Source organism: Prionailurus bengalensis, chromosome D1 (genome assembly GCF_016509475.1).
Source record: "Prionailurus bengalensis isolate Pbe53 chromosome D1, Fcat_Pben_1.1_paternal_pri, whole genome shotgun sequence".
In the NCBI taxonomy this organism is placed as follows: Eukaryota; Metazoa; Chordata; class Mammalia; order Carnivora; family Felidae; genus Prionailurus; species Prionailurus bengalensis.
In genome coordinates, this window is record NC_057346.1 from 64317307 (window position 1) to 64389395 (window position 72089).

Consider the following 72089-nt stretch of genomic DNA (forward strand, 5'->3'; position numbering starts at 1 on the left):
CACTTATATGTCAATTTTTTTCTAAAAAAAGGAAAACTGAAGAGAAAAAAAGTGCCTTATATTTACCCATGCTTTTGTTTCTGTATTCTTTCTTATTCCAAACTTCTTTTATCATTTCCTTTTAGTTAGAGAACTTTTTATATCCAATATTTAAGGGTATGTCTGCTGATAACATATTCTTTTAGTTTCCCTTTATTTGAGAATGTCTAGATTTCTCCCTAATTCTTGAATGACTTTCACCAGATATTGGATTCAAAGTTGACTGCTTTTCTTCAGCATTTGAAAGCTAGTATGCTCTTTCCTTCTAGCCACCATGGGTTCTGAGGAGAAATTTGCTGTCATTCAAATTGTTTTCCCCTGTAGACAAAATATTTCTCCCTTGCTGCTTTAAAGATTTTTTTATCTTCAGTTTTGATACATTTGTCTGGGGTATGGCTTGTGGATTTCATTGGGCTTATTCTATTTAGGGTTCACCCAGCTTCTTGAATCTGTAGATTTGTCTTTTGGCAAATTTGGGGATTTTCAGCTACTACTTGAGTATTTATTCAGCCCCAATCTCTTGCCACTCCCCTTTCTGGACTCTGATAATCTGAATGTCAAGAACTTTTGTTATAATCTCACCAGTCCCCTCCATTCTTTTCCTGCATTCTGATGTTGAGCCCATCCACTGAGCTTTTTTATTTCCTTATTTTGTTTTTTAATTCCAAAATTTCAATTGTATCTTCTTTACATGTTCTATTTTTTTGCTGAGATTCTATTTTTCATTTGTTTTGTGTTCATAATTCCTCTTTATAATGGCTACTTTAAAATCTTTTTTAGGGCGCCTGGGTGGCACAGTCGGTTAAGTGTCCGACTTCAGCCAGGTCACGATCTCACGGCCCGTGAGTTCGAGCCCCGCGTCATGCTCTGGGCTGATGGCTCAGAGCCTGGAGCCTGTTTCCGATTCTGTGTCTCCCTCTCTCTCTGCCCCTCCCCCATTCATGCTCTGTCTCTCTCTGTCCCAAAAATAAATAAATGTTGAAAAAAAAATTTTTTTTAATAATAAAAAAAAATAATAAATAAAATCTTTTTCCATAATTCTAACATTTGTATAATCCCAGAATTAGCATCCCTTGCAGGTTTTTATCATTTAGTTTGAGATCTCCCTTGTTCTTGGTATGATGAGTAATTTTTTATTGAAACCAGCATATATTGGGTATTCTCTTATGAGACTTTCATCTGATTTAAATTTCTGCTTTAACTGATTTTCTCTGACATTTCTCCTACATGAGAAAGAGATGACCTTGTTATTGCCAGGTTTGGGTAGAATTCTTGATTCATTTTTCACCCTCCATTAAAATCCAAATGTGGAGCTTCTCACTATAGCTGGGCAAGGATGGGAGATGGGAGATGTAGCTACCTATTATTCCACTGACACCTTCCCAGGAGGAGTAAAACCGCTTAATTATTGCTTCCTATATGTCTTCCACTGATACCACAATGGGTGGCCTCATTACTGCTGGGTGGTGGCCAAAGTTCTGACTCACTACTAGGCATCTTCTGACACACACAAAAATAAAAAGGATTGTATGAGACTACTATGAACAATTACATGATAACAAACCTAAAAGAAATAAATTCCTATAAACATATAATCTATCAAGGCTGAATCATAGAAGAAATAGAAAAACTGAAAAAATGGACTGCTGGTAAGAAGATTGAATCAACTATCAAAAACCTCTTAAAAATCAAAAGTTCAGGACCAGATGGTTTCACCTGTGAATTCTACCAAACATTTAAAGAAGAATTAACACCAATCCTTTTCAAACTCTTCCAAAAAATAGAAGAGAAGAGAAGATTTCCAAATTCATTTTATGAGGTCAACATCATCCTGATACCAAAACAAGACAAGGACACCACCAGAAAGGAAATTAGAGGCCAATATTCCTGATGAATATGGATGTTAAAATTCTCAACAAAACATTAGCAGACTGAATTCAACAATACAGTAAAGGGACCATGGCATTATCAAGTGGGATTTATTCCAGGGATGCAAATATGATTGACATCCACAAATCAATCAACATGATTAACCACATTAGCAAAATAAAGAATAAAAATTACATGAATATCTTAATAGATGCAGAAGCATCTAACAGTATTCAAAACTGACAATATTCATATCCATTCTTAACAAAGTAGGCATAGAGAGAATGCACATAACGTTAGGTCCATATATGAGAAGCCTACAGCTAATTTCATACTCAAAGGTAAAAACTGAAAGCTTTTAAGATCAGGCAAAAGATAATGATGCCCACCCTCACCACTTCTATTCAAGACAGTATTGGAAGCCCTAGCCAGAGCAGTTAGGCAAGAAAAAGAAACAAAAGGCATATAAATTGGAATGGAAGAAGAAAAACTATCACACCATGTCTTATGAAAACCTAAAGATGTCACCAAAAAACTATTAGAACTAATAAATGAATTCAGTGAAATTGCAGGATACAAAGTCACATAAAAAAATCAGTTGTGTTTCCATACACTAAAAACAAACTATTACAAAGAATTAAGGAGAAAAATCCCATTTACAATTGCATTAAAAAGAATAAAATATTTAGGAATAAACTTAAACAAGAAGTTTTAAGACCTGTCTACTGAAAATTATAAGACATAGATGAAATAAATTGAAGACACAAATAAACGGAAAGATATTTCATGCTCATGAATTGGAAGAATTAACATTGTTAAAATATCCATACTGCTCAAAGTGATCTACAGATTCAGTGTTATCCCCACCAAAATTCCAATGGAATTTTTTCACAGAAACAGAACAAATAATCCTAAAATTTGTATGGGACCACAAAAGAGGCCCAGCAGCCAAAGCAATCTTAAGAAAGAAGAACAGGGACACCTGAGTCACTCAGTCAGTTAAGAGTCTGGCTCTTGATATTGGCTCAGGTCATGATCTTGCTGTTGTGGGATCAAGCCTCACATTGGGGTCCACGTGCTAAGCCTGCTTGGTATTCTCTCTCCCCCTCCCCACACCCCCTCCCCTGCTTATGCTCTCTCTCTTAAAAAAAACATTTAAAAAAGGAAAAAAGAAAAAAACTGGAGGCATCATACTTCCTGATTTCAAACTATATTACAAAGCTACAGTAATGAAACAATATGGTATTTCCATAAAGTCATACACATAGATCAATGGAAGAGAATAGAGATCTCAGGAATAAATCTATGCATATATGGTCAATTAATTTACGACATAGTAGCCAAGATTATACAACAAGGAAAGAATAGTCTCTTCAATAAATTGTGTTGGGAAAACTGGACAACGTCATGCAAAAGAATGAAACTAGACCACTATCTTACAACGTATGCAAAAATTAACTCAATCATGGATTAAAGACTTGAATGTATTTTTTTTTACGTTTATTTATTTTTGAGACAGAGAGAGGCAGAGCATGAATGGGGAAGGGTCAGAGAGAGGGAGACACAGAATCTGAAACAGGCTCCAGGCTCTGAGCTGTCAGCGCAGAGCCCGATGCAGGGCTCGAACTCACAGACTGTGAGATCATGACCTGAGCTGAAGTCGGACGCTCAACTGACTGAGCCACCCAGGTGCCCCTAAAGACTTGAATGTAAATTCATCAGCTATAAAATTCTTAGATGAAAACTTAGGTGGTAGGTTCCTTGACATTGATCTTGGTGATGATTTTTAGGATTTTTCACCAAAAACAGAGGCAACAAAAGCAAAAATAAACAAGTGGAACTATTTCAAACTAAAAAGCTTTTGGCACAGCATATAAAACCATCAACCAAACAAAAAGGCAACTTACAGAATGGGAGAAAATATCTTGCATAAGGGATCAATACCCAAATATAAGAAAATATTTTGCATAAGGGATCAATACCCAAAATATATAAAGAACTTATACAATTCAGAAATAAAAAGAACAATGTGATTAAAAAATGGACAGAGACTTGAGTAGACATTTTTCCAAAGAAGACATACGGAGAGCCAACAGGTACATGAAAAGGTGCTTAGCATCACTAATTATCACAGAAATACAAATCAAAATCACATTGAGATACCACCTCATACCTGGTAGGGTGGCTATTATCAAAAAGACAATAAATAACAAGTGTTGGTGAGGATGTGGAGAAAAGGGAACCCATCTGCACTGTTGGTGGGAATGTAAATTGGTGCAGCCACAATGGAAGACAGTATGAGGGCTCCTCAAAAATTTAAAAATAGAACTGCCATATAATCCAGCAAGTCCACTTCTGGGTATTAATCCAAAAAAAAAAAAAAAGAAAACAATAAATTGAAGAGATATATGCACCCCTGTTTTTACTGCAACATTATTTACAATAGCCAAGACATGGAAACAATCTAGGTGTCCATCAATGGATGAATGGATAAAAAAGATGAGATATGTATACACAGTGGAATATTATTCAGCCTTAAGAAGAAGAAAATCTTGTCATCTCTGACAACATGATTTATCCTTGAGGGCATTATGCTAAGTTAAATAAGTCAGACAGGGAAAGGCAAATGCTGTATGACTTAACTTATATGTGGAATCTAAAAGAAAAACAAAGCCAAAACAAAAAACTGAACTCATGGATACAGGGAATAGATTGATGGTTGCCAGAGAAGGGTGAAGAGATGGGTAAAATAGGTAAAGGGGGTCAGAAGGTACAAACTTCCAGTTATAAAGTAAATAAGTCATGGGATATAATATGCAGCATGGAGACAGTAGTTAATAACATTGCATTGCATATTTGAAAGTTGCTAAGAGAGTAAATCTTAGAAGTTCTCATAATAAGAAAAACATTTGCAACTATGTATGGTGATGATGTTAACTACATTGATTTTGGTGATCATTTCAGAATATACACAAATATTGAGTCTTTATGTTGCATACCTTAAACTAATAAAATGTTCTATGTCAATTACACTGCAATAAAAAAGAAAGATCTCAAACAAATATCCTAATATTCCATCTTAAGAAACTAGAAATAGAAGAGCAAAATAAACACAAAGTGAGGAAAGGAAGCACATAATAAAGATTTTTATAAGATACTAAAAATTTTACAGCAGGGTGTAAGAGGTGAAGAGATGGGTAAGAGGTGTTTGAGAAAGATCGCAAACAAATATCCTAATATTCCATCTTAAGAAACTAGAAATAGAAGAGCAAAATAAACACAAAGTGAGGAAAGGAAGCACATAATAAAGATTTTTATAAGATACTAAAAATTTTACAGCAGAAATGAAGTATAGAATGAAAATACAGAAAACCAACATAACCAGAAGTCAGTTCTTGGAAAATACCTCTAAAATTGACCAACATTTAAGTAGACTGTTCTAGAAAAAAATAGAAGGCTGAAATTATTAAAAACAGGAATGAAAAAGAAGTCATTACCACCAACCTTCCTAGAATAAAAAGGGTTATTAGGGATTCTATGAATAATTGCATGGAAACAATTTAAATGACCCAGATGAAATGGGAAAATTTCTAGAAACACACAAACCAAACCTGACTAAAATGAAACAGAAAATCTCAATAGACCAATAATAAGAACTGGAATTAATAATAAAAAAAACTTCCCACAAACAAAAGCCCACAGTCAAATGGCTTCATTGCTCATTTCTACCATGCTTTTAAAGATGAATTAAAACCAATCGTTCACACACTCTTCCAAAAAAAATTAAAAAGGAGGGAATACTTCCCAATTTACCTGTGAGGTTAGTATTAACCATGATATCAAAATCAGTAAAAATCCATTTGGTTGAAATGTATGAATAAGGACAGGAGAAGTAAAATTGATTATACAGGTAAAAAGAGGTCAGACTATACAGAGCTTCTTGGACTATATTATAGATGTTGGATATTTTAATGGTTTTTTTATTCTTTTTTTTTTAATTTTTGAGAGAGAGAGCATGAATGTAGGAGAGGCAGAGAGAGAGGGAGACACAGAATCCTTAGCAGGCTCCAGGCTCTGAGCTGTGAGCACAGAGCCTGACATGGGGCTTGAATTCACGAACTGTGAGATCATGACCTGAGCCAAAGTCAGATGCTTAACGGCCTGAGCCACCTAGGCATCCCTATAGGTGTTGGATTTAATATAAATGCAATGGAAAACAATGGAAGCATTTTCAGCAAGGGGCATTTAAAAAAAAAAAGATAAGTATGTCTACTGGTAGATAATTTATTGTAGGTGGCAAGAGTATAGAGAGAGACTAGCAGGAATGGCAGTAGACCAGGGGAGAGCTGATGATAGTTTACTTTTGTATAGGTACCAAAGCTACATATATATTTCTGGGATAAATAACATGTTGTTAGATGTTCCTTTTATTGAGATTGAAAAGGAGGTAGGAAGAGCACATATGGCAGTAGAGGCAAGGCAGCAAGAGAAAGGTCAAGAATTCACTTTGCAGTTTCTCAAAATGAATATAGCATTGTGTATGTTAAAACTAATATAATAAATAGTAAAAGATTCAGTAAAACCATAATAACAGTTACTGAACCCAACTCAATCTTTGGTCCACAAGAAGTTTCAGTCCAGTGGGGAGACAGACATACAAACATCAGAATTCTGCATAATAATATATGCTTAATGATTGGAAGTAGTAGCAAACCAAGAAGTATAAGAGAAGGAAGGACAGCCAAGGTTTAAGATTATATGTAAAATAAGAAATTGCAAGACAAATAAGTAGTAAGCGCAAAAGGTGCAGAAGCCTAAATCTTCAAATGGGTAAGAGGGTAAACTCTGAAGCCAAAATGCCTGAGCTTGTAAGTCTGGCTCCATCTTTCTTTCTTGCTTGCTTTCTTGCTTTCTTTCTATTTTTGCAACAGAGAGAGAGAGAGAGAGAGACAGAGAGAGACAGAGAGAGACAGAGTGTGAGTGGGGGAGAAGCAGAGAGAGAGGCAGACACAGAATCCAAAGCAGGCTCCAGGCTCTGAGCTGTCAGTGCAGAGACCAATGCAGGGCCTGAACCCACAAACCACAAGATCATGACCTGAGCCAAAGTCAGATGCTTAACCAACTGAGCCACCCAGGTGCCCCTCTTTCTTTCTTTTTTAATGTTTGTTTATTTATTTTGAGAGAGAAGAAGAGAGGGAGTGGGGGAGGGAGGGAGAGAGAGAGAGAGAGAGAGAGAGAGAGAGAGAGAATCCCAAGCAGGATCCACCCTGTGAGTGCAGAGCCTGACATGGGGCTCAATCCCACGAACTGTGAGATCATGAACTGAATTGAAATTAAGAGTTGAGCGCTTAACCAACTGAACCATCCAGGTACTGCTGGCTTCATCTTTCTGAGTAAGCTGTAAGACATTGGACAAGTTATACAGTATCTCTTGACTTAGGATCATCTATATAAAATGGAGATGATTAATAGCCTAACCTACTTTATTGAGTTGCTGTGAAGTTTAAATGATTAATATATGTAAAATGCTGCAAGATATATAAGAACTATAGAAATATTAATTATAATAATGATAACCATTATAATGGTGATGATGATAGTAGTGAAATGAAATGAAGTGGTGATGAAAATGAGAACATGGAAGAGAAGTCTGGAAGAGATTGGGATAGGGAGATAGACAGGAATCAAATATTCAAAGCACTTCTATGCTGAAGACTTAATTTATTTTGTGAATCATTTTTTAAATGTACTTATTTAAATTCAAATTAGTTAACATACAGTCTAGTACTTGTTTCAGGAGTAAAACCCAGTGATTTAACACTTATGTATAACACCCAGTGTTCCGTTCCAACAAGTGCCCTCCTTAATGCCCATCACCCATTTAGCCCATCCCCGCACCCACCTCCCCTCCAACAACTCTCAGGTTGTTCTCTGTATTTAAGAGTCTCTTATGGTTTGCCTCACTCTCTGCCTTTTACTTATTTTTCCTTCTCTTCCCCTGTGTTCATCTATCCTGTTTCTTAAATTCCACATATGAGTGAAGTCATATGATATTTATCTTTCTCTCACTGACTTATTTTGCTTAGCATAAACATTCAAGTTCCAAGTTTTTGCAAATGGCAAGATTTCATTCTTTTTCGTCACTATTTCTATTAAAATATTTTAAGCGTGAATTAACAAAGATAGGTGTTTGGCAAGCCTGTCCTGGCAGTGGTGTGGAGAATGAGTGGCCTGGGACAAAGCCTTTGGCTAGAGAATAGTCAAAAGGCTTATCTACCTGTTCATGAGCCACAAACTCAATACAACACAAAACCATCTCAATCTCAGCATTTGAAGTCCTCCATCAAAATGGGTCAGCAGAGCAGGCATTCAGCAGAGCTGACAGATCAGAGTAAATTCATTCCTGGTCTGGACTGCATCTACTCCTGTAAGCATGCAGGCCAGCAGGGATTTGAGCTTCAAAGCTGGCCTGCTTTCCAAGATGAGTTCGTTAGGAGGTGTGGCTGTGCAGCCTGAGTTCATTAGCCCTCTCCCCAGATCTGATCCTACCTATTCACATAAGCTTTCCCTCTGGCCCCTGGGACAGACCAGTGGGTGCCTCAGTCAACTGCTCCCTAAACAGCAGTGTGCCTCATTAACAACTTTTTAATGAGGTCACAGGCTATGACTGCTCATTAATAGGCTGGTTAGCCTACAACCCCAGGGTGGAGGAGTCTGAGGATAGAAGCCAGGGAGAAGAGAGCTCAGCCTGCATTAGAGCTGCCTCAGAGCAGAGACTCCTAGGCTTTCACTCTCAGGCCTCCAGGGTCTCTTGGAGCTCTCCGAGACTGATTCTGCAGCTAGAAGTCAGGAGGGGCCAAGGCCTGAGAGGGAGGAATTACAACAGAGTCCCATGATCCCAGACTTGGGCCAGAGATTCTCGAGGAAATCAGATACTTTTCAGGTTTTCTTTGATGCTTGCGTAAATGGAATATTGCCCTTGGAATTTTTGTTGCCTTGCTTTTCATAACCACGAATTTCCATGCTATTCTCCACACACACGTCCAAGTGCAGACTCTTTTGTATTATTTCTCAAGTCCTTTGGAACTATACTTGTCCTGGGAGTTCAGAGGTTGGCCCTCTTCTTCCGTCTTCCATGTGTACTATCTCAGAGATCCCATCCATTGCCAGGGTTTCAACAAATCCTGTGGAGATGAAGCCTCCTTGTGGAGATTAAATTTGGGTATTGGCTTCTATCTCCCACCGGGATTATTCCTAGAGCCTCCTAGCTGATCTCCCAGCCTCCAGTGATACTGCAGACTTACATATGCACCTCATCCTAATCCATCCTCCTTACCGTCTCGTCTCTAGAGTTCTTTCTAAGTGTGCTTGTGAAAATCTGTCGTTTTCGTGCTTAAAATCCTTACAATCCACCCTCATCTTCAGAATGAAATTAATGTTCTTCTATAATATGAGCCCCTTTGTACATCAGCTCTAGCTTTACTTTTCCAATTTCAGTTATTACCATACTTCAACCATATCGTCGAATGAATAGTCAACTCTTGCCGTCCTGAACTATTTTCTTTCCCCGTACACCATGCATTTCCACTTTCTCTAAAGTTAGTCTTTTTTATTCCCCTCAACAATTAGCATTTTGAAAAACCTGGGTTCAAATTTTGTGTCTGCTGTTTACCAGCTATGTATGTTTATGCAAATTATTCTCTGTCTCTAGCCCTCAGTTTCCTTGTCTTTGAATGAGGTGATAATACCCACCTCATGGAATTGATAAGATGAAAATTTGAACAATGAAACCTGCCATGAAAGTGTTAAAACTAATCCTGCGCTGGCAGCAGAGGCACCAAGCAAATAGCCACTTCCACTTGTAAAACTTTGTGAGTCTATTCTTCATTATTTCTTGCAGTTTGAAGTAAGATTGTCAGTTATGCAGCATTCTCAATTAGTTTGCTACTAATTGTAACACAGGGAAATTATTAGGTTCTCTCCATTTCCCAGAGAGCGGGGTAAAGAAAGGAATTAGCATGTAATAACTGTCAAATATGAGTTACCTATTTATAAATTAGGTATCATTTACTCTTCACAGGTATAATCAGGATGTACAGTCTAGAACAACAACAACAACAAAAAACCAATAAGTGTCAGAGCTTATGTTTGAATCCAGGTCTACCTGAACCCAAAATGTCATGTTCTTGTCAGTATAGCATGTGCCTTCTCCAAAATATAAAGGCATGAAGTATACAAGTACACAAACAGTTGTAGAACAAAAAGTGCCATACAAAGTGCTGCACTATGTCATAATTCTGCACTTTGATAAACGCTGTCATGGAAATATTCAACCCGTCTCCTAATCCTGCTCATTCTTTCTTGGCAAAATTCTTACTTAAACCTTGGCTCAACTGCTATGTTCATTGTCCCTGTCATTACATACCACAAGCCAGGCCCTTATTTCTAAACTACTATTATAAGAGCCTCCTCACTGATCTCATTGCTTCCATGCTCCCTTCCCAATCCTCCTTAACCTCACTGCTAAGTACAGGATTTACAGGGATGAGCAAAAGACAGTCCTTGCCCTTGGGGTCATTATAGTCCAATGGACAGGAGAGATATATTTTTTAATGTTTTTATTTATTTTTGAGACAGAGACAGAGCATGAGCAGGGGAGGGGCAGAGAGAGAGGGAGACACAGAATCTTAAGCAGGCTCCAGGCTTGGAGCTGTCAGCACAGAGCCCGACGCGGGCCTCGAACTCACGGACTGTGAGATCATGACCTGAGCTGAAGTTGGAGGCCCAACTGACTGAGCCACCCAGGCACCCCTGGACAGGAGAGATATTAAACAAAGAACTGCGCAAATAAATATGTAATTACAAATTGATATCATTGCTATGAAGGAAAAGAACCTAGTGCTCTGAGAAAGAATAAAAGGAAGGAGTCTTAATTTGCATTTGGACTAGAGAAGACCTCATCAAGGAAGTGACATTTTTTCTAAAGTTTTTATTTTAATTCCAGGTAGTTAGCATATAGTGTAATATTACATTCTGGTGTACAATATAGTAATTTGACACTTCCATACAACACCCAGTGCTCATCACAAGTGCACTCCTTAATCCTCATCACCTATTTAACCCATCTCCCCTCCACCTCCCCCCTGGTAACCGCCAATATGTTCTCTATAGTTAAGAGTCTGTTTCTTGGTTGGCCTCTCCCTTTTTTTTCCCCTTTGCTCATTTATCTCTTAAATTCCACATATGAGTGAAATCGTGCTCTTTGTCTTTCTCTGACAGACCTATTCTGCTTAGAATCATACTCTCTAGCTCAATCCATGTCATTGCAAATGGCAAGATTTCATTCTTTTTTATAGCTGAGTATTTTTCCATTGTATGTATATAAATGTACATATGTATATATGTATATATATATATGTATATATATATATATATATATATATATATATTTCCCTCCTATATAAAATAAGGGTTTGCTTTAGGGCTAGGATAAGGATTGGGGTTAAGATTAGTGCCAGTATGAGGGTATGGACCTATTATCCTGCAGCTTAGAGACATCTCCAGAGGGATAAGTTTAAGGTGAGGTTATGGTTAGGATGAAGGATTAGGGTTAAGGGTTAGTGGTTAGCTGTTAGTGGTTAATGGTTAGTGGATTAGGTTTTCGATGAGAAGAATACTCTCTACCTCCATCCATGTTGTTGCGCATGGCAAGATTTCCTTCTTCTCGAGGAAGTGATATTTAAAGTGGTATCAGAAGAGTGTGTAGGAGTTAGCCAATTAAAAATAAAGAGGAATAATATACAAATCAAAAGGATGTGTATATACAAAGATCTAAGTCAGTAACTGCAGAAATGGTGTTGGTAGCAGTATTAGTAGTAATGTTAGTCATCATGTAGTCAACTGGCATACTCCTTCCCCTCTTTGATGGCAACCTTCAAGGCCCAGGTCAAATAGCATCTTAATGGAACATTGCCATATACGACATTTGTCATGGCTTAGCATGTTTTCTACACTTTATCTCATTTTCTTCTCACAACAGGTACCGGGCATCTCATGCATATGAAAATGACACGCAGAATAATTTTTTCCAGGTCACAAGGTTAGGAATCAGTGAAAGAAACCAGGATGTTAGTTTTGTTTAGATATTTGTTTCAAATGTCTCTTTTCTATTAAAAAAAAAAACCCAAATACTTTCACGTGATAAAAATTCAAGCAGATTCCCTCCTTTTGGAGGTGGAGATAAATTTCTCTTCCTTGTATGTGGCTTGGATTTAGCAACCCACATTGAAGGAATAGAATGTGGAAAGGGGATAGTGAAAAGTCATGTTTATATCCTGTACATCCTGATATGATGTGATGAGAAAGGCACTTCACTCTCTGGTATTATTTCCGCCTCTCCAAACCAAACCAAACGAAACCAAAAAACCCACGTAATCATGAAAACACAAGATCTAAGAACATCACAGATTAGAGAAAAGTGAGGATATATAACAACTAAATGCAATTCAGTTGCATGGAATGAATCCTGGTAAAGAAGAGAAACATTTGTGGGAAAACTGATCAAATTCAAATAAGGCCTGTAGTCTACTTAATAGTATTGTAGCAATGTTAATTTTTTAAGTTCTGGGCAATGAACCAGGGTCATGTAAGATGTTAAAACTAGGGAAACCTGCATGGAGTGTAAAAAGGAATTCTTACTATCTTGGCAACTCTTTTATAAATCTAAAATTATTTCAAAATTAAAAATGTTTTAAGTCAAAAATTCAACCAATATAAAATTATATACAATCAAAAGTAGATATCTGTCTCAATACTGACCGCTGGTACCCTATTTCCCTGCCCACAGGTAACTCATCAATTTTCTATATATCTTTACAGAAAATTTCTAATAATAAATTTTATTTACATATTTGAGATTTTCTTTTTTTTATTCTTTTAGTGTTTATTTTTGAGAGAGAGAGAGAAAGAGAGAGACAGACAGAGCGTGAGTGGGAGAAGGGCAGAGAGAGAGAGAGAGAGAGAGAGAGAGAGAGAGAGAGACACACACACAATCTGAAACAGGCTGCAGGCTCTGAGTTATCAGCACAGAGCCTGATGCGGGACTCAAACTTGGGAACTTGGGAATGGTGAGATTATGACCGGAGCCGAAATAGGACGCTTAACCGACTGAGCCATCCAGGTACCCGTTGAGATTTTCTTCTATAAAATATATGCAGTTGTACGATATGTGTATGATGTTTTTTACATTGATACTTTAAAAAATTGCAAAACACCGGCAGTCTGGCTGGCTCAGTTGGTGGAGCCTCAACTCTTGATCTTGGAGTTGTGGGTTTGAGCCTCACAGTTGGGTGTAAAGATTGGATAAAAATAAAATCTTTAAAAATAAAAATTGCTGAGTATAACAAACTGGAGAGATCTAGTGCTAGGATTAAATTTAAGTTACTCTGACTTCAAATTTAGTGCTTTATTCTACAAAATCCTATGTCCCCTAGCCAGGATGCTTTTGTGTGTTTGTTTTGTTTTGTTTTGTTTTGTTTTCTTGAAATTTTTCCTGTAGGCATCTGAAATTCATCATGGTCTCAAAGGACAATAGATTTAAGAAAGGTCAGGCACCCTTGTGGGAGGGTAGAAAGAGCAGCTAAGGTGAGCCCAATAATTCCTGGGGGGAATATGCAAGTGCCAGCCCTTCACCTGGTCCTGAGTATAAAAGAGACATAGCTGGGAATAATTCTCCTGTCAGGACTGAGTGCATGGCCAACCCATGTTTGCTCACAGATATGCTCACTCATGCCTGAAGGCAGCAGGGACCTGGCTTTGAGTCCAGACAGTAATGGCTCATCCAGAATAGAAAGTAAGACTTCCCTGGTGCCTCTTTTGGCTCTTCTGACAACAGAGCCAGAGTTTTTCCAATACTCGAGGGCAGGCATGAAGCAAGCATGGGTGTCAGGCAGAGCTGAACAAGGCAGATATCCCTATTAGGCACAGGTAAGGCTTCTACCAATGGTCAGATTAGCCCGGGACTCTTCTCCAAGTTCAGGTGCTCAACTGGACCAGGTTTGGCAGGATTTGGAGGGACACCTCATTTTATTCTTGTGTCCACACTGGGAAGATCTCATAAGTTCCTCTCTTTCTATGTCATAAGTGAGATATGAGACCACAAAAAGATTGAGATTACTAGTTTTTTTCCCAGTTCTATCCTCTAAAGCTTTCTGACCCAGCCTTGCAGCCTCCACAGGACATAAACGTCCTCCAAGTTTGACTTTCCTCTGATTACTTGGGGAAGACTTGCCTCAGTGGGACATTCATGAGGCAGAGCACATCAGAGCATGCTACTTCTTTAGGGCAATTTTATGGGTGCAAAAGGCCTTGAAGAGTGGGCTCCTACTCCTGGGGTAGTCAGGCTAATGATTAGCAGAAGGATGATCCTGCAGAAGTTCTGGAGGGACTTGGAAGGAGCCTGTGGGCCAGCCGTGACCACCAGATTGTGTGATGTCTCTCAGTCTTAGGCCAGGGCGCCATCTCTTCTTCCCTGGTAGTTTCCAGAAGTTCTGTGGGAACCCGGTGGGCCCTTTCATCTCTTCTCCCTCTTCCTTCCCAATCCTCCTCACCAGCACAAAACATTATACTTTGTCCTGAAATGGAGCTTCCAGTGAAAGTGGAGTTCTGACTAAAGGGAGGGCAGTCACTGAGAAAAGTAGGAATTTCAATGATGAATGGAAACTCCAGAGAGAATAAACTTTGTCAAATTCGTATTTTCATTCATCCAGTCATCTCAAATCACATATCTGGCTAATCCCTGGGCTTCCTCCTGTAATGATGACCGAGGCAGTTAATTTTCTGAAGGAGTTTACAGATCCAGATGCAAATAGGTAATTATAATATCTGGATAACTGAAATATTTTTAAAGATATAGGAAAGAGAGAAGATGACTAGTATCATGTTTTCACTCATATGTGGATCTTGAGAAATTTAACAGAAGCTCATGGGGGGAAGGGAAGGGGAGAAAATAGTTACAAACAGAGAGGGAGCGAGGCAAACCATAAGAGACTCTTAAATACAGAGAATAAACTGAGGGTGGCTGGAGGAGTGGGAGAGAGGGGACAATGGGTGATGGGCATTGAAAAGGGCATTTGTAGGGATGAGCACTGGGTGTTGTGTGTAAGCGGTGAACCACGGGAACCTACCCCAAAAACCAAGAGCACATTTTACACACTGTATGTTAGCCAAATTGACAATAAGTAAGAGATACATAAATAAATAAATAAATAAATAAATAAATAAGAACGATAATGATGGCCTTTAAATCATAGCTGTAAGAAGAAAATGAGAGAATGAATATAAAGCACAAAGCATAAATCTCTTATATATTCAGTCGGTATTTCCAGCTTCATCATGAGTATGATTATCGACACTTTCACTTGTAATATGTTTATTGCTATTATATAGCAAATGTAGCTAGCTCACTGTAGAAGATTTAGAAATCCAGGAAAATAAAAATAAAATAAATCCCCACTTTTTACCACTTGAAGTAGACCAGTTTTTAATTTTGCATGTACCCTTTCAACCTTTCTACAAGAATATACTTCCAAAATTAGAAATTTATCATATGTGTGCAGTGTTAGCATCTTCTTTTTTCATGATCGTTGGCCCTGCACAAACTTACATGTAGAATCATTGCCTCCATCTCTCCTCCCAGAGGAGTTCTTGCATCAAAGTGTATGAGCAGTAAAGGATCCTCACACAAGTATGCCAAATTGAGTTTTAAAGAGATTATACTAATTATAAAGCCCTAAACAAAATAAGATATGGCTTACCACACCACCCCTGACTAGCACTGAATATCATGTTTTTAAATATTTCAAAGATGATGAAATTTAATTTATATGTTAATTTTAATTTTATTACTAGCAAAATAGAGCAATTTTCATATGCTTACGGGCCATTGGCACTTTTCGGTGAAATAAATTTTTGTGTCTTCTATTTCTCTTTTGGGGAGATCATGTCTTTCAAAAATTTACTTATATGCCTAATTATTTATCAATTAGACAAATGCTTTTTATTATTTGTTGCTGTTATTGCAAATATTTTCCTATTTTTCATCTTTCCCTTTTTGTATGGGTTGTTTTGTGTTGTATGTATTTTATTCTTTATTATAGTCAAGTGTTCTTAAATAAAAACCAATATATTTCACTGTAGATAGGATAAAAAATATAAAATACAAAGAAGAAATTTAAAGCGCTTGTAATTGCACCACTAACATATTAACAAAGGAATAGAACTGAAGGTTGCTATATGGATATATATGCATGTATATTTGTATGTATGTATGTGTGTGTGTATATATATATATATACACATTTTGAAATAAATGTCTTACATTGAGTATGCTATTTTGTAGCCTAATTTATCAACTTAGCAAAACATATTGATTATTTTCACATGCCATTTGATATTCTTATAACACACTTTAAATTACTTCATAGCATTCTGTAGTATAGATGTAATACAATTTATTTCACTGATCTATTTTTATATATCTAGAATACTCTTTACTGTTTCTTTGTTTTAAGTACTCTATTGTAAATAAAACTGAGAGGAGCATTCTGATAGGTAAAATTTGCACATAATCTTAATCTAACATTGTAGACATGGAATCGCCAGTTCAAAGAGACTATAAACATACAGTGAAATCCGCTTATCATCTGGACCTACAGTGTTCAAATGTCTATATTCTTTCACTTTTACCCAAAATAAATATATAATATGTTAAATATTTAAGAAAAATAATCTCTTCTTTTTTAATTGTATTTGATTTCTGATGACTTTGAGCCCTCTTTACGGGTTTTTTGGCATTTGATTTCTGGTGATGTGAATTGAATGACTATAACTTTACTTAATTTTCTCTTAGATAATCTGCAACAATCTCTTGAAATTTATCTTCTAGATATTGTCTTCATTTGGTATTTGTCTTTAATTTCTCAGTTAGGCTTTTAATGTTCAAACATTTAATTTTATATTTTCAAATGAGTGGATCTTACCTTTTTTAGGTTCTGTTTTAGAGTTTATGCTGAGAAAGACCTTCAGAAAGCTAAAGTAAATATTAACATACATTTTTTTTCAAATTCAACTATGGCTTTGTATTTACATTTAAATCATCCATACTGGATGTATTTTGTTGTATTGTTTAAGGTGAGAATGCAACATTTATTTTCCCCTCAAGTTGCCCCAGAGCTGTTTACTGAATTCCTTTTATATATGCACTGCTCCTAGGATTCATTTTGTTTCAATTATTTGCCTAACGTACAATTCTTCGAAGCATGCACAAGTAAACATATTAAAGTATTTTAAAATTGTGAGAGAATACAACAAAATATTGTGAGATAGTATTAACATGTGTTTTAATATCTAATGGTATATATATTCTTGCTCTACTTAATGTTTTTGGAACCACATTAAATTTACTATTAATTTGTTGGTGATTGACATCTTTATAATACTACTAGTTTCTTCATAAAGACAATATGGCATTCAATTTGTCCAAGACATTTTTCCAATTATATCAGTTCATTACATTCCATAAGAGCATGTCTATTTTTAAAATGCTTATTCTAATGTACTTTGAGTGTTAATGATACACTGAAACTTTCTTTTAGTTAGCATTTGTTTTCATGAATACTGGAAAACCACTTATTTGATATGTTACTACTATGACTAGTCAACCAATTGAATTTTTACTATTGACAGTTTTTCATCTTCCTCTATAATAATGTTATCTTTTTCTTTCCAATATTTATTTCTTATTTATTTTCCTAGTCTTATTGCATTGGCCAAATTCCAAAACTTATTGTGAAACCAAGCTGGGACTCTTCAGAAGGACTTCGGGAGATCTGAGGCTTCCTCCAAAATACATTCAATATTATATATTTTTTGAAGGACAGAGATTCCATAGTTTTTGTCAGAATCTCTAAAGGTTGCATCATCCTCCAAATTTAAGAATCTCTGCTCTAATGTTTTACTTGTAAGTGTAGTGTTGTCTATTATTTTTACATAGATATCCAGATTGTATTGAGAAAGTAGTTTGGGTTATAGAGGAAAAATGAAATCCTGGGGAACTTAACTACCATGACCTTCCTTGGGTTCTGAGATATCTAGCTGGTCCAACTTCTCTCCATCTTTCAGAATCTTCTTTTGTTTCTTTCACATATAACGTCTAGGGGTTTTAGTGACACTTAGTGGAAAGAATAAGGAAAAATATATCTCCCCTCTCTTCCTAGAAAGAGTTCTCTGATTTATTTTTTTCCTTTGCAGTTGTGCTAACGTTTCTGTTTGGTTGTGATTTATAGGGGTCTTTAAAATTCATTTTGCTTTATTTTTATCATTTTCTAGTCAGTTACTTAACAGAATTTTCCCCTATCTTCAAATTAAAAAAAAAAAGAAAACTTTCACTAATATAAAGAAATGTTTGTGTAAATCTTTTAAAATTTATTTTGTTTTGTGCTTAGGGGTTCTTTCAGTTCAAAGTCATGCCTTCCTTTAGCTCAGAGATATTTATTCTTCCCCTGGTACTTCTCTGAGTATTGTCTCTCTTTCCTTTTTGTCATGTCATTCTGAAATGCCTAGCAAGTTGATTGTATTTCCTGTATTTTCCTTTATTATTACTCTCATTATTTTCATAGTTTCAAAATTTTTCTCAGTGATGTGGGCATGATTTCTCAAACTTATATTCTAATTCATCACTTCAGTTTTCTTAAGTTTCTAGCACTCCACTCCACAACCTTTTAATTTGATAATCATGGTCTGCCATTCTCATCCCCACTCTGCCCCAACCACCATGGTCTTTTCTGACCTAAGGCTGTTATTTTTAGTGACTGCTTATTCAGTATTCAATATCTTATGGGGCTTTGTTGAGAGTACATAATGAAAACAATCAACGTGTCTTTAGTTTCGTTCAGACTCTTTCTTGAGAAAGGGAACCACTGTTCTCATGTCTCGGATTTATTCCACTAATTTGAATTGTGTCTTCATACCTCTCATGACTTTCTCTACTTACTCTGAAAAGCACAGGGCTGGGTTGTACTGAATGACAGTAGGAGTCTCTAATTAAGATTCTTTGTTTGTGGCATCAATGATCCTTTTATTATTATTAATTTTTGAAACTTGTATTTGGTTTTTCTGAAGTTGATCTCAAAACTGTAGACATTGCTTCATTTAATTTTTAGTGCTTCAGAGAAATCTTAGATCAGTCTGATCATTATTCTTTGGCAAGAATGACTTTCTCTTCCTTCATGGATGTTTTGGAGTTTTAAATACAACCTTCAAATTCAAATTACTCACCATTACCTGACTAATATTGAGCTTCAGTGGTTTGTCTATTGCTTAAAAATGGATTGTGTATGAAATCGGAGGATGAGTATACCACCTGATTTTCTTGATCCCAGGTACACAGATTTCATCCCTCCCCTAATTCACCTTATACCATTCATTTTCAATGTCAGAGTGATGTTTCTATGTGTTGTATGTGGCATATATAACAATGTCACTCCCATGCTTCATGTATTCAGGCGGCTCTCTTTATCTATAGAATAAGGTCCAAATTCCTTAGCATACAATAAAAGTCTATTGATGTAACATATCCAAAACAAGGACCACAAGCTTGTTTCTCTTTTACTTTGTTTCAATTCTGGTTTCTAGTGCTCTTAATAATGTTTTTATTTCTGTTTTTAAGCTTGTATTTTTTGTATAATAGTTTCCTAACCACATCCAATTCCTTTATTACTTAGTTTCCAACTTCATCTCATAATTCCTCCATTAGAATTCAATGTTCTAGATTACCAAAATAATGAGGAAAGAAGGGAATATGATAAGTTGAAAATTAGAAAGAAATCATACAAAATGTGATTTTGCAGAAATTCCCATTTTATTTTCGTAAGCATTAATGAGTTAGTCCTCAGATCAAGGTAGAATAGTCCAATGAATCACAGTCCAGTGGAAGTCTGAGAACTCTGGAATTCAACAGATGTGGTTTGGATTCGAGACCTCCACTTTCACTGCTATTCCTTAACTTCTCTGGGATAAGTTGCCTCCCCTATAAAATGCATATATAAAAGGACAAAACACAGGCATGTGTTAATTGTCCTCAATACATGCTCCTCACTCACCTCCCAAATTACAGCCAGCAAGAAAGATTCATGAAGAGTAGAAAACTTATTAGATGCAGTATTCTGCATTGAATATATAAATTCTGCATTTTAAATATATTTCTAAAGTTTTTATAAATTCACATGTATGTGTTTTTAATGAAATCATGAACTTTGGGCTTGTATCTCAAAAGTTGAGGTGTTTTCAGGAATATAATTTCTTCCAAAATGTGCCCCTTGATGGCTCCTTCAGGGACTTATGGTTCTGATTTGGTATGACCATTCTGTACATGTTAATGTACAAATGAGGAAATATCAACTCTTCCAGAAGCTGGCCCAGGCCCATCTCAGAACTTAAGCTCTGGCCATTCTTCCTTGTGTCTTATTCTTAGACAGCTCAAGGCCCTTCCTTTTCCAACTGAGATCCCGACCCAGCCTCTTTTCCTGACACTAAAAAGGAGTCTGATAAACCAAGATTCTGATTCCTCCAATCAAGAATCTCTCTTCATGACTGAAGCTGGAGATTCTTTTCTGTATTGATGGCTGAAGGAAACCGGACAAGAGTTGGGGAGTTTATCCTCATGAGCTTCTCTTCCCTACCTACTGAAATACAGTCACTACTCTTCCTGACATTTCTAATCATCTACCTGGTCACGCTATTGGGAAACAGCCTCATCATTCTTGTTACCTTGGCTGACCCCATGCTGCACAGCCCCATGTACTTCTTCCTCAGGAACTTGTCCTTCTTGGAGATTGGCTTCAACCTAGTCATCGTGCCCAAGATGCTGGGGACCCTGCTTGCCCGGGACACAACCATCTCCTTCCTTGGCTGTGCCATGCAGATGTATTTCTTCTTCTTCTTTGGAGTTGCTGAATGCGTCCTCCTGGCCACCATGGCATATGACCGCTATGTAGCCATCTGCAATCCCTTGCACTACCCAGTCATCATGAACCAGAGGACACGTGCCAAATTGGCTGTTGCCTCCTGGTTTCCAGGCTTTCCCATAGCTACTGTGCAGACCACTTGGCTCTTCAGCTTTCCATTCTGTGGCACCAACAAGGTGAACCACTTCTTCTGTGACAGCCCACCTGTGCTGAGACTGGTGTGTGCAGACACAGCAATGTTTGAGGTCTACGCGATTGTTGGCACTGTGCTGGTCGTCATGATACCCTGCTTGCTGATCCTGTGTTCCTACCTTCGCATTGCTGCTGCCATCCTTAAGATTCCATCAGCTAAAGGGAAGCATAAAGCCTTCTCTACCTGCTCCTCCCACCTCCTTGTTGTCTCCCTTTTCTATGTGTCATTAAGCCTCACCTACTTCCGGCCTAAATCCAATAATTCGCCTGAGAGCAAAAAGCTGCTGTCATTGTCCTACACTGTTGTGACTCCCATGTTGAACCCCATCATCTATAGCCTGAGAAATAATGAGGTGAAGAATGCCCTTGGCCGGACTTTCCGCAAGGCTTTCGGCCTTAGAATTTGCATCCCATAGACATTAAGAAATGAGAGTAAAGTGTACTCAATGTGGAGCAATCAGGTTCATATTTGGGATTCCTCTGCCTCCCTTGCCATCTCTGGTGGGATGAAACCCAGCTGCTGAAATGACTATTGGGAAGCTCAGAAGAGGGAAAAGAGCAGAGAAGTAGGTTGGCCCTGTTTCTACCACCTGGAAACTCCTCTGTTCATTGTAGGTTTACGTTATTTTTCTTATTGGTACAGCGGCACTTTGACACTTCTATGACTAACCTATTCCTGGTATTGACTTTGTTAATGTGTGCCAATGTGACAAACATGGGAGACAATATGAAACTGCTTGTAGTATGAACTTGGGAGACACAAAGTCATCTTGGCACTTTATCTTGTTTTGGACAAGTCTAACTTCATTCCATTGGAAAAAAGCCTATAATCCCGGTTTATATAATTTATTCATTTCATTTTGTATGCTTCTGAGGCAGTACTGGCTCTTAAGTTAGTTGGTGTTTCATGTGGATAGAGGAAGTGGAACAGTACTCTCCATGCATATTCCTTTATAACCCCACGGGCCTTACTCAATTCATTCCTCAGGCTATTTCTCCCAGGTAATATTACATGACACTCAATATTACCAACTCATCATCAGCAAAGGTTTTCCTTGTTTGGCTAACAAATAAGCCCTTGGAAACTTAAATTACTTTCAGCCTCATTGTCATTTTATATTTTTATGAAGAAATTCTACTTTCGATACTCCATTTACAGTTTTCAGATTTGTCTGTTACTTTCTGTGAGTTGTAAATAATTTCAATAAATATTTAATCTAGAGATTCTTTCTGTCAGTGGGTAATAATTTCAATAAGTATTTCATCTAGAGATGTCTACGTATACTGTATTCTTTAACATAGAGTATCATTACATAATAAACACAATGATTTATCATCCAATTTGATAACAGAATAATCTGATCCCACCATGCTTTTTTAAAGTTTTTGTTTTAATTCCAGTTAGTTAACATATAGTGTTATATTGGTTTCAGGTGTACAATATTCAACAATTCCATACATCACCCAGTGCTCATCATAAAAAGTGCACTTCCTAATCCCCATCACCTATTTTACCCATCCTCCTAACTCCCTTCCTCTGTTCATCATCAATGTGTTCTCTATAACTAAAAGTCTGTTTCTTAGTTTGTCTCTCTCTCTCTCCCATTTCCCCTTTGCTATTTTTTATTGGCTTGCTTCTTAAACTCCACATATGAGTGAAATCATATGGTATTTGTCTTTCTGACTGACTTATTTCACTTACCATTATTCTCTCTAGCTCTGTCATGTCATTGCAAATGGCCAGATTTCATTATTTTTTATGGCTGAGTAATATCCCATTGTATATATGTACCACATCTTCTTTATCCATTCATCTATGAGTCAACACTCACGCTGCTTCCATAGTTTGGCTATTGTAAATAATGCAGCTATACACAGGGAGGGGTGCATGTATCCCTTTGAATTAGCATTTTTGTATTCTTTGAATAAGTAGCCAGTAACACTCTACTGTACTTTAAAATGTGACATTTGAAGTTTAGTTCCTTTTCTCATTTTGACATCGTGGGCTTGCACTGGTAATAATATAAGTAAATAAAGTATTGAAGTATAGAGACACCTGTGGCACTCAAAATGCTGTCAAGTAATAACTGCATCACTGTATAATTTTTAACTTATTAATACTTACTTTTTGCAAGAGTCATTTACTCTTGGCAGCAGACCACGCCATGTTCACACTCTTATAATTTGACAAGAGCTACAACAAGACGGACTAATTAAATTGTAACCATTTCTCTCCTATGTTCACCTGCCCTGATTCCTGAAAACTTTTTTTTTCATTTTCATTGAGATAGAATTGGCACATAATATTATAGAAGTTTCAGATGTACAACATAATGACTTTGCATATGTATCTTTGCAAAATAATTACCAAAGTAAGTTCAGTTACCATCCATCACCTCACGTAGTTAAATATTTTTTTCTTGTGCATCACTGTGGTTTTTAACACCCTAAACAGGGGGCGCCTGGATGGTTCAGTTGGTTGTCTGACTCTTGATTTTGGCAAAGGTCATGATGTCATGGTTCATGAGATTGAGTCCCACACCTGGCTCCGTGTTGTAATGGAGATTGCTTGGGATTCTTTCTCTCCCTCTCTCTCTGCCTCTCCGTTGCTCACTCACGCTCTCTGCCTTTCTCAAAATAAATAAATAAACTTAAAAAATGTAATACCCCTAGCTGCAGATGAAGGCACCACTAATGTATGAGTTCTACATAGCTGCTCAGCTTTACTGTTGTAGGATGAAAACAGCCATAATATATAAATGAACAAGCATGGCTGCATTTCAATAAAACATTTCTGGATACTAGAATTTGATTTTCATACACTGTTTGTACATCAAGGAATATTCTTCTTCTGATTTTTTCTAGCCATTTAAAAATGTAAAAAACCATTCTTAACTCATGAACTATATACAATAAAGACCAGTGGACGGTGGGATTTGCCTGTAGGCTATAGTTTGCTAACATCTGGGTAAAAGCATGAACTCTGAAGTTAAAATGCCTAGGTTTTATCCTGGTTCTGCCACTTGACAGCTTGGTGATATAGGACAAGTTATTTTGCACCCCTCTGCTTCACTTTCCTCTTCTGTAAAGTGAAGATAATAATAACACCTATTTCTTCCCCTTTTTCATCATGGTTGAGGGGATTAAATGAGTTAATATATGTGAATCATTAAGGAACAATGTTGGACACATAGTAGTTTGTATAGAAATGTTAGCCATTATAAAGATCTGATTATTGGGTGGGGAAGTGATGATGATAGTGAGAATAATAGAAATTATGACATGGGAGGGAAAACTGGAGGGAGATGAAGGGGAGGAGTTGGTAGGAGTCAAATCTTGAAAGGCCTTCCATGCCAAAGAGCTTGAACACTATTTTGTGCACAAGTGGGTCAGTTGAATGGTTTTCAGCATAAGGACAAAATCAAGTCTGTATTTTAGAAATAGTACTTGGCAATGATGAGAAAAGTGAGTGATAAAGGGACACAATCTATAAGATAGACACCAGTCAAAAGACCTTTGTAATTGGGGAGTTAAAAGTTTATAAGACCAAAATTCAGCGCAAGGAAAACCACTTCTTAATCTCAGCATTTGAAGTCCTCCATCAAAATGGGTCAGCAGAGCAGGCATTCAGCAGAACTGACAGATCAGAGTAAATTCATTCAGCGCAAGGAAAACCACTTCTTAATCTCAGCATTTGAAGTCCTCCATCAAAATGGGTCAGCAGAGCAGGCATTCAGCAGAACTGACAGATCAGAGTAAATTCATTCCTGGTCTGGACTGCATCTACTCCTGTAAGCATGCAGGCCAGCAGGGATTTGAGCTTCAAAGCTGGCCTGCTTTCCAAGATGAGTTCGTTAGGAGGTGTGGCTGTGCAGCCTGAGTTCATTAGCCCTTTCCCCAGATCTGATCCTACCTATTCACATAAGCTTTCCCTCTGGCCCCTGGGACAGACCAGTGGGTGCCTCAGTCAACTGCTCCCTAAACAGCAGTGTGCCTCATTAACAACTTTTTAATGAGGTCACAGGCTATGACTGCTCATTAATAGGCTGGTTAGCCTACAACCCCAGGGTGGAGGAGTCTGAGGATAGAAGCCAGGGAGAAGAGAGCTCAGCCTGCATTAGAGCTGCCTCAGAGCAGAGACTCCTAGGCTTTCACTCTCAGGCCTCCAGGGTCTCTTGGAGCTCTCCGAGACTGATTCTGCAGCTAGAAGTCAGGAGGGGCCAAGGCCTGAGAGGGAGGAATTACAACAGAGTCCCATGATCCCAGACTTGGGCCAGAGATTCTCGAGGAAATCAGATACTTTTCAGGTTTTCTTTGATGCTTGCGTAAATGGAATATTGCCCTTGGAATTTTTGTTGCCTTGCTTTTCATAACCACGAATTTCCATGCTATTCTCCACACACACGTCCAAGTGCAGACTCTTTTGTATTATTTCTCAAGTCCTTTGGAACTATACTTGTCCTGGGAGTTCAGAGGTTGGCCCTCTTCTTCCGTCTTCCATGTGTACTATCTCAGAGATCCCATCCATTGCCAGGGTTTCAACAAATCCTGTGGAGATGAAGCCTCCTTGTGGAGATTAAATTTGGGTATTGGCTTCTATCTCCCACCGGGATCATTCCTAGAGCCTCCTAGCTGATCTCCCAGCCTCCAGTGATACTGCAGACTTACATATGCACCTCATCCTAATCCATCCTCCTTACCGTCTCGTCTCTAGAGTTCTTTCTAAGTGTGCTTGTGAAAATCTGTCGTTTTCGTGCTTAAAATCCTTACAATCCACCCTCATCTTCAGAATGAAATTAATGTTCTTCTATAATATGAGCCCCTTTGTACATCAGCTCTAGCTTTACTTTTCCAATTTCAGTTATTACCATACTTCAACCATATCGTCGAATGAATAGTCAACTCTTGCCGTCCTGAACTATTTTCTTTCCCCGTACACCATGCATTTCCACTTTCTCTAAAGTTAGTCTTTTTTATTCCCCTCAACAATTAGCATTTTGAAAAACCTGGGTTCAAATTTTGTGTCTGCTGTTTACCAGCTATGTATGTTTATGCAAATTATTCTCTGTCTCTAGCCCTCAGTTTCCTTGTCTTTGAATGAGGTGATAATACCCACCTCATGGAATTGATAAGATGAAAATTTGAACAATGAAACCTGCCATGAAAGTGTTAAAACTAATCCTGCGCTGGCAGCAGAGGCACCAAGCAAATAGCCACTTCCACTTGTAAAACTTTGTGAGTCTATTCTTCATTATTTCTTGCAGTTTGAAGTAAGATTGTCAGTTATGCAGCATTCTCAATTAGTTTGCTACTAATTGTAACACAGGGAAATTATTAGGTTCTCTCCATTTCCCAGAGAGCGGGGTAAAGAAAGGAATTAGCATGTAATAACTGTCAAATATGAGTTACCTATTTATAAATTAGGTATCATTTACTCTTCACAGGTATAATCAGGATGTACAGTCTAGAACAACAACAACAACAAAAAACCAATAAGTGTCAGAGCTTATGTTTGAATCCAGGTCTACCTGAACCCAAAATGTCATGTTCTTGTCAGTATAGCATGTGCCTTCTCCAAAATATAAAGGCAGAAAGTATAAAAAAGTTAGGAGAAAAAGCTCTCTGTCTCTCAAAAATAAATAAATACTAAAAATATTTTTTAAAAAGTAGACAAGTACACAAACAGTTGTAGAACAAAAAGTGCCATACAAAGTGCTGCACTATGTCATAATTCTGCACTTTGATAAACGCTGTCATGGAAATATTCAACCCGTCTCCTAATCCTGCTCATTCTTTCTTGGCAAAATTCTTACTTAAACCTTGGCTCAACTGCTATGTTCATTGTCCCTGTCATTACATACCACAAGCCAGGCCCTTATTTCTAAACTACTATTATAAGAGCCTCCTCACTGATCTCATTGCTTCCATGCTCCCTTCCCAATCCTCCTTAACCTCACTGCTAAGTACAGGATTTACAGGGATGAGCAAAAGACAGTCCTTGCCCTTGGGGTCATTATAGTCCAATGGACAGGAGAGATATATTTTTTAATGTTTTTATTTATTTTTGAGACAGAGACAGAGCATGAGCAGGGGAGGGGCAGAGAGAGAGGGAGACACAGAATCTTAAGCAGGCTCCAGGCTTGGAGCTGTCAGCACAGAGCCCGACGCGGGCCTCGAACTCACGGACTGTGAGATCATGACCTGAGCTGAAGTTGGAGGCCCAACTGACTGAGCCACCCAGGCACCCCTGGACAGGAGAGATATTAAACAAAGAACTGCGCAAATAAATATGTAATTACAAATTGATATCATTGCTATGAAGGAAAAGAACCTAGTGCTCTGAGAAAGAATAAAAGGAAGGAGTCTTAATTTGCATTTGGACTAGAGAAGACCTCATCAAGGAAGTGACATTTTTTCTAAAGTTTTTATTTTAATTCCAGGTAGTTAGCATATAGTGTAATATTACATTCTGGTGTACAATATAGTAATTTGACACTTCCATACAACACCCAGTGCTCATCACAAGTGCACTCCTTAATCCTCATCACCTATTTAACCCATCTCCCCTCCACCTCCCCCCTGGTAACCGCCAATATGTTCTCTATAGTTAAGAGTCTGTTTCTTGGTTGGCCTCTCCCTTTTTTTTCCCCTTTGCTCATTTATCTCTTAAATTCCACATATGAGTGAAATCGTGCTCTTTGTCTTTCTCTGACAGACCTATTCTGCTTAGAATCATACTCTCTAGCTCAATCCATGTCATTGCAAATGGCAAGATTTCATTCTTTTTTATAGCTGAGTATTTTTCCATTGTATGTATATAAATGTACATATGTATATATGTATATATATATATGTATATATATATGTATATATATATATGTATATATATATATATATATATATATATTTCCCTCCTATATAAAATAAGGGTTTGCTTTAGGGCTAGGATAAGGATTGGGGTTAAGATTAGTGCCAGTATGAGGGTATGGACCTATTATCCTGCAGCTTAGAGACATCTCCAGAGGGATAAGTTTAAGGTGAGGTTATGGTTAGGATGAAGGATTAGGGTTAAGGGTTAGTGGTTAGCTGTTAGTGGTTAATGGTTAGTGGATTAGGTTTTCGATGAGAAGAATACTCTCTACCTCCATCCATGTTGTTGCGCATGGCAAGATTTCCTTCTTCTCGAGGAAGTGATATTTAAAGTGGTATCAGAAGAGTGTGTAGGAGTTAGCCAATTAAAAATAAAGAGGAATAATATACAAATCAAAAGGATTTGTATATACAAAGATCTAAGTCAGTAACTGCAGAAATGGTGTTGGTAGCAGTATTAGTAGTAATGTTAGTCATCATGTAGTCAACTGGCATACTCCTTCCCCTCTTTGATGGCAACCTTCAAGGCCCAGGTCAAATAGCATCTTAATGGAACATTGCCATATACGACATTTGTCATGGCTTAGCATGTTTTCTACACTTTATCTCATTTTCTTCTCACAACAGGTACCGGGCATCTCATGCATATGAAAATGACACGCAGAATAATTTTTTCCAGGTCACAAGGTTAGGAATCAGTGAAAGAAACCAGAATGTTAGTTTTGTTTAGATATTTGTTTCAAATGTCTCTTTTCTATTAAAAAAAAAACCCAAATACTTTCACGTGATAAAAATTCAAGCAGATTCCCTCCTTTTGGAGGTGGAGATAAATTTCTCTTCCTTGTATGTGGCTTGGATTTAGCAACCCACATTGAAGGAATAGAATGTGGAAAGGGGATAGTGAAAAGTCATGTTTATATCCTGTACATCCTGATATGATGTGATGAGAAAGGCACTTCACTCTCTGGTATTATTTCCGCCTCTCCAAACCAAACCAAACGAAACCAAAAAACTCACGTAATCATGAAAACACAAGATCTAAGAACATCACAGATTAGAGAAAAGTGAGGATATATAACAACTAAATGCAATTCAGTTGCATGGAATGAATCCTGGTAAAGAAGAGAAACATTTGTGGGAAAACTGATCAAATTCAAATAAGGCCTGTAGTCTACTTAATAGTATTGTAGCAATGTTAATTTTTTAAGTTCTGGGCAATGAACCAGGGTCATGTAAGATGTTAAAACTAGGGAAACCTGCATGGAGTGTAAAAAGGAATTCTTACTATCTTGGCAACTCTTTTATAAATCTAAAATTATTTCAAAATTAAAAATGTTTTAAGTCAAAAATTCAACCAATATAAAATTATATACAATCAAAAGTAGATATCTGTCTCAATACTGACCGCTGGTACCCTATTTCCCTGCCCACAGGTAACTCATCAATTTTCTATATATCTTTACAGAAAATTTCTAATAATAAATTTTATTTACATATTTGAGATTTTCTTTTTTTTATTCTTTTAGTGTTTATTTTTGAGAGAGAGAGAGAAAGAGAGAGACAGACAGAGCGTGAGTGGGAGAAGGGCAGAGAGAGAGAGAGAGAGAGAGAGAGAGACACACACACACACAATCTGAAACAGGCTGCAGGCTCTGAGTTATCAGCACAGAGCCTGATGCGGGACTCAAACTTGGGAACTTGGGAATGGTGAGATTATGACCGGAGCCGAAATAGGACGCTTAACCGACTGAGCCATCCAGGTACCCGTTGAGATTTTCTTCTATAAAATATATGCAGTTGTACGATATGTGTATGATGTTTTTTACATTGATACTTTAAAAAATTGCAAAACACCGGCAGTCTGGCTGGCTCAGTTGGTGGAGCCTCAACTCTTGATCTTGGAGTTGTGGGTTTGAGCCTCACAGTTGGGTGTAAAGATTGGATAAAAATAAAATCTTTAAAAATAAAAATTGCTGAGTATAACAAACTGGAGAGATCTAGTGCTAGGATTAAATTTAAGTTACTCTGACTTCAAATTTAGTGCTTTATTCTACAAAATCCTATGTCCCCTAGCCAGGATGCTTTTGTGTGTTTGTTTTGTTTTGTTTTGTTTTGTTTTCTTGAAATTTTTCCTGTAGGCATCTGAAATTCATCATGGTCTCAAAGGACAATAGATTTAAGAAAGGTCAGGCACCCTTGTGGGAGGGTAGAAAGAGCAGCTAAGGTGAGCCCAATAATTCCTGGGGGGAATATGCAAGTGCCAGCCCTTCACCTGGTCCTGAGTATAAAAGAGACATAGCTGGGAATAATTCTCCTGTCAGGACTGAGTGCATGGCCAACCCATGTTTGCTCACAGATATGCTCACTCATGCCTGAAGGCAGCAGGGACCTGGCTTTGAGTCCAGACAGTAATGGCTCATCCAGAATAGAAAGTAAGACTTCCCTGGTGCCTCTTTTGGCTCTTCTGACAACAGAGCCAGAGTTTTTCCAATACTCGAGGGCAGGCATGAAGCAAGCATGGGTGTCAGGCAGAGCTGAACAAGGCAGATATCCCTATTAGGCACAGGTAAGGCTTCTACCAATGGTCAGATTAGCCCGGGACTCTTCTCCAAGTTCAGGTGCTCAACTGGACCAGGTTTGGCAGGATTTGGAGGGACACCTCATTTTATTCTTGTGTCCACACTGGGAAGATCTCATAAGTTCCTCTCTTTCTATGTCATAAGTGAGATATGAGACCACAAAAAGATTGAGATTACTAGTTTTTTTCCCAGTTCTATCCTCTAAAGCTTTCTGACCCAGCCTTGCAGCCTCCACAGGACATAAACGTCCTCCAAGTTTGACTTTCCTCTGATTACTTGGGGAAGACTTGCCTCAGTGGGACATTCATGAGGCAGAGCACATCAGAGCATGCTACTTCTTTAGGGCAATTTTATGGGTGCAAAAGGCCTTGAAGAGTGGGCTCCTACTCCTGGGGTAGTCAGGCTAATGATTAGCAGAAGGATGATCCTGCAGAAGTTCTGGAGGGACTTGGAAGGAGCCTGTGGGCCAGCCGTGACCACCAGATTGTGTGATGTCTCTCAGTCTTAGGCCAGGGCGCCATCTCTTCTTCCCTGGTAGTTTCCAGAAGTTCTGTGGGAACCCGGTGGGCCCTTTCATCTCTTCTCCCTCTTCCTTCCCAATCCTCCTCACCAGCACAAAACATTATACTTTGTCCTGAAATGGAGCTTCCAGTGAAAGTGGAGTTCTGACTAAAGGGAGGGCAGTCACTGAGAAAAGTAGGAATTTCAATGATGAATGGAAACTCCAGAGAGAATAAACTTTGTCAAATTCGTATTTTCATTCATCCAGTCATCTCAAATCACATATCTGGCTAATCCCTGGGCTTCCTCCTGTAATGATGACCGAGGCAGTTAATTTTCTGAAGGAGTTTACAGATCCAGATGCAAATAGGTAATTATAATATCTGGATAACTGAAATATTTTTAAAGATATAGGAAAGAGAGAAGATGACTAGTATCATGTTTTCACTCATATGTGGATCTTGAGAAATTTAACAGAAGCTCATGGGGGGAAGGGAAGGGGAGAAAATAGTTACAAACAGAGAGGGAGCGAGGCAAACCATAAGAGACTCTTAAATACAGAGAATAAACTGAGGGTGGCTGGAGGAGTGGGAGAGAGGGGACAATGGGTGATGGGCATTGAAAAGGGCATTTGTAGGGATGAGCACTGGGTGTTGTGTGTAAGCGGTGAACCACGGGAACCTACCCCAAAAACCAAGAGCACATTTTACACACTGTATGTTAGCCAAATTGACAATAAGTAAGAGATACATAAATAAATAAATAAATAAATAAATAAATAAATAAATAAGAACGATAATGATGGCCTTTAAATCATAGCTGTAAGAAGAAAATGAGAGAATGAATATAAAGCACAAAGCATAAATCTCTTATATATTCAGTCGGTATTTCCAGCTTCATCATGAGTATGATTATCGACACTTTCACTTGTAATATGTTTATTGCTATTATATAGCAAATGTAGCTAGCTCACTGTAGAAGATTTAGAAATCCAGGAAAATAAAAATAAAATAAATCCCCACTTTTTACCACTTGAAGTAGACCAGTTTTTAATTTTGCATGTACCCTTTCAACCTTTCTACAAGAATATACTTCCAAAATTAGAAATTTATCATATGTGTGCAGTGTTAGCATCTTCTTTTTTCATGATCGTTGGCCCTGCACAAACTTACATGTAGAATCATTGCCTCCATCTCTCCTCCCAGAGGAGTTCTTGCATCAAAGTGTATGAGCAGTAAAGGATCCTCACACAAGTATGCCAAATTGAGTTTTAAAGAGATTATACTAATTATAAAGCCCTAAACAAAATAAGATATGGCTTACCACACCACCCCTGACTAGCACTGAATATCATGTTTTTAAATATTTCAAAGATGATGAAATTTAATTTATATGTTAATTTTAATTTTATTACTAGCAAAATAGAGCAATTTTCATATGCTTACGGGCCATTGGCACTTTTCGGTGAAATAAATTTTTGTGTCTTCTATTTCTCTTTTGGGGAGATCATGTCTTTCAAAAATTTACTTATATGCCTAATTATTTATCAATTAGACAAATGCTTTTTATTATTTGTTGCTGTTATTGCAAATATTTTCCTATTTTTCATCTTTCCCTTTTTGTATGGGTTGTTTTGTGTTGTATGTATTTTATTCTTTATTATAGTCAAGTGTTCTTAAATAAAAACCAATATATTTCACTGTAGATAGGATAAAAAATATAAAATACAAAGAAGAAATTTAAAGCGCTTGTAATTGCACCACTAACATATTAACAAAGGAATAGAACTGAAGGTTGCTATATGGATATATATGCATGTATATTTGTATGTATGTATGTGTGTGTGTATATATATATATATACACATTTTGAAATAAATGTCTTACATTGAGTATGCTATTTTGTAGCCTAATTTATCAACTTAGCAAAACATATTGATTATTTTCACATGCCATTTGATATTCTTATAACACACTTTAAATTACTTCATAGCATTCTGTAGTATAGATGTAATACAATTTATTTCACTGATCTATTTTTATATATCTAGAATACTCTTTACTGTTTCTTTGTTTTAAGTACTCTATTGTAAATAAAACTGAGAGGAGCATTCTGATAGGTAAAATTTGCACATAATCTTAATCTAACATTGTAGACATGGAATCGCCAGTTCAAAGAGACTATAAACATACAGTGAAATCCGCTTATCATCTGGACCTACAGTGTTCAAATGTCTATATTCTTTCACTTTTACCCAAAATAAATATATAATATGTTAAATATTTAAGAAAAATAATCTCTTCTTTTTTAATTGTATTTGATTTCTGATGACTTTGAGCCCTCTTTACGGGTTTTTTGGCATTTGATTTCTGGTGATGTGAATTGAATGACTATAACTTTACTTAATTTTCTCTTAGATAATCTGCAACAATCTCTTGAAATTTATCTTCTAGATATTGTCTTCATTTGGTATTTGTCTTTAATTTCTCAGTTAGGCTTTTAATGTTCAAACATTTAATTTTATATTTTCAAATGAGTGGATCTTACCTTTTTTAGGTTCTGTTTTAGAGTTTATGCTGAGAAAGACCTTCAGAAAGCTAAAGTAAATATTAACATACATTTTTTTTCAAATTCAACTATGGCTTTGTATTTACATTTAAATCATCCATACTGGATGTATTTTGTTGTATTGTTTAAGGTGAGAATGCAACATTTATTTTCCCCTCAAGTTGCCCCAGAGCTGTTTACTGAATTCCTTTTATATATGCACTGCTCCTAGGATTCATTTTGTTTCAATTATTTGCCTAACGTACAATTCTTCGAAGCATGCACAAGTAAACATATTAAAGTATTTTAAAATTGTGAGAGAATACAACAAAATATTGTGAGATAGTATTAACATGTGTTTTAATATCTAATGGTATATATATTCTTGCTCTACTTAATGTTTTTGGAACCACATTAAATTTACTATTAATTTGTTGGTGATTGACATCTTTATAATACTACTAGTTTCTTCATAAAGACAATATGGCATTCAATTTGTCCAAGACATTTTTCCAATTATATCAGTTCATTACATTCCATAAGAGCATGTCTATTTTTAAAATGCTTATTCTAATGTACTTTGAGTGTTAATGATACACTGAAACTTTCTTTTAGTTAGCATTTGTTTTCATGAATACTGGAAAACCACTTATTTGATATGTTACTACTATGACTAGTCAACCAATTGAATTTTTACTATTGACAGTTTTTCATCTTCCTCTATAATAATGTTATCTTTTTCTTTCCAATATTTATTTCTTATTTATTTTCCTAGTCTTATTGCATTGGCCAAATTCCAAAACTTATTGTGAAACCAAGCTGGGACTCTTCAGAAGGACTTCGGGAGATCTGAGGCTTCCTCCAAAATACATTCAATATTATATATTTTTTGAAGGACAGAGATTCCATAGTTTTTGTCAGAATCTCTAAAGGTTGCATCATCCTCCAAATTTAAGAATCTCTGCTCTAATGTTTTACTTGTAAGTGTAGTGTTGTCTATTATTTTTACATAGATATCCAGATTGTATTGAGAAAGTAGTTTGGGTTATAGAGGAAAAATGAAATCCTGGGGAACTTAACTACCATGACCTTCCTTGGGTTCTGAGATATCTAGCTGGTCCAACTTCTCTCCATCTTTCAGAATCTTCTTTTGTTTCTTTCACATATAACGTCTAGGGGTTTTAGTGACACTTAGTGGAAAGAATAAGGAAAAATATATCTCCCCTCTCTTCCTAGAAAGAGTTCTCTGATTTATTTTTTTCCTTTGCAGTTGTGCTAACGTTTCTGTTTGGTTGTGATTTATAGGGGTCTTTAAAATTCATTTTGCTTTATTTTTATCATTTTCTAGTCAGTTACTTAACAGAATTTTCCCCTATCTTCAAATTAAAAAAAAAAAAGAAAACTTTCACTAATATAAAGAAATGTTTGTGTAAATCTTTTAAAATTTATTTTGTTTTGTGCTTAGGGGTTCTTTCAGTTCAAAGTCATGCCTTCCTTTAGCTCAGAGATATTTATTCTTCCCCTGGTACTTCTCTGAGTATTGTCTCTCTTTCCTTTTTGTCATGTCATCCTGAAATGCCTAGCAAGTTGATTGTATTTCCTGTATTTTCCTTTATTATTACTCTCATTATTTTCATAGTTTCAAAATTTTTCTCAGTGATGTGGGCATGATTTCTCAAACTTATATTCTAATTCATCACTTCAGTTTTCTTAAGTTTCTAGCACTCCACTCCACAACCTTTTAATTTGATAATCATGGTCTGCCATTCTCATCCCCACTCTGCCCCAACCACCATGGTCTTTTCTGACCTAAGGCTGTTATTTTTAGTGACTGCTTATTCAGTATTCAATATCTTATGGGGCTTTGTTGAGAGTACATAATGAAAACAATCAACGTGTCTTTAGTTTCGTTCAGACTCTTTCTTGAGAAAGGGAACCACTGTTCTCATGTCTCGGATTTATTCCACTAATTTGAATTGTGTCTTCATACCTCTCATGACTTTCTCTACTTACTCTGAAAAGCACAGGGCTGGGTTGTACTGAATGACAGTAGGAGTCTCTAATTAAGATTCTTTGTTTGTGGCATCAATGATCCTTTTATTATTATTAATTTTTGAAACTTGTATTTGGTTTTTCTGAAGTTGATCTCAAAACTGTAGACATTGCTTCATTTAATTTTTAGTGCTTCAGAGAAATCTTAGATCAGTCTGATCATTATTCTTTGGCAAGAATGACTTTCTCTTCCTTCATGGATGTTTTGGAGTTTTAAATACAACCTTCAAATTCAAATTACTCACCATTACCTGACTAATATTGAGCTTCAGTGGTTTGTCTATTGCTTAAAAATGAATTGTGTATGAAATCGGAGGATGAGTATACCACCTGATTTTCTTGATCCCAGGTACACAGATTTCATCCCTCCCCTAATTCACCTTATACCATTCATTTTCAATGTCAGAGTGATGTTTCTATGTGTTGTATGTGGCATATATAACAATGTCACTCCCATGCTTCATGTATTCAGGCGGCTCTCTTTATCTATAGAATAAGGTCCAAATTCCTTAGCATACAATAAAAGTCTATTGATGTAACATATCCAAAACAAGGACCACAAGCTTGTTTCTCTTTTACTTTGTTTCAATTCTGGTTTCTAGTGCTCTTAATAATGTTTTTATTTCTGTTTTTAAGCTTGTATTTTTTGTATAATAGTTTCCTAACCACATCCAATTCCTTTATTACTTAGTTTCCAACTTCATCTCATAATTCCTCCATTAGAATTCAATGTTCTAGATTACCAAAATAATGAGGAAAGAAGGGAATATGATAAGTTGAAAATTAGAAAGAAATCATACAAAATGTGATTTTGCAGAAATTCCCATTTTATTTTCGTAAGCATTAATGAGTTAGTCCTCAGATCAAGGTAGAATAGTCCAATGAATCACAGTCCAGTGGAAGTCTGAGAACTCTGGAATTCAACAGATGTGGTTTGGATTCGAGACCTCCACTTTCACTGCTATTCCTTAACTTCTCTGGGATAAGTTGCCTCCCCTATAAAATGCATATATAAAAGGACAAAACACAGGCATGTGTTAATTGTCCTCAATACATGCTCCTCACTCACCTCCCAAATTACAGCCAGCAAGAAAGATTCATGAAGAGTAGAAAACTTATTAGATGCAGTATTCTGCATTGAATATATAAATTCTGCATTTTAAATATATTTCTAAAGTTTTTATAAATTCACATGTATGTGTTTTTAATGAAATCATGAACTTTGGGCTTGTATCTCAAAAGTTGAGGTGTTTTCAGGAATATAATTTCTTCCAAAATGTGCCCCTTGATGGCTCCTTCAGGGACTTATGGTTCTGATTTGGTATGACCATTCTGTACATGTTAATGTACAAATGAGGAAATATCAACTCTTCCAGAAGCTGGCCCAGGCCCATCTCAGAACTTAAGCTCTGGCCATTCTTCCTTGTGTCTTATTCTTAGACAGCTCAAGGCCCTTCCTTTTCCAACTGAGATCCCGACCCAGCCTCTTTTCCTGACACTAAAAAGGAGTCTGATAAACCAAGATTCTGATTCCTCCAATCAAGAATCTCTCTTCATGACTGAAGCTGGAGATTCTTTTCTGTATTGATGGCTGAAGGAAACCGGACAAGAGTTGGGGAGTTTATCCTCATGAGCTTCTCTTCCCTACCTACTGAAATACAGTCACTACTCTTCCTGACATTTCTAATCATCTACCTGGTCACGCTATTGGGAAACAGCCTCATCATTCTTGTTACCTTGGCTGACCCCATGCTGCACAGCCCCATGTACTTCTTCCTCAGGAACTTGTCCTTCTTGGAGATTGGCTTCAACCTAGTCATCGTGCCCAAGATGCTGGGGACCCTGCTTGCCCGGGACACAACCATCTCCTTCCTTGGCTGTGCCATGCAGATGTATTTCTTCTTCTTCTTTGGAGTTGCTGAATGCGTCCTCCTGGCCACCATGGCATATGACCGCTATGTAGCCATCTGCAATCCCTTGCACTACCCAGTCATCATGAACCAGAGGACACGTGCCAAATTGGCTGTTGCCTCCTGGTTTCCAGGCTTTCCCATAGCTACTGTGCAGACCACTTGGCTCTTCAGCTTTCCATTCTGTGGCACCAACAAGGTGAACCACTTCTTCTGTGACAGCCCACCTGTGCTGAGACTGGTGTGTGCAGACACAGCAATGTTTGAGGTCTATGCGATTGTTGGCACTGTGCTGGTCGTCATGATACCCTGCTTGCTGATCCTGTGTTCCTACCTTCGCATTGCTGCTGCCATCCTTAAGATTCCATCAGCTAAAGGGAAGCATAAAGCCTTCTCTACCTGCTCCTCCCACCTCCTTGTTGTCTCCCTATTCTATGTATCTTCAAGCCTCACCTACTTCCGGCCTAAATCCAATAATTCGCCTGAGAGCAAAAAGCTGCTGTCATTGTCCTACACTGTTGTGACTCCCATGTTGAACCCCATCATCTATAGCCTGAGAAATAATGAGGTGAAGAATGCCCTTGGCCGGACTTTCCGCAAGGCTTTAGGCCTTAGATTTTGCATCCCATAAACGTTAAGAAATGAGAGTAAAGTGTACTCAATGTGGAGCAATCAGGTTCATATTTGGGATTCCTCTGCCTCCCTTGCCATCTCTGGTGGGATGAAACCCAGCTGCTGAAATGACTATTGGGAAGCTCAGAAGAGGGAAAAGAGCAGAGAAGTAGGTTGGCCCTGTTTCTACCTCCTGGAAAACTCCTCTGTTCATTGTAGGCTTACGTTATTTTTTCTTATTGGTATTTCAATAATTCTGTGCCATATAATTCCGGATATTCACATTACTATGTCCACATTGTGAACAGCATGAAACTGCTTATAATCCTATTGTGGGGATACATAATAACAGAGGACAAGACCAGTGATAAATCATCATGTCACTTTCTTTTCCATCGGGCAGATCTGACTCCATTCATCAGAGAGAAAACCCTGTAATCCTTACCAGTGCATAACTGTCATCACTGTCTTATTTCAGTTTGCATGCCCTTGAAGCATGTTAGTTATTCTAATCTCACTCGTATGTGATATAAATATAGAAACATGGATTGATCATGCCCATACTTACACCTTTATAACCCCACAATCATTTTAGTCCTTACTGTTTTCCCAGGAAGAATGAGCTGAGCTTTCACAGGCTTTCTATCCCATTATCAGGTTCTTAAGCCTTGTTGAAGTAGTAGTATAAATTTCTATTGTGATACTGTTTTCATCAAAGTTTAAAATGGATCTAGCTAACTGCAACATAGCTCTTCCTTAACCACAAAAATATTTCTCATTCTTCTTATGATTTCATAGTACTCTATTTTTTAGATATACCATAGTTTATTTAATGAGTCTTTTACAATTATAAATCATGCTGTAAAAAATAGCTTTATACACAAGCATTTTCATATTTTTGCCAGTGTATCTGACAGATGGAAATCTAGAAATTGGGCAAAGGGTGAATACATGTACCATGTTGTTATATATTGGCAAATTTCCCTCCAAATTGATTATACCATTTTACCTTCCCACCAGAAATTTACAAGGGTTCTTCTTTCCCTATTGTCCCATCAATAACATTCGTCATCAAACGTTTGAAATTTTGCTTACATAATAGGTAAAAAATAACTAAAATTTTAATTTGAAGGAAATAAATTTTGAACATTATGGAAGAAATAATTGAGTAAATTAGAGAATATAGTGAATTTCATTCATACTTCTGTGTTAGTAGTTTAGATGATTAGCAGCTGGTGATGTCCGGTACTCCATTTTCTCTGTTTGAAAAGTTCTTTCCATGTGTACGTTAGCCGGATCCATCTCATCTTTCAAGGCCCTAGTGTGATCCCTCAAGCAGCATAAATTATTCTCTGCTATATGCATCTATTCCAATTTTATCAACAGATAAGTTAAATTTTGAATATACTATGCTGTACTGGTTTTTACATGTTTGTCTTTTCCCAGTGTACCTGTAAGTCTTTAAAAATTAAAGCTGCACAATTATTTTTGTTTTAACATGACATGAGAATTCCTGAAAACCATATGTTCTGGAACACTCTGCATTTAAAATACTATGGAAAAATAGGGTTAGGGAATACCACTCAAAATATATGCAAGTTTGAAGCCAGAGCATTAACAGAAACAACAGCTGGTACCTGGCGAGACAACATAGACTGCTCAGATATGCAGTTCAGTGATGTTGAAGGTTGCCACAGTAGATATTTAACAAGCATTATAACAATAGAATGAAAATGTCAATGATGGTTTATTTAGTAAAAGAGTATTTGGTACTGAGATAATGCAGTTGATATGATGCTCTGAACCAGTGGGGCAGCTTCTTATATGGTCATGGGAATCAGTGCCACTTTCCAGAAGTCAGAAGCTGCACAAAACAAGAGATGCTTCTCTTTGTGAATGGAGCTTCAATTATAGTCATACTTCTAAAATTTTCTTTAAAACAGGTAAGAGAGCTCCTGATGGCAAGGCCTTGTGACATTCAGTGTTGAAGGTTATATTTTGGTTTGCTTTGCCCAATGCAAACTTTACATTACAATGAAATTATTCTATAGTTTTTCAATAGTGTATGAAGATGAACAAATGAATGGGTAATCCAGTTGAGAAGTGGTGGTGACTTGGAATAGAGTAGTATCAATACAAATTAATTCTAAATAATTTTTGGAGGAAGAATTGATAGGATTTGATGGTGGATTGCATGTGAGGAAATACAGTGCTCAAGTTCCTGCAATAAAGTATAGATATTCTGAAAGTCTGGAGAAGATCCATTAAAGAGGCATGAAAGAGGTTTTATTCCCAGAAAGGTTAAACCTTTTCCTTCATATCCCTGCTATGAATCTCTTCTCACCTTTTAGAAACATCTTCTCCAAACTTACAGTAATTGATCTTGCCTCAGGATCAGTTGATTTCACTGGGTTATCCCAGAACCAGATATGGAGCCAAGGACTCAAGTGCAAGTGAATTATTAAGGAGAAACCATTAAATGTAGTAGAGTAGGAATGGAGAAGAAGCTGAGCAAAAATATAATTTTGGGTGCAATTCCAGACTCAGCAGTTCCAGCAGGGAACTCCAGGGAATAAATAAAGCTTAGTTTGTTCTGCTTCATGCCAAAGAAGTAGGCTTTTGTACTCCCATTTCAGTCATCCACTGGCTACTGGCAGACTGTAGAGTAGGAAATAGGGAGAATTAAAACTCCCAGGGACCACTGAAGGGGAAGAATAAATAGCTATTCTTTTTTATCCAGTGAGTCACCTTTATTATTTATTCCAACTTTTGTTGGAAATGTGGTATACTTCCCTACAACAAACTGCAAGATGAATGTGCCATCCTAATTAATTAAAATGGAAAGCTCAGGTCATATAGGTGAATTATGAAGCAGAAGGTCAGTATTTTAAATATGGCTTGTAGAAAAATGCAAGCACATATTTGCAGGCACTTCGCTAAATATTAAGCAAACGATAATGAAAAAGTCAGGTATGGTTACTGCCTTTAGTAAGAAACATGTGGTCAAATGTCTGTTTCAGAAACACTATAAAAAATGTTCAGACATGCATTAGAGTCTTCGGATGAAGCCCTAATCACCTTGGGAAAATTTTGTCACAAAGCATGGACATCATCTTACTCCCTCAACTTCATTTCTTATTCAAGAAGTGTTAGGATTTTCAGACTGTTATTCAGACTTTCTTGTTTTCACCTTATCCAGGAGTTACTAGCCTCCCCAGCCAACAGTATCCCCTGCCAACTGCTTCTCCACTTGGCTTAGACAGTGATTAATGAGTTATCCTCTCCATGCATGAAAACTTCCGAATCCAGATCGGAAACACTCCCAAAGAATTAGCCCAATGAGAATCAAAAGTGAAGGAAGATGTAAAAGAATACTGGAATGATAGAAATAAAATCACTGTCTTAAAGAGATACCTGCACTACCATGTTCATTGTAGCATTGTTCACCATAGCCAAGACATGGGAAAAATCTAAGTGTCCATTTACAGATGAATGGATCAAGAAAATATGGCATATGTATACATATATACAATGGGATATTAATCAGCCATAACCAAGAAGGAAATCTGGCTATTTCAACAACATGGATGGGACTCAAGGGCATTATGCTAAGTAAAATAAGTCATACAGAGAAAGACAAATACTGTATGATCTCATCTATATGTGGAATCTAAAAAAACCAAACTCAGAGAGAAGGAAAGTAGAATAGTGGTTATCAGAGACGGGGGTATGGTGACATTGGCCAAAGGGTACAAACTTAAGACGAATAAGTTCTGGGGATCAAACATACAACATAGTGACTATCATTAACAATACTGTATTCTGTACTTGAAACTTGCTAAGAGAGTATATCTTAAATATTTTCACCACACACATAAACAAAAAGATAATTATGTGAAGCGATGGACATGTTAACTAACTCTATTGTGGTAATCATTTCAATATATATATTCATGTATCAAATCATCACATTATATATCTTAAACTTACACAACATTATATGTCAATTTGATCTCAATAATCTTGAGGGAAAAAAGAATACTGGCATGCTCTTCTGATCTCTCTCTGGTGCAAACCTTGGAGAATAGACAGACCACTGTTTTTTCCCTTGCTCTTGTAGCCTCATGAGTGCAGGAGAAGTTGGAGCTGCAGCAAAGCACTTCCTCCAATTATGGGATTGCAGAATCTTCATGAATTTTTGCATGTCTGGGAATTCCTCAAAACTCACACCTGTCAGAAACTGAACCTATGACTTTACCTGAGGAAGAGGAAGCATTGGGGGAATCACTCCCTTCCAGTAAACACCAGGGACTAAAATAGTCCTGAGACCCAGCCTGGAATCCTCTAGAGTGATTGACACAGGCCCAGCCCAGAGCTTCTCTGAAGTGACTAATGCTGTACAACTCAGAACTTCTTTATAGGGACTGACAGGATTTACCTGGTGTGTCTGGCACACCCCTGGACAAAGCTTCTTTGAGAATGTGACAAGGCAGAACCCCAGAGTTCACCAGCAATGAGGACTGAGACACACCCAGAGTACCTTCGGGATGATTGGCACAGACACAGCCCAGGGCTTTTCTGAAGTGACTTGCACAGATATAGCTATATTTTAGGACTCCCCTGGAGTCACTTGTTCAAACATAGTCTAGTCTAAGCCTAGGGTAGCTGACACAGACCAGGGGTTCTCTGGAATGTGATGCAAATTTCATTCACAGGAGGTAAGTAAAGAGCAAAGTGGACAGAGCACAGACTTGAACTCTTTTGTGAAGAGGATGATGGCTTATTACAAAGAAAATTCGTCTCCTTTGACACATTTCTAGGAAACAAGAAAGGAGATCAGAGGTCTCAAGTAAATAACCAGAAGTTTTTGACAAATTAGGTAATCTGGGAAAGGATGGAAAACAATGATTATGTATTAGGCTTTAGAATGTTCAAAGCGCTTGGGTATATATTATCTCATTTCACACCCACAGCCACCCTTCAGATGGATAGGACATCTGTAATAATAGTCATTTTACAGTTGAGAAAACCCTAACTCAGAAAATGTCATGTCAGTAGCTCTGTGACTCACAGATAAAAATAATAACTAGAACTTTAACTCTGAATTTCTTACTCTAAAGTCCTTGCTATTGTAACTATGTGGTCTCAAACTATCATTTAGGTGGGATTTTCACAAGTTTTCTTAAGTATGCTATCTTGTTCTTTCTTGTTGAAACAGTGCATGGAATCTTCAATACGTTACCACAGAAAGGAGACACTCTGGATAGAGGTGTAGCTGGCCAGTCCACCTCAGCTAGGCTTCTGCATACTTTCCCCTTCCCTAGAGTTCTTTCCCCTTCTGATGGCTCCAAACACAACTACATTTATCCAAGGCTCTGTGCTTGCAAGACCATTAGTAAAACAGTAGCTGAATTATACCTCATCAATAACATCCTGACAACCTCACCTGCATTAATGGAGCTACAGGAAGATCCGTTCTTTAGAATATCATCCCAGCAAACTCCCTTCCACCATCTCTCCCCTGCTTAGTAGGGGAAAACAGAAATTTAAAAAATGAAGAGAAAGGTGAAAGAGATGGAAGAGAAAGAGAGGAAAGGCTACATCAAAAGAAGGCAATGTAAAGGGATGGTTAGAGAAGGATCAAAACAAATGAAGGAAAATATGGAGTTACAACTGTGGGAGGGAGGCAGATGCAAGGTTTTGAATCACATTTTCATATTGTTTTGTGCACCCCTAGGGCCCTAAGAAGCAGCATTAGGGGGCTCTTTCAGGGGAAGAGAAAAGTGAAAGTCAAGCAAGTGGGGCTCTGAGCCCCTGCCTCTGCCCTTACTCATCCTCATTGGACTTAAGTGTTGAGATTCTCTGTAGGATGTGGTTTGAAAGAAAAGGGAAGGTCATCTCTGCTTTAAAAGTCATAAAAACTAGTGCTATGAATATGCATTTCTCTCAGCTTCCTTAACTGAGAATTTCTTTTTTTTTTAAGTTTTTTTAATGTTTATTTATTTTGGAGAGACAGAGATAGAGCACGAGCAGGAGAGGGGCAGAGAGAGAGGGAGACACAGACTCCGAAGGGGGCTCCAGTTTCTGAGTTGTCAGCACAGAGCCTGCCTTGGAGCTTGAATTCACTAACTGTGAGATCATGACCCAGGAAGTCAGATAACCATCTGAGCCACCCAGGCGCCCCAGTTAACTGAGATTTTCTTTGATAACATCTGAACTTTTGACCTGAGACCATTTTCCGTCCTTGCCTTTTGTTACACATTGGCCAGTGTCTAAGTAGCATCATCTGGTTGTATCCTTAGGAAATTCTCAAACTATGTTATGTTGCCGTTTTTCTCCAGTTTCAACTATCAAAGCTACACTTTATTGGATTCTTTTCTATCTAACTGCTTTACCAAAAGATTTGGTTTAGTCTTTTTGAAACTCTAAAGACTATAATAATATCGATAATAATAATGAAGGTGGTGGTGATGGCGAGAATGCAAATTTGTGTAGTGTTTTATAATTGTACATTTATTTCCACATCTCTTACCAAACAATAATTTAAAACATTGTTTAAAATATTTTTACAGGGGCGCCTGGGTGGCTCAGTCAGTTAAGCGTCTGACTTCAGCTCAGGTCAAGATCTCACAGCCTGTGAGTTCGAGCCCCGGGTCGGGCTCTGGGCTTGATGGCTCAGAGCCTGGAGCCTGCTTCCCATTCTGTGTCTGCCTCTCTCTCTGCCCCTCCCCCGTTCATGCTCTGTCTCTGTCTCAAAAATAAATAAACGTTAAAAAAAATTTTTTTTTAAAAAGAAAAAATATTTTTACAAACACTTAAAAAATAATAGTGATTACTTTGCTCCATCATGGATTCACTAAGAATTTCATGACTAAAAACGTAGTTTACTTTTAAAAATAAATATCAGCATGTTAAACCAATTAACTAATGCCATTAAGATAAATGTTACTTAGTGATTCAATAAATGTTGATCATTACTTTGTAGGTACCAGGCATTGTAATGTGTATACAATGATGCATATCATTTGGTTTATGTCAAGGAGTACACAATTAGCTGGAGAGGACAAATATAAAAATAATTATAATATAAAACCATTGATACAATAAGGGTATTTTGAAATGCTCTGAGGAACACAACAGAGATAGTAATTTATCCATTTGGGGAAGGAGATTGTCAGAAAAAGCTTCACAAAGAAGCTAACATTAGATCTTAGATTAAAGAATGAGTATTTGATATGGTTTATCTGAATTTCACTAAGGCATTTGATGAACTTTTTCATGAGATCTTTGTTACTACATTAAACAGATATAGTCCAGGTAACAGTACATATAACTGTTTATTTATACCCAACTCATGTCTGAAATTATTTGAAGTTACTTATAGAAAAAAAAATAGTTTTGCTGAATACCCCAAAAAGTAGAGATTAAAAAATTGGTGCCAACTCATTTTAGAATATGGCTTAAGTGGTGTGCCCCAGAGTCATGGCTCTGTCCTAGGAAACATTTTGATTAAATTATTTCAGGGGAGTGGACATCTGTGGCACAGTGAGTGATGTAAAGCTGTTATAATAATGCTTTTAAAATATCTTCTCAGAACATAGCAATACATTTTTAAATAAATGTATATTGGAAAACAAAACCAAATGTACAACCTATAAAACACACACACACATTCAGAAGTCTTAGCTGTAGACTCAACTGAGACCCAATAGCATCATCAAACTGCTATAAAAATGATTAAACCTTAGACTACATTATTTACCAAGCACTTGGAGTTAAGCACTCTGCTAGGTGCAAAAGATACAATGACGAATAGATTTCCCTCCTGGCATTAACTATTAGATGATATAAATATATGTACACATACACAATTGTATAGTGCTCTAATAGAGTTTTACACAAAGTGTTATAAGAGACTTAAAGAATAATCCCTTGATTAGGCCAAGGGAGTGAAGGGAAACTTCACAAACAAAATGATGTTTCAGCTGAGACTTGCAAGACCAGAAGAAATTATACATAGTTGCAGGAAGAGGTTTCCAAAAGTAGAGAGTAACATGCACAATACAAGAAGGGGTAAGAGAATATGAGGTATGCACAGAACAGAGAGTATTTTTGTGTAACCAGAGCACCAACTGTGTAGGGGATTTGGACCTGGAAAAATAAGCAGATACCAGAGAAAAAGACCTTGTTAAAGGTACTGTACTTTTTCCCAGGGATAATAGGTAGTGACTGAAAGACATTAAGCAGATGAGTAACTTAATTGGGGTTGCTATCAGATCACACACAAGTCAAGGATGGTTTGTAGAGAATGAACTAGAATCAGGTTCCTGCAATATTCCAGGCCAGAGAAGATAAGAGTAGTGATGTAAAAGGTGACACTGAGTCGGTGTTTTGGAAAAATAATAAATTTTGGGGTTAAATGAGAGGATTTTTGTCCCAACTCCTGCATTATGCAGCCTGGGTGGTGTCATTTTCTGAAATGAGTTAGATAAAAGGAGGAGGCTTGGGGTAGTGGAAGATGATGGGTGTAATTTATAACCCTTATCACTCTTTAAATCTGTGTAAATTATATGAGGCTGTATCATTGATGTGTGTAGTCTTTGCATCTAAATTCCTTCTGAATGGGGATCGCTGTGCCTACACTCTGTCTATACAGATATTTCCATGACTATTTTTTATATTTTGTTCATTCTTCATTCATTTATTGGGTCACAATTTAATGGGCATCTACCTTGCTAGGAATTGAGATAAAAAGTTAAATTTTCTACACAGTTTCTACTTTCAAGTAGTATACCATCTAAAATATGAGATAGAGACATAAGTTAACAATTATTCTAATATTAGGTCAATGAAAGTGGGTGTTGCTAATACCTTGAAACTTTCTGATCTTCTCTAGAATTTGTTTTGCTTTTTGCTCTATTACTAACATCTTATGTCAAAAACTCCTGTTTGCTCTCACCTATTAGCTTAGACTCATTTCCATTCTCAGAGTGGGTGAGTCGCCTGATGGGTAAAGCCATGACTCAGAGACAAACTGCCCAGGAGGCATATCCTGATGCCAACATTTGCTGGCTGTGTAACTTGGAAAAATTATTCAATCTCTCTGTGCCTCCTCAGCTGTAAAGTGGACCTACTAATAACCCGTATATCTTTAGTTTGTTGCAAGACTTAACATAATGCATGGAAACCACTTAGAATAGTGTCTGGCACTTACCTGGTGCTCATTAAGTGTTACCTCTTACTTGGAAATTGACAAAGTATCAAAATTTTCAAAGAAAACATGTGGGGACCTGGGTGGCTCATTTGGTTAAGTGCCTGACTCTTGGTTTTGGCTCAGGTCATGATCTCACTAACTATAGGATCGAGACCCACATGGGGCTCCACACTGACAACACCCACATCAGGCTCCATGCTGACAGCACAAAACCTGCTTAGGATTCTCTCTCTCCCTCTCTATGCCCCTCCCTTACTCTTGCTCTCACTCTCACTCTCATTCTCACTCTTTCTATCTCTCTCTCTCTTTTTCTCTGTCTCTCAAAATAAATGAACTTAAAAAAAAACATGAATATGAATCAGCAAAAAAATTTAAATAGCATTTTCTCACTGTTATTTTTTTCTGAATGTTTATTTTTGAGAGAGAGTGAATAAGGAGAAGGGCAGAGAGAGGGGGAGACAGAGAATCCCAAGTAGGATCCAGGCTGTGAGCATAGAGCCTGACGTGAGGCTCGAACTCACAAACTATGAAATCATGATGTGAGCTGAATGACCTCAGTTGAAAACAAGAGTGGGACACTTAAGTGATTGAACCACCCAGATGCCCTTCTTGCTGTTTTTGCTTTTACTTCCCTCCTTCCTTCACCACCCTGACCATGTCTTGCACTTGCTCAGTACTTAAACATTATCTGTTCAGGGAAGCCTTCTCTGACACTCCCCACACCCCAAATGCCTATGTCCTTCTCCACTGTTTTATTCTTCTCCATTGTTCTTTCAGCCACCTAACATACTATACATCCTATTTACATGATTTGTTTACAGTCTGTCTTTTCTACTAGAAAGTGAGTTATATGAGGGCAGAGATTTTTTTTTTATGTTTACTGATGTATTACCTTTAGTATCTAAAACAGTATCTGGCACAGAGAACATAATCAGTATTCATTGAATAGACTATTCTTTTCTCTTAAGGATTGAAAAGTAGGGACTTCAGTGAGTTTGGGCAGTAGATAAGGAGATAAGAAGTAGATTTTGGAAGACAGATCTAGCATTATCTCATAATAACTACAATGGTTAGCATGTGTTATGTACCAGTTACATGCAAGTGCTTTAGATTTATTCCTTCATTTAAGTTTGTATTTATCACAATTTCAGGTCTCAGTTTTGAAGTTTAGTTCTTGATGCCATGATGAAACATTCTACTTATTTCTCACAGGATTTGATATTATTAGTCTGCATATTTGAGTTGGTCTTTATTTATTAACATGTAAAACTTGAAGTGATATTTCTTGAAAATCAAGATGCAAGTCAACCAACAGAAACTGATGAAAGGGTTTATGTGCAATACATCTAGATTCTTTCTATGGTCTGACACTGTCTTGAGTCTGTGTTCCCTTTTCTGATCACATATAGCTACACAGAGAATATTTAGCCCAGGGATCAAAATAAACCACAGTCTCTATATTTCATGTCTCCTTGTATAAATTGCAATATTCTGAGTTTAGAAATGAATATATTTACATTGAATGTAGAATATATTGAGTATTCCTCCAATATACTGAAATCATCCTGAGGGTTGGCTGCTTGAGATTACGATGCATTCAGTTCTCTTCCTCAGGATCATTGGTAACTTTCCTTGATTTTCTCTTTCCTACCCTTTCATTTTGCAGAAAACATACCCTGGATCACCTCATCAGCTTTCATTGTGCATTAAAACACTTCTCCTCAGAAATGCTTGGCATGGATGCTTTTTTAGTACCACTGAATGTTGAAGAAAGATAAGGTAGGAGCCCCAACATGAAGCTGTGATTTTGATCTCTATAGAGCAAAGTCATGAAGTATATAGGTATATGGTGTGCCTCAGTTCAATCTGAAAAAAAGGTTAGTATTCTTCCAAAAACTATGAATCCCGTAGACAGGCTTATTTTTTTACATTTTGGAAAGTACACCTTTTGATTTGCAACAAGTAAAACAAGAAAGGTAGATAATGGGGCCATGGGAGGTTTTCTAAGGGTATAATAGAAGTCTAAATAACATATGGAGACTTCTACCTTCCTGGAGCATGAATGTCAATGAAATCCTGGACAGAAGAATGATGTGGGGAAACTGGACAATTGTCAGTGAGTTTGTCCTTGTGAGTTTTTCAACCTTATCCTCTGAGCTACAAGCTCTACTATTTCTCCTTTTTTTGACTGTTTACCTGGTTACTCTAATGGGCAATATTCTCATCATCCTGGTCACTACAGCTGACTCTGCTCTACAAAACCCTATGTACTTCTTCCTCAGGAACTTGTCCTTCCTGGAGATAGGCTTCAACTTGGTCATTGTGCCCAAGATGCTGGGGACTCTGATCATCCAAGACACAACCATATCCTTCCTTGGCTGTGCCTCTCAGATGTATTTCTTTTTCTTCTTTGGGGCTGCTGAGTGTTGCCTCCTGGCCACAATGGCATATGACCGCTATGTGGCCATCTGTGACCCTTTGCGCTACCCAATCATTATGAACCGCAAGGCCTGTGCCCAGCTAGCAGCTGCCTCTTGGTTCTCAGGGTTTCCAGTGGCCACCGTGCAAACCACATGGATTTTCAGCTTCCCTTTTTGTGGCCCCAACAGAGTGAACCACTTCTTTTGTGACAGCCCCCCTGTCATTGCACTGGTCTGTGCTGATACCTCTCTGTTTGAACTGGAGGCTCTGACGGCCACTGTCTTATTCATCCTCTTTCCTTTCTTGCTGATCCTGGGATCCTATGTCCGCATTCTTTCCACTATCTTCAGGATGCCCTCAGCTGAGGGGAAACGCAAGGCCTTCTCCACCTGTTCCTCCCACCTTCTGGTTGTGTCCCTCTTCTACAGCACTGCCATCCTCACATACTTCCGACCCCGGTCCAGCACCTCTCCTGAGAGCAAGAAGTTGTTGTCACTCTCCTACACAGTAGTGACTCCCATGTTGAACCCCATCATCTACAGCTTAAGGAACAGTGAAGTGAAGTCTGCACTGAGGCGAGTCATCCGCAGGACCCTGGGCCCTCAGAAACTATGATTGACTGACATGGAAACTGAAGGGGTGGAAGGCAAGGACAAAGGAGAGAGAAAATAATTCCTCAAATGGGTTCTGATCTCTCTTCAGTCTAGGAGCGATGCTCTATCCACTAGAATTTTGGACTCTACTAGGATCCATTTCTCAATGAAAGATCATGATTCTTTGGATTCTGTGGGATTGTGGTACCAATGCATCTGAGGATGCTGCCAGTTTACACAGATTAGGAGCCTATCCAGAGGTTGATAACATCGCTACAATTTGCCATTCGTTACTTGTTTTAACTTTTCTTGAACTTCTTCACCCATATCTTTTTATAATCTTCAGCTTTACATTTTTCTATTTGTCTAAAAACTCTACCTGCAACTTTCAACGATCTTTTTTGCTTATAAGGTAAATTTATGATAGTGATGATAATAAATAATAGAGTTTTGTTTCATTCCTTCACTCACTTTTTTCAGCAAACTTTGAGTTTGAACTCAAAATTTCAATGCATTTTTACTCATCAGTCAGCATGTGTCAGACTCTGTTTAGGCTCTGAACACAGATTGCTGAATAAAATAGACAAATTTCTTATCTTGTGGAATTTATGTTCTAGTGGGAAAGCGAAATAATAAAGCAATACTTAAAAAACTCTACTGGCTTAGAAAGTACCCATGTTCAGAGGAATAGCAAATTAGGACTTCTTCCTCTATTACAATAATTGGTCTGTACAGTATCTGGAGAAAGACTACTCCACATGGACACTGCCTCAATCTCAAATTATTCACCTTGGATATGAGAATTGCTTGACAAAAAGTGTGTAAAGGAATCCCAAGTTGAGTATAAATGGACATAATTCTAGGAAACTTCTGAGAATAACCCAAAGATTCTTTGTTTACTAAATTTTGTATGTAATCTTGTGATTGGGTGAAATCAACTGTCCTTTTTAAGCTTGCATATCACTCAACCAGTATAGCAGCCTGTCTTTATGGTTTTTTCCAGTGAACATAGTCCAACTCTGGATTCCAGGAAAATAGCAGACTTGGGATGCGTGCACCACAGCTTTGTGTTAATTAGTGAAATTAACAGAGTAAAATAGTATTCAGTGCATAGACATATCCTCTCCACAAACTCTGTAAATAACTAACTCTGTGTGCTGTGGGGGTAACAGGTATCAAGGGCTCTCATGTAGCAAGAGATCTAGAAAGGCAGCACATTCTAAATTATTACTACAAGAATTTGCAAGTGAAAATATAGATCATGGGGTTCTGTTTGGATAATAGCATTCACATGGCTAAGTAGATTGACACCACTATACATTTATAATCTCCAGTTTTAGCCAAACTTTAATTGCTCCTTTACATTTATTTTATTTGTCCTTGTATGGTAGGCAGAACAATGGTCCCTCAAAGATGTCCATGTCCTAATCCCTAGGACCTATAAATATGTTACCTCACATAGGAAAAAGGACTTTGTATACAGAATTAAAATAAGTATCTTCAGATGGGGGGGGGGTGATCCTGGATTTTTTTTAATACAGTAACAGGAAATCAGAAGATAGGTAGAGAATGAACTTGAAATATTTATTCTTGTGGTTTTCTCACTTCCATACATCTAAGCCCACAGCTCCTGTCTGGTGGCTTTCAGACAGCTACCCTTTCCAAGTTCTAATTGTCCTTCAGGCCCAGGGTTGGTACCAGCTTCTTTCTTACTCTTCCTAGCCCTGGGATGTCACTATCTCTTGTTAGCTTTCAAAACCCTGTCTTTACCTTTATCTTATAGATAAAATATTCATGTCCCTTATTAGGGGTGTGAGCAGAGTGTGAGAAGGACAGCAGAACTCATATATTCTGCTTCATTGTACCCATGCTCTTCACTACCCACTTCAAACACACATACAGACTCATGTGCAGGCACATATATACTTAGCACCTAGCTCATAGTAAGTGATTAAGTAATGTTTGTTAATTTATTGATTATTTGATGATGCAGAGAGATTCAAAAGATAAAAGAGATGGAGTAGGATCTGGGATAGATTGCTGGTAACATAAAACATGATTTTAAAAAAGACAGATTTTACAGGTTCCAGAGTTTATAAAATGTGAATGTTTCTTGCAGGGTTTCCTAATTCTTAGATGCCAAAAAAAAACAAAACAAAACAAGAATGGAGCAGACCCTCATTGTATTGCTCCATGAATTATTGTCCTTCCTCTTCTATAAAGGAAGTGCTAGATGAAGGATGGAGGGTGGGTACACAACAAGCCCCCAGGATCTTACAATATTCCAGTTTTGCTAAGGGAACTACTCAGCAAGTCTTATAAGTAGGGAGCCAAGAGGGTCTCACTGTCAGTGGAAGATTTCAAGCCTGCATGAGAAATTCCTTGTGGCTACTTTTCTCAGAGCTCCCTTCACGTCCTTGTTTCTCAAGCTATAGATGAGGGGATTAAGCATAGGTGTCACCACTCCATAAAACACAGACACCAGTTTTTCCTGTTCTTTGGAAGACTTTGGAGTCATGTAAGTGACAATTGCTGACCCATAAAAAAGGATGACCACCATGAGGTGGGAGCCACAGGTAGAGAATGCCTTGAGCCTCCCCACAGCTGACTTCATCCTGACCACAGTCACTATGATGTGACTATAGGATACCAGAATTAGGGAAACAGGTATGAGGAGAATCACAACACCCATGAGGAAAATGACCATCTCTGAAGTATGAGTGTCTGTGGATGCCAGGATCAACAGTGCAGGGGCCTCACAAAAGAAATGAGCAATACTATTGCTGCCTTGGTAGGGTAAACTTAGTGTAAAAGTGGTATCTACCACAGACACCAGAATGCCACTGGTCCATGATCCTGCAGCCAGCTGGGCACACACCCTCCAAGTCATGATGCTAGGGTAATGCAAAGGGTTGCAGATGGCCACGTACCGATCATAGGACATCACTGCCAGAAAGGCACACTGGGTGCACCCAAAAATGAGGAAGAATAGAAGCTGAGTTGCACAACGTGTGAATGAAATGACCTTCTTCTGGGATAGCAGGTGGGCTAGGGCCTGGGGAACGATGTTGGTAGAAAAACAGAAGTCAGCCAGAGATAAGTTGCAGAGGAAAAAATACATGGGTGTGTGAAGCCGGGAGTCAACCTGAACAAGGTACGTGAGAAGTAGATTTGCAAGCACAGTGATGAGGTAGACACCCAGGAATAAAATGAATAGCAACTTCTGGGTGTGTGGGTCATCAGAAAGTCCCAGAAGGAGGAATTCTGTCACCTGTGTCTGATTTGTTTCTCTCATAGTTTGTCTCTTTTTTCAGTAAGAAGTCTCTTTTTTCAGCATGTAGTTTTATAACTATTATAAAACTATATAATTCAGATTTGGAGGGCTACTGAATTGCCCTCAATCACTACCAGCCATTCCAAGCATCCCCTTTATATAGATAATCACGCTGTTTTAGTTGGAACATTTTCAGTGTTGCAAAACTTAATGCTTCTAAGATGGTGCATTCATTTTTAGTGTCATCTGCAAATGTAGAGTAGATCAAAATAATCATCTTCCTTATTCTGAATATCAAAATTCTAATAATAAAAAAAGATTCAATTAATATATAAAGTGACGGCATTTAATTTCACTTCATTATCAACTAAAGCCCTTGAGTCTTATGTGGCTATTGACACACCTCTCCCGTCTTATGATGGTATAGATTGTTGTTGTTTTTTTTTTAATTCTTTGGGTGTACAACTTTTCCTGTTGTCTCTTCCCTGACAAGACAGTTACTAAGGTATAAGAAATCAAAAAGAGCCAAAGTGCCTTGCAGAAATGGCATTTTTCTTGGAGAAAATAACCTGTTTTTGAAACACTCAGGAAACCAAGGAGTAACTGGGTGGTGTGCCACAATCTCTTTGGCAATCCCATCCCAAGCTTTGGCTGGAACTCCCAAATATCGATCTTAAACATCAGTAAACTTCCAAAATAGCAGACAAACCATCACAACATTTCCATTTGAAGCCACCAGGTTGGCTAGTTTTCTGTGTTCAGACTAAATAGCACTAATCCACCTTCTCTCATTGCCTTGCATTATCTGTGTATTCCTCTGAGAGATTAAAAAGTCCTTTGAAAACTATATATTTTTCATTTTTGTGCCCTTTTTAAGACATAGCATAGGGATTTATTTGATCAATTATTATTAATTAAAGTACATATAAATAATCTGATCATATGGTTTGGTAGAGTTGTTTAAAAAGCCTACCAGATTCTCATGTCATTAAGATGACAACATAGAGTGTTCCTGACTTTGTTCCCCTCACAATAAGAGCAACCAACAACTATTCAAGAATAAAACACCACTGAGAGAAACCTAGAACACAGTGGTGAGGCTGAAGCAACCCTTGCACCACAGAGACCAAGAAAGATGACATTAGAAAGGTAAGAGAAGCAGCTTCCTGTTGACTGCATTGTCCTTCCCCCAGGCCAGCACAGCACCATGTGAAGAGGTCTCACCTGAGCCTCCTATTCCTCTAGTAGGAAAAGAAAACCCAGGGGAGACTGCACCACCCCAACATTGTGGGTTGCTTTATAAGGGAGACCCTACTCTGATCTCACACCACAGGGACTACAGAGGAATCGGTGGGGCTCAACTATTGGGAATCTGATTGTGATAGAGAAGGAAGGAGGGACTCACAACAATCAGCACACAGATCTTGGCAGATCAAATTCATACCTACACTGCCCAAAGACTAATCCCAACCAGCAGTTTTGCTCATCTGTAGAACCACATAAGGGGAACACTCTGACCAGAGAACAAGGTGGGGTGCAGATCTGCTTGTTTCAGATTCTCAAAGGAGTTTTGATGGCCCTAGAGCCTAGTTTGTTCATTCCCAGAAAGGGAGCTAAATCACAACCCTACCTGCTGTGAAGAGAGACCTCTGGCTCCACCTGACCAGAAGGGCTGATGACAACTCCTGAAAGTGGCACAGTCCAGCAGCACTCAAGCTGAGAAGTGGGTGGGCACAACTGATTGCATCCAGAGCAAAGCCAATACCAGTGGAACATTCTTGTGCTACATATAGGCAGCGGCATTAATTCATAGCTTGGGCTGAAGGTAAATTCCAGCCCTTCCCAACTAAAGAGACTGCCTGAGAAATTAAGAGTAGCCTGAGTGGGCCATTCCCCTCCCACCCAGGCTGGAGAGCTAGAAAATAGCCCACCCACTGTCAAGAGTCTCTTCTGGCACCATCTCACTGAAAGGGCTGGTGACAACTCCTAGAAGCAGTCCAGTCCAGGGGCACTCAAGCTAAGAGGCAGGTGGGCAGAACTGGGAGTTTGTAGAGCAGAGGCTGGTGGCTCTGTTCCATCCGGAAACTTAGGGTATGTAAAGACAACAAACAAAAGACTTAATCATCTTTAGAGCTGCTCTCTCACTGTGCTCAGGCAAGAAATCTAATTTGTGGCCCCATTTATCACTGAATATAGCTTTCAGCTTGTCCAACCAAAGAAGCTAACCAGAGCACGCTGAAAGCTGCATAGCCCATACAACAGCCCTACATGCAGTGGCACTTGAGCAGAGAGCACAGCTGTGTCTTCTTTCATCTGCAGAGCAAAACTGATGACCTCACTTGACCAGGGAATTCAGTGCACACTCTGGATTGATTGGGGTCCTTAAACAATGAGTTGTACAGTGGGTTCTGTCCTGCTGCCCTGCCAGTGCAGGGAAGTTATTTCATATACTATTACTGAATATAATACCCAGACCTGATCATCTAGTAAGCCTGACCAGAGAATCCAGGCAACCCCAGAGCCCATCCTACACCCTCACTTGGGTAGGGAACTGAGAAAGCAGTCATACCCAACTATTCTCAGACAGTGGAACATTTCCCATTATGTTAATAGAATGAAAGAAAAGAATCATATGATCATCTCAATATATACAGAAAAAAGCATTTGACAAAATTCAATATCCATTTGTGATAAAAAACTTTTTTTTATTTCTTAGATCACCATTTTATTATGAAAGGATATAACTCAGGAACAGCCATATGGAAGAGACACTGTTATAAAAATTCTTAACGTGTTATGCATGGAAGGAACATATCTCGATATAATAAAGGCCATGTATGACCAAGTTCACAGTTAACATCATACTCAGATGATCATACTCAGGTGAAAGATTGAAAACTTTTCTTCTAGGAACAAAACAAAGGTGCCCACTCCTATTCAACATAGTACTAGAAATCCTAGCCAGAGAAATCAGGCAAAATAAATAAAAGGTATCACAATTGGAAAGGAAGAAGTAAAACTGTCTATATTTGCAGATGATATGATTTTACATATAGAAAATCCTAAAGACTCAATTAAAAATAAAGTTAGATCTAATCAGTGAATTTAGGTAAAGTTGCAGGATACAAAATTAATATACAAGACCAGTAGCATTTCTATACACAATTAACAAACTTTCCAGAAAACAAATAAATCAATCCCACTTACAATAGCATCAGGAACAATAAGATACTTAGGAATAAATTGAACTAAGTAGGTGAAAATTCTCTATTATTAAAACTACAAGACATTGATGAAAGACATCAAAAACACAAATAAATGGAAAGCTATCCCATGTTCATGATTGGAAGCATTAATACTATTAAAATGTCAATACTACAAAAAGCTATCTATAGATTCAATCCTTATGGAGAGTCCCAATGGCATTTTTTACAGAAGTATATAAAACACTCCTAAAATTTATATGGAACCACAAAAGACCCAAAATAGCCAAAGTAATCCTGAGAAAGAAGAACAAAGCAAAAGACATCACACTTCCTGATTTCAAGCTAAAAAGCTATATGATAAAGCTATAGTCATCAAAAGCTATAGTCATCAATTCCAGTATGGTACTGGCATAAATACAGACAAATAAACCAATGGGACAGAATTGAGAACCCAGAATTAAACCCAAATGTATATGGACAACTAATATTTGACAAGGGAATAAAGAATGTTCATTGAACGAAAGACAGTGTTTTCAGTAAATGGCAGTGAGATAATTGATATTCATATGTAATAGACTCATATCTTATACCACTCATAAAAATTAACTCCAAATGGATCAGACTTAAATGTAAGTCCTGAAATCATGAAACCCCTAGAAGAAAACATAAGAATAAAGCTCTTTGACATAGGTCTTGGTAATGAATTTTTGGATATGACACCTAAAGCATAATCAACAAAAAAAGAATGAACAAGTGGGACTACATCTAACTAAAAAGCTTCTGCACAGCAAAAGAAACCACCAACAAAGTGAAAACCAACCTGTGAAATGGGAACAAATATTTGCAAACTGTATATCTGACAAGGGGTTAATATACAGAACATATAAAGAACTCATACAACCATTAGTCATTAGGTAAATGCAAATTAAAACCACAGGGACACATATCACCACATGCCTGTTAAAAAGGCCATCAAAAACAGACAAGAGATAAATGCTGGCATGGATGTGGAGAAAAGGGTACCCTTATCCACTGTTGGTAAGATTGCAAATTGGTACAGCCACTGTGGAAAACAGTATAAAGGACCCTCAAAAAATAAAATAGAACTACCATATGATCCAGCAATTCCACTTCTGGGAATATATCTAAAGGAAATAAAAACACTAACTTGAAAATATATCTGTACCCCCATGTTCATAGTAGCATTATTTACAATAGCCAAGACATGGGGATGCCTGAGTGGCTCAGTCTGTTAAGTGTCCGACTCAGTCTCAGCTCAGGTCTTGATCTCAGGGTCATGAGTTCAAGCCCCTGACTGGGCCCAGTCTTGGGCTCTGGGCTGGGCATGGAGCCTACTTGAAAACAAACAAACAAAACAAACAAAAAAACAAAAACAATAGCCAAGACATGGAAACAACCTAAGTGTCCAGTAATGTATAAATGGCTAAAGAAGTTGTGATATATATACAATGGAATATTATTCATTCATAAAAAACAAGGAAATGATACCATATGCAACAACATGGATGGACCTTGATTATGCTGACATTAAAGTACATTAAAGTACAGTTATTAAAATCATTTTAGAAAGCAAATATACAACAACACATGTGCTTCCCTATTAACACATTAAAATTCAAAATGTTGTGACAGGTCTAATAACCACCTTAATTTCAAAATAATGAACTTAAAGGATATTTTGAGGTATCTTTAACAACTACAATGTGATATAAAAATACCTCTAATTTCTGTTGGTGATAAAGTCATAGATATTGCTAACGATAGTTTGGCTTAATTACCGACATTCAAACAAGAAAGAAAATTTGAATTTCTGTTAGAGTAAAATAGAAATAAAGAAGTAGCATTCACATCTAAATTGAAGAACACTCTGAAGTTTAAGTTAAGAACTCCTAGGCTAAAGAAATTCCCAGTTTTCTCAAAAAGATAGTATTACATTCTATGTAATTTGATAATGGAGTCTTAGGTATCTGGATAGGTCTGTGAGTCAGTGATGAAAGGTTCCAATTCATCACTGAAAGAATAAATGAATAAATAAATCCTTAATATAAACAATCACATTTATGGTTCCCTTATCTGACCACAGGCCACCTTTCCAGCCACTTTTCTTGCCACATAAGTAGGACACACTGTGTTTTTATACCCCACTGATTTTTGTAGGGCATCATCCCCTTATTGAAATGTGTGCCCACTACTAGAGTTAGCATCACTTTCCTTGAACATTCATCACACTTTGAATGTTCAGTCAGCTTATTTGTTGGCCAAATGTTATTAGCCAAACACGTTTGGTACTGGGGAAAAAAACAAACAAACCAAGCTCCTAAGGCCGAAGAATCTCAGATAGGAGGAATCAAACTATAGTCATGTTTTATCCTCAGTGACAATATGGTCTCAGGAACATCATAGATTCACAGAAAATAATAGTTTAATGAATGAATGTACTGGGCCAAGTGAGTCTGTATTATCTAACAATTACTTAAATCAAACTAATATAGAATTGTTTCTAAAGAAAAATGTAGTCCATTGCCAAAATAGCTGACATAAAAATACATTTTGAGGGGCACCTGGGTGACCCAGTCAGTTAAGCATCTTATTCTTGATTTCCGCTCAGGTCATGATTTCATGGTTTGTGAGTTCGAGCCCCATGTTGGGCTCTGCGCTGACAATGTGGAACCCGCTTGGGCTTCTCTCTCTCTCCCTCTCTCTCTGCCTCTCAAAAGTGAGTAAATAAACTTTAAAAAAATACATTTTGAGACCACACACTATTTTAAGATACGTAACTTCAGAATTACCTCCATCTAGTGGAAGGTATTAACCTGATTAGTTCTTAGAGTCTCCCCCAGGTCCTTTGGACTTTCTCTCTCTACCACAGTTCACACACTTCCCAGGGAAGAAATTAATGCATGTCTCTAAATCTCAGGGAAAATTAAATGGTAAGCAAATATTCTCAGTTTTGGTGAAAATAGCATAAAACTAAACATTTGTCACAAAGTTTTAAGTGATGCCTATAATCAGTGGTTGACTTAATGAAAGGGCAGCTACAGAATATTGCTGATTTCTATAGCTTCATCTGGCTTATACCTACATGTTTTTACAGATTACATTCAAGAAAAATATTATCCGGGAATACTTTCTGATCCACACATTTTTCCCATTCCCCACTCCCACTCACTCTGAACACATATAGGTATAGGCATACACAACTAAACACATTCACAAACTAAATATATAAGTGTACCTTCACCATCATATATTTACTTCCATCATAGCTAATAATGTTACATTGAAATTACTTTCTTTCTCTGTGATGGTAAGATATTCAAGGGCAGGGACCACATCTGACTCATCTTTATTCACAGAAAATAGGATAAATGCTGGTACAGAGTAAGTGTACAATACATGTCTTTTGAGCTAATTTGACCTGAGCCAAAATACCAGGAGACAGAGAGGTCAGTGTGAGTCAGAGATGAGTGTGACTTGTGATCTGTCAGATAGGAGCTTTCACTGATCCTGGCACCACAGTAGAAGCCTACACCCCTGACCTCTCTTGATTTGTTTTTAAAAGCATATTATGCTCTAATGCAAATGTGGAGGAGAAAATGTTCCCCCAGGTGACTGTGAATCTGCCCCCAGGGTCAGGAAGCTTCTGAAAGAAAATCATGTTTATATTGTTAAACTTCCTCTCCTTTATTCTGCCTTTTCCCTAGATTTGACATCAACTTTTAAGTTCATTTCTCTAAAAGTGACATATATTATGAATCAAACAATATGGTAGGATCACAGAGCCATGTGGTGTCTAATCTGAAATTATTTTTAGGAAGAAGATTCTGAGGGAATCCATAGGAACCAAGAAAAAATACTAAGTTTCAGTTTTGTTTCCAAGATCTTTTGTGCTCAAAATCACTTATTCCCTACCCTCCATATCCATTTATAGTCTTCCAAGCCCAGCTCAACAGAGGCATAAGAATTCCCACTCAAAGGATCAATACTGACTCCATGGAAGTTCGGGTTATGTCTCCCCTGGATGAGGACCATGATTCTTCTTCACAGGGAATTTGACATTGTAGTTGTGGTTTGATAAGGTAGATCCACTGTGGGAAAAACCTTGGCTAGATTTATTACAGAAGACTTAGCCCTAAGAATCTGATTGGACAAAATTAGTTGAATTTTAAAAATCAAATTTATGAAGAGATTGAAACCAACCCACTCCCAAAATATACTAGGTTATTACTTTTTTCAACTTGCACCTTCTCTTTCCATCCCTTCAATAATCTTACCAACATTTTCTCATCAGGTGGAGGAAAAAAGATCAAATTAGCATGTCGAAGCCAGTAAAAACATCTCACTGTTGAGGGGGAAACTGCTGCAGGTGTGTTGGCTGCAGGAGGGGCAGAGTGGAGACTACAAGACAGTGGGCATTTTGTCATAAGTCATCTGAGTCAAGGAGCTCAGTAAAATCTCCAAGTCAAGATCAAGGACAAGGCAGAAAGGGAAATCCCCACATGGAAAATGTGTTCTGTCTACCAGGCATACTGTGCATAGTTCCATTTAAAGGAGGTCAACAGAAGGATACTATGAGCAGTCTCTCGAGTGACTGAAGGGCTCGGGAGAATTCTGGATCATTACAGTGGATCTTGAGCTGTGTTTCCTCTCAGAGGTTCCCAAATGGTTATAAGGAGAACAGGAAATAACATGCAGTTAGCACTCACATCTCTGTTTATGGGCCCCATTACCAACCAGTTCTTCTTTCTTGTATTCTCTTTGGGGAAGTGTTTTATTGTTGCAATTAAGTATTTGGTTTCTAGGCTGTAGGTTGCAACCCTGTTCTATTACATAATATATGTATGATTTTGAGGAACTTCATTTGTAGAATGTGAATATGATGTGTCCCAGATAATAATGAATTCTTCAATGATTAACATTTTAACTGTTTTATTTTAATAACCTGATGCTAAATTTTAGACTTAATGTCCAGAATATATAAGGAACTCCCACAAATAAGAAAAGTCAGAAAACTCCAGTAGCTAATAAGCATATGAAAAGGCACACAACATAATTAGCCACCAGAATATATAAATTAAAACCACAGTGAAATACCACTAAGCTTCATAAAAATGGATTAAAATGTTTGAGGATGTGGAGCAATTTACATTGTTGATGGGATCATAAATTGGTACAATCAATTCAAAAAGTCCATTTGGAAATATCCTTGAAAACTATCCTTGAAAATATGTCTTCCTTCTATAATCCAGTAGTTTCACTCCTCTGTGGTATATATACCTTATAGGGATGAGTATTTATATCCACCCCAAGTATGTACAAGGATTTTTATAACAGCCCTATTCATAATACTTAGAAGTGGAAATAGGGGCGCCTGGGTGGCTCAGTCGGTTGAGCGTCAGACTTCGGCTCAGGTCATGATCTAGCGGTCCGTGAGTTCGAGCCCCGCATGGGGCTCTGTGCTGACAGCTCGGAGCCTCGAGCCTGTTTCAGGCTCTGTGTCTCCTTCTCTCTCTGACCCTCCCCCATTCATGCTCTGTCTCTCTCTGTCCCAAAAATAAATAAACTTTAAAAAAATTTAAAAAAAAGAAGTAGAAATAATATATATTTCCACGTATAATAGAAAGGATAAATTGTGATACAGTCATGCACTGGGATACTATTGAATATTTTTTCAGAAATGAACTACTACTATATGCAACCACATAGACAGAAAGATGTTTAGTAAAAGAAGTCAGACACATAAGAAATATATTATATAGGATTCCATCTCTTTGAAGCTCAAGAACAAGCAAAACTAATTTATATTTTTAGATCTCTAAATAACAGCTACCTTTAAGAGAGTATTGATTTAGAGTTGACTGGGAGCCTTTTGATGGCTGTGAGTGTTCTACATTCTGATCTATATAATAGTTACACAGATATATACATACATAAAATTTTCTTGAGTATACTGAAGATTGGTGCACATTTTGTATGTAAGTAATACCTCATTTAGAGAGAGGGGAAGAGAGAAGAGAAAAAATGAAATTAGGTATTTAATTCAAACTTCTGAGGACAGAGGACTATTCTGAAATAGCAGGGCAAATCCAAAGGCACAAACAGGTAAATAATAAAAGAAGAAATCAATGAAATAGAAAACAAAATCTAAATATGAGAAGATTAATAAAATCCCTAATTTCTCTTTATAAAGATTACTAAGATAGCCAAAACTTTATCAAAAATTATTTTAAAGAGGGAAAATAGTAAAGCAGGGAATCCAAGGGGCCCTCCCTCCAAAGTTATACAAGAAAATATGACAAATGCCATCAGAACAAACTTTATCTGGATTCTGGAAAACAGAAGTTTACAGCAACTGATTGAGTGCTTAACCAAGAAAAAGACAACTGAAACTATGTTTGTGTTGTTTAACTTAACTCCCACCATGAAAGTGAAATGATGTGTCACAGAATGAGAGCAAACATTTGCAAATCATATATCTGAGGAGGGTCTAGTATCCAGAAAATATAAAGAACTCATGCAACTCAATAACAAGAAAGATAAATAACCAATTTAAAAATGGACAGAGACTTGAAAGGTATATCTCCAAAGAAGATATACAAATAAATGGCCGACAAGAACATGAAAAGATGCTGCACATCACAAGGCATTTGAGAATTGCAAATTAAAACCACAGTTAGAAATAGAATCTCTTCTTTTTCTATTGGCAACATTGCAAAGCCACAAAAATAAAAGCCAGGTCACACTGGTGAAAAAAAATAGCGGTGGGGGGATAATAAGTGGAAAAGAATTGAGAGCTCATAGATAGACCTATGTGAAAATTTAATGTACAAAGCAAAGTTAATTCCAAAAATCATTAGGAAGAGGACAAATAGTTTAGTAAACAGTGTTGGTACTAGTTTACCACTAAATACTACATAGTATTAGTAAATACTAGTTTACTTCCTAGAGAAAAATAAAACTGGATTTCTACCTAACATGACAGAACAATGTAGATTCTTAATGGATTAAATACGGGGGCACCTGGGTGGCTTAGCCAGTTAGGCATTTGACTCTTCTGCTCATGTCATGACCTCAAGGTCATGGGATTGAGCTCCTTGTTAAGGGCTCTGCGCAGGGTCTGGAACTTGCTTAGTGTTCTCTCTACCTCTCCCTCTCCCTCTGACCCTTGACAACTCTCACATGCTCTCTCTCTCTCTCAAAGATAAATAAATAAATAGATAGATAGATAGGTAGATAGATAAATAATAAGTTATTATCTTCCCCTTTAAAAAATAAAAGAAAATAAATGGATTAAATATCTAAAAGTTAAAATAGAGCAATTACCTTGTAGAAGAAAATATAAAAGAACATCTTTATGACCTAGAGTGAGGAACCTCCAAAGCACAGACCATAATGAGAAATTTCATGAATTTGATTTCCTCAAAATTTGGGATTTGTCTTCAACGAAGAACATTATGGACAAAGTTAAAAGATAAATGAGAAAATGGGTGAGATATTTGCATTATGTAAAACAAATAAGACATAAGAACTTAATATCAGGAATTCATAATAAATTCTAAAAATCAAGAAGAAAAGGAAGAAACCCCCAATGGAAAAAAATAGATATAAAAAGGGAATTCACAAAAATTAACTTCAAAGGGCTACAAGAATATAAAGCAATATTCGACTTCATTAGTATTGAAAAGTATACAAATTAAAACAACAAAGGGGTATCTATTTACCCCTATTAGGCATGCAGAAATTAGAAAGTCAGATACTTTAAAGTGTTGGCAAAAAGTAGAAGATAAAGGAATACTCATTTACATTTGGGAAATGTAGAGAGGTACAGCCATTCTGGGAAGGAATCTAGTATTACTTGGTCACCTATGCCTGTACGTATTCTATGATGTAACAATTGTTGCTAAATATGGAGCCAAAAACTCTTACACAGAGAATGATATAGTCATATGGTATACTCCTGTAATATTTGTGGTTCTGTTATTTGTGTTGGTAAGGTGTTGTGTAATTTGGGCATCCTTCACTAGGAAAGGAAATGAATGAAAATGCAAGAGATGTGCACCAAGGATATTGCACAGCAGTAGGGAGCAAGTCTAGATGAACATATGGCATTGCGAATGATCTTAAAGACTCAGAGCCAAGTGAAAAAGGTAAACAAAGAAGCATGTAACAATATCATTTACATAAATTAAAAATATATGCACAAGTAAAAAATGATTTTTGAGGACATAATAAAAGCACTGCATACGTTAGAGTACTTCTGAGGTCAATGGGAGTGAAGTATGGGTGTATATTAAGCAAACAGTAAAGTGAATGCATAAATAAATGAGAGAGGGCCTTTGAAATCACTAACCATACAACATGTAATATACTGAAAAATAGAATTAACTCAGTTCTCCACACTGGAGAACAAGTAAACAAAAAACAGGAGAAATTAAGATTGCATGGTACTTGTACAGAAGAAATACAAAGTCAGTAAAGGAACAGACTACCAAGTGTAAAAAAAAAAAAATTAGCAAGAGTTTAGTATCTCATATAAAAGACACTTAGAATTGATGAGAATTTTCCCATAAATGGTGCTAGGTGACCATTGTGAGGAAAAAAGCAGGATCTCTACAGCATTCTTCATGTCAAAATAAACTCTAGATATATAAATATTTAATGAAGCCGTGTATGTAAGCAAAATTATGAAAATCTTAGAAGAAAAAAGGGATGATTTTTAAAAAAACATAACCTTTTAACAGCAGAGACCTTTCAAATATCAACACAAAAATCAAGTCATAAGGGAGAAGACTGATTGATTTGCCTAGATTAGATTATAAACGTGATACAAAAATCTACAAAACAGAAAAGGCAAAGTAGAAAAAGACTTATTTTTAAGACAAAATCAAATAGCCAATTTTTCATAATATTCAAGGGTTTTACGCAGCGGTAAAAGTTGAATAGCCCAATAAAAGAAAACTAGCAAAGGAAATAGTCACTTCACAGAAAAAAGGGAATGAAAATGATCAATAGACATAATAAATTATGTTTATTTTCAAGTATAAAGTATCATATAATAAATTAGCAATGAAACACCACTTTTTAACCTAATGGATTAACAAAATTGAAGAGTTTCACAATACCAAATTAATTAGTAAAGGTATAACTAAATAGGAACTTTCATATAAGTTTGATGAGTGTAAATTAATACAATTTTTTTATAGGGCAATTGATAATATCTATTGACATTTTAAAGATCCTGCAGTTAAACCTCAGGAAATTATCCTTCAAATATATTTGACAAGGACACAAAGATATATGTTCACAGAGGTTCACTGTGGTGCTATTTTAATGTCTAAAGATTAGAAATAATCCATATGTCCATTAATATGGATATGATTAAATAAATTATGGCATATTTATACCATGGAGCATAATGCATTTGTTTTTAATGAGTTAGATTTCTATGTGCTGTGAAATCAAAACTAAACTATAAATAATGTGTAAGTCAAGCCACAAAGCCAATAAAACAACAAAATTCAAATTACTAGCATTTCCTTAATGTGATAAATGATGTTTTGCTGAAACTAAATTGCCACTTGAAATATGATTGGGGGAATTAACAGCTTCAGGGCATTTCCTTTAATCCTACAAGGCCGTACTACCATTTGATTCTTCTACCTTCTTCTCTTACATCTTTTGACCCTCAGATAATATGAATGCGTCATTTGAATCTAAAGTTTACCTTTTAACAAATGTTTTCATTGGCTTGAGAGAATTATAGGAATAGTTCAATTTTTATGTGGCCAAACCAAAGTCTGAATTTAATAGTTTAAAAGTCTCATTCTATAAGATTGTCCTTTGTGAATTATTCCAACAAAAGAAAAGCTTTGACTTGATGTCCAGTAAATTTAACAACTTCGATATAACAGCTGACTCAGAACTCCTATTATCACGTTGATATGAAGACCATGCTAACCAAATTCAACTCCACCACTTACGGTGATCATATGGCATCAAAACAACCATAACCAAAATCAAAGTGCAATCCCCACAATCAAGTTGTAGTACTCAGAAAGTTGGCATCCAGACAATCCAGTATCTGCTCATTTTCATTTCTATTTAATGACCATATAAATGAAAACACAAGGTTGATAACTTGTGAGCCCCTGAGGATGTATCTGCTGATGGCATTTGGAATGATAGTGGTGTAAGGTTTGAAAGAGGGGTGTTAGTATGAGTTGGAGACTTTAGTCTGTGACTTCAAATAAAACACCAAGTGCCCTACAATGTCTCAGAGGATGGAAAGGTAATAAAGTTGAGGGCTTTTAAAGCTCCAGGGAATGAATGCCTTGTTTACATACTCTCAGGACCTCACCTTTAAATATTTCCTTGAGGAAAAAATGCTCTGTTCAGAACTAGGACCTAGGAGAATTGGAGTTTGTGCCTTGAATTAAGTAAGGCAGAAAGGCTTGGGGTGGAGTCACACTCTTAGGATGACTCTAGTGCAGGTCTTGGGAGGCGCTGCTAAGGAGCGAACCCACAACTGGTGCTGTCCTTCAAGACTGGATCTTCAGGCTACAGGAATCATTCCCTCCCACATTTGACCTGTGATTCCTTCACCCATGACCCTGCAGCCCAGTTGCTGCCTCCTTTCTGCCCTAAGGTGAGAGTGGGAAAGCTGCTGATGGGCCTCAGTCTGTAGGAAGCTTCAGTACCAACTGGGGATTGGGAGGCGGGCATGGTGTTGAGAAAGGTAAATTTTGTCATTTACTGTCTTACACATCAATGTTCTTCCTTGCTAGACTCCCAGAGACAACAATTCTATTCCCACTGTTCTCCAGAATCCCAGCTTCCAAATCTTTTTCCAGACTTTCTTCTTCAGGGATGGGGCTATTTCCAAAGAGATCACAGAGGCTGTGCCTCTTGCTGTTGAAAAGTAACTGCCTGATTCTCTCTTTCCCTCCTTTGTCAGCCTTCCTTGTTCATTTGTCAGTCTTCATTTGTCAGTCTTCATTGTTTCTCTCAGCTTGCTTTTGTTCCACCATCCCCCACTGAATAGGCAAGGGTCTGGAAGGAAAACAAGAATCTTGCTTTGAGGTATCCCATCAAGAGCTCCTTGCTCTAAAGTGTTCTGTGGGTCTAGGAGATGTGAAGGAATCAGGACCATATGGCACACTGTTCTAGGAATGCCAGGAAGTGCTGCCTCCAACCCACTGGTGAGTTAGGGCAAGAAGGCGGAGGAGAGTGGGGCCAATTATAATCAGTGTTGTGCTTCTTCTAGTCCTGAAGAGGATACTAGCTCCCACTGCTGGTGCCATCACACATACACTCCATACTGCGGTATCCTTCACATACAAGTCATGCATGGTGGGTTCCCAAAAGATCCAGCCTTGGTCAGTATCCAGTTGGCTCAGTACCTACTCTGTGACATCTTTTGTTACTGTCAAAGATTTGGTGGCCATGAGAATACATAAATAAGAATATTAAATACTTCAGTGACTATATCTGCAGTGTGTGGATGTCTGCGTGTTTATGTAAGATATTGTGAAGCTGAGAGTGAGCAAGTACATGTAGCATGTGGTGTGTATATATGACAAGGAGTAATGCCATGTACACAACTCTGTATGTGTGAGATACAGTCACTAAGAGAAGGTATCTGGAAAGGCCGTATTAGTTACAATGTTATTAGGGTCTCAGAGGATAAAAGATGCATTGCCTGTCCCTTTGACTTGGGGACACAGCCAGAATTACAGATCTCTTCTTGTATTTCTTCCTTCTTTTGCTTTTCCTCCACATCTCTAGATTCCTGTCCTCTATGTTCAGCTTTCATTCCCTGATTTCTTCTAACTTCTATTCTCTTTATTGTATTTTCGTACTCTGAGCTTTTCTTCCTCATTTTTTCTCCAAATTAGATAATGAGAAATTATTGTTTAATTAATTAGTAAAGTTTACAAAGTTATTTGAAATATTTAGAATGTAAAAGAATATTTATCCCTGGCCTTCTTTGGAATATAAACAACACTACATTTCATCTTATTTACCTCTTTTTTTTTTATTAATTTATTACTCTCCTATTTGGAGGTAGAACTATACCTTCTCCAATCCACATATACACATATGTATATAAATGTACAAATCCTGCCTTTAAGGGATAGAGAGATCATCATTCTTTTTTTTTTTTTTCAACGTTTATTTATTTTTGGGACAGAGAGAGACAGAGCATGAACGGGGGAGGGGCAGAGAGAGAGGGAGACACAGAATCCGAAACAGGCTCCAGGCTCTGAGCCATCAGCCCTGAGCCTGACGCGGGGCTCGAACTCACGGACCGCGAGATCGCGACCTGGCTGAAGTCGGACGCTTCACCGACTGCGCCACCCAGGCGCCCTGAGATCATCATTCTTTAAATATACTCTACAGTCTCTACCTGGATGCTAAGTTTTTGCTGTGTGTTAAGAGTTTATCAATGAGGTAAGGGTATTATTTAATAGAATTATCTCTAGAGAGATAGAAAGAGACACAACACACACACACACACACACACACACACTCCATATGTATGAATCATACCCATCTATGTTATTTCACAGCCCGCTTTTTTAACTCAACAGTGTGAGCAACATCTTTCTATGGAAAATAAAGATCTACTTACCTTTTAATGGCTTAAGGTTAAGGCATCATCATCATAGAAGTCATTTTTTTAAAATGTAGTTGTCAGACATTGTGTAAACTACTTTCCATTAAGCTCTCAAGTTAATCTTTACATCCATACTATGAATTTGTGGTGTTATATCCATTTCACATTAGGAAACTGAGGCATAAAGGAACTAAATCAATTGGCCAAGGCCACAGAGCTAAAAATTGGGGAACAAGTATTTAACCTACTGTATGATTCACACATCTTTACTGTTACCCATTTCTCGCTACAGTATTGTATTATATAGGAAAACAATACTTTTTAAAGTTTATTTATTTATTTTGAGAGAGACAGAGAGAACAAGTTGGGGGAAGGACAGGAGAGAGGGAGAATCCCAAGCAGGCTCTATGTGGTCAGCACAGAGTCTGATGCGAGGCTCGAACTCACAAAACCGTGGGATCATGACCTGAGTGGAAATCATGAGTTGGACACTTAACTGACTGAGACACCCAGGTGCCCCAGAAAACAATGATTTATTTAACACACCACCTATTGTTAGACTGCAAGTTGTTTTATTCTGGAAGCAATGCTATATGTGAATATTCTTTGAAACAAAGTTTTATACATACCTGTAATTATTTCCAAAATATAAAGCCCTAAAAATAACATTGTTCAGAAAAAAAAATCAAGTCCATTTTGTAAATTTTTCATATTGCTTTCCAGAGAGATTTTATAAATGTACATGCCTACATTTTTCATATGTTTGCCCCAATCTCAAAAATACAGTTTGTTTATTTTATTCAATCTGTTCCACCTTTGCTAATCTAATGTGAGAGAAACAATAACTATTATTTTTTTTATATTTCTCTAAGTCAGTTTTTGGGCATTTGCATTTTTTCCGTGAATTTCCTATTTCACATCCCTTTTGCATTATTTTCATTGGAATTCATCTTATTCTTGATTCTTGAAAGCTCTCGGATGTCATAGTTTCCTATTTGTTGCTTATATTTTAAACATATATGTTCTTTAGTTAACCAATTATTTTAAAATTGTTTTATAATAAAATATAACAATGGTTGTGGTTTTCACGGCACTCTTAGAGGGTCCTTTCTCAAAGAAAGATGACAGAAAGTATTCACCTACATTTGGTACTAGTAATGTTATGGTGTCTTTTTGTTTTGTTTTGTTTTACGTTGAGAATTTTAATCCATCTGGATTTGAGGGAGAATAAGAATTGATGTGAGAATGTTTTGTCCAAACAGCCAGATAGCCTAACACTATTTTTAAATAATATACCTTTCTCTATTATCTTTTATCATTCATTCTCTTATATTCTTTTTTTTTTGTATTATTTTTTGAGGGGGAAGAGGGGCAGAGAGACAAGGGAGACAGAGAATCCCAAGCAGGCTCTGCAGTGACAGCACAGATGTGGGGCTCAATCTCATGAACCTTGAGATCATGACCTGAGCCAAAATCAAGAGTTGGATGTTTAACCGACTGAACCACCTAGGCACACCTTTTCCCTTATATTCTTGAATTTGATTGTTAATTGTCCCCTTTATTCATTGAAATGTTGATTTCTGAACTAATACAACATATATAATAAAATTTAATAGTATGTCTTAATATCAGATTAAATCTCCTACTCTCCCCAACACCACAGCTCCTTTCATTTTCTTTTCAGATGTTTTCCCCAAATATTTTCACATGCATTCTTCTGGATAAACTTCAGAATTATCTTGTGAAATATTCCATCAGAAATTGCTTATGGATTTTGATTATAATTGCATGTGATTTTTAGACTATTTCTGGGCAGAGTTTCTCAAAATATGGTCCATAGAATAATCATGTCAAAAGCACCAAAAATACTTGTTAAAAAGGCAGATTTCTTTGTTCAACCACAAACTTACTGAAAATCTCCAGAGCTCAGAAATATTTATTTTTGACAAACTCTCACAGAAAGATTTATTAGGAATATTAATATATGAGAATCAATGATTTAGGAAGAAATGATACCCTTATAATATTTAAATTTCCCACCTAGGAATTAGGTGTACTTCTCCATTTATTCATGTTGATGTCTGTGTTCCTCACTAGAGTATAAAGAATTTTCCCCTTGTATTGGTTTTGATCATCTTCTGTTAAATTTACAGTTGAATGTTTGGGAGACGTTGCTGTTATGAATTGTATCTACATTTAATTAATTTTCTAATTCTCTTTAATATATAAGAAAAGCATACACACACACACACACACACACACATATAACTAGCTTGCAGATTTCTTATGTTTCTAATCAGTTTTCAGTAGATTTTATTAAGATTTTAGACAGAAAATAAAATTCATTTACAAATGATGATAGATTTACTATTTCCTTTCAAATAATTATACATCTTAAAATTTTTTTTAATGTTTATTTATTTTTAAAGGAGAGAGAGACAGAGCATGAGCGGGGAGAGGGGCAGAGACACAGAATCTGAGACAGGCTCCAGCACAGAGCCAATGTGGGGCTCAAACTCACAAACCGTGAGATCATGACCTGAGCTGAAGT

The 72089-nt window shown here is 37.2% G+C and overlaps 4 protein-coding genes across 4 annotated transcripts; 3 read left to right on the plus strand and 1 right to left on the minus strand.

Moving 5' to 3' along the window:
* Positions 1-20469: 20469 nt before the first annotated feature.
* Positions 20470-21538, plus strand: LOC122482661 (olfactory receptor 10A2). The gene has a single exon (XM_043578976.1). The coding sequence runs from the start codon at positions 20585-20587 to the stop codon at positions 21536-21538; it is 954 nt and encodes a 317-aa protein (XP_043434911.1). The 5' UTR covers positions 20470-20584.
* A 15647-nt stretch (positions 21539-37185) lies between these two features.
* On the plus strand, positions 37186-38212 carry LOC122482662 (olfactory receptor 10A2-like). The gene has a single exon (XM_043578977.1). The coding sequence runs from the start codon at positions 37259-37261 to the stop codon at positions 38210-38212; it is 954 nt and encodes a 317-aa protein (XP_043434912.1). The 5' UTR covers positions 37186-37258.
* An 11283-nt stretch (positions 38213-49495) lies between these two features.
* Positions 49496-50443, plus strand: LOC122482663 (olfactory receptor 10A4). Its single transcript, XM_043578978.1, has one exon. The coding sequence runs from the start codon at positions 49496-49498 to the stop codon at positions 50441-50443; it is 948 nt and encodes a 315-aa protein (XP_043434913.1).
* A 2325-nt stretch (positions 50444-52768) lies between these two features.
* LOC122482664 (olfactory receptor 2D2) lies at positions 52769-53716 on the minus strand. Its single transcript, XM_043578979.1, has one exon. The coding sequence runs from the start codon at positions 53714-53716 to the stop codon at positions 52769-52771; it is 948 nt and encodes a 315-aa protein (XP_043434914.1).
* Between the last annotated feature and the right edge of the window lie 18373 nt (positions 53717-72089).

Bases quoted from the DNA above. Each gene is read 5' to 3' on its own strand.
- LOC122482661 (XM_043578976.1), top strand. From the start codon at position 20,585: ATGGCTGAAGGAAACCGGACAAGAGTTGGGGAGTTTATCCTCATGAGC.
- LOC122482662 (XM_043578977.1), top strand. From the start codon at position 37,259: ATGGCTGAAGGAAACCGGACAAGAGTTGGGGAGTTTATCCTCATGAGC.
- LOC122482663 (XM_043578978.1), top strand. From the start codon at position 49,496: ATGATGTGGGGAAACTGGACAATTGTCAGTGAGTTTGTCCTTGTGAGT.
- LOC122482664 (XM_043578979.1), bottom strand. From the start codon at position 53,716: ATGAGAGAAACAAATCAGACACAGGTGACAGAATTCCTCCTTCTGGGA.